Here is a 60,948-nt window from a genome sequence, read left to right on the forward strand (position 1 = left end):
GAGTAAATGCATGTCAATGCCATTGAAGCTCGCCAATCGGTGCACCAAGTGCAACCTATGCACCCTTGAACAAGCCATTGAAACCTTGGCTTTTCAACAACCTTCTCAGGATATTTTTCTGCAAGTTATTCAGCCCTTATCATGTAACTTAAACCTAGAAACCCAGACCTAATGTGGAGCCAAGAAAAACTCCCATAATCACTCCAAGTAGGAAACTATTCCACCTAGGAAGTGAAGCATGCTAGTTGAAACCTCCAATGATTTTTCAAATATCTTCTATAACAAACTCAACCCTCCTCACACGTCATTAGCATCATCTCTAGTGTTGAAAACATGTCATAAAATCACCCTCATGACACCTTAAGATTCTGCTAAAAGAATGATTAAAACAGATGGACATTTTAGTAGTAAACCATGTGCTCATTTTGGCTAAACCTATGCCCATTCAAGCCTCTCTTCATTTTCTGCTCAAACTAAACCAAATGGAAACCATTAATACCTCAATACACACCTGGAAAAGCTATTCAAATTTTTGATCAAAACAAACCACAAAGATAGGACAAAGGATGATCAAACCTGGACAACTTTGGAAAGCCAAAAACAGCAACCATTCACTCGATTTCGCATGAAGAATTATGTGATTCTTGTTCCAACTCCTGAAATCATTCAAATTTTGCACCAATAGACTTCATCTAGTCATTTTCCATGGGATAATAAAGTAATATGTTCAACTATTCAAGCTGGAAACACAAGCATGCACTCCACCGAAAGCTTCACCAATCACACTCAACTCACTTCAACGAAATTGTGTAGCCTTCCATCCAATTGCACCTCCACCTTCTTTAGTTGAACTCTATAAATACCAATTTCCATCCCTCAATTCTTCCCACACCTTCCTCAAGCATTTATTTAGTCTTCTTGAGAGTAAAACACTCTTAGTGTGAGAAAGGGAGTGAAACCGTGAGGTTTGAGTGAGTACCTTAGAGGGAATTGATTCTTGAGTGTCTCAAAGGCTATAGTTTTGGTTATTAACCCTACCTTATCTTTTTTTTTTTTTTTTTGGATGATAGATTAACATGTTAGGTTTTGATTTATGGCATGAGAATGAGTATTTGATTGAGTTATAAGAGGTTGAACTTGAGAATGTACATTTCGGTTCATATTTGGAGTCTTGCTTATATAAATTGTTTTGAGATGAAACTTTAGCCATGACATATCTTGATATGATATCATAAGTTTAGATAATGTCTTGTTTAATTGATTTAAGGTTCATATTTAAAGAAAACAACATGCATTGATAGGTTTATAAATCAATATCTTGGGTTGATCATCTAAGCATACTTCAGCTTCCACTTGTGTAAGGTTATCTTGTGATTTCTTATGTAAGTTTTCCAAAGCATGAGTAATAAACATCTAGAAGCATGTTTTCATGAAGATAAGAGTTAGATTACATGATTTATTTAGGCTATAAGAGTTCATATGTCAAAGAGAAGTTAGATATAAAAGTTGATAGGATCTCATGTGACCTGAATCCAAGTTGTTAACATGTCCTTAGGATCAGATCCATTATTTTTTACATGATAAATCTCGGTCACACATTCATTCATGGAGATTATAAGTTTGAAATCACATATGGTATAAATCAAGTCATAATGCATGCCACAGGTTGAATGAAATTAGCATAGTAGATGTTTTATTCTTTTAATTCTAAGATCATATGTGGATTTAGAACATGAAAAATATAAAAATTTTGCAATTTGGTGAAATTTTGGGTGAATTTATAAATAGTCAAAGTTTTGGGCCAATATGTCAATTTTGAGAAATTAGAGGGCAGGTTTGTAAATACTAATTTTTTATCCTAGAATTCTAACTCTATTACGTATTATATTTCAGCAAGCGACAATCCATAGACCTTAGGAATTTTATAAGTTAGTTTCTAACTTACTCTTGAATAATTTATTTATAAGTATTATATAAACACCACATTCATGTTAGAAATGTTATTTTGATCATGAATTGTCATATTATACATCATTGAGCATTGGCTACTTGCATCATGACATGTGTTATGTTACTCTTGAATAAGCATGAAAGGCTATCGTTTTTAGCATGTTGCATAAAATGTTTGCATAAAGCTTGTTACATGTTACAAAATGAACACATCATTAAATATTTTTTCTTAAAGCATATTATGAAAATATTTTATCACGACCTAATGATAGGATGGGAAAATATCTTAGTGGAACTCCTCTGTCCACTTTGTGGTAAATAAAAATGGAGTGGTAACCCTTGGGTTGACAAAGAATAGTCGACAGGTTTCGAATGGATTCTTTTTAAAGAATACCAGAGAGAAGTCGTATATGACACTTAATGTTAATGCGTGCATATGTTATGATGATGAAATTTTTAATGTCAATGCATTGAGAAATGAGTCTACACACAATGTAATTTCAACATGAGTTATACTACAGTCACCGGCCGATACTCACAATGCAAATGAGGAATTGGGATGATACCATATGTTTTGTTATAATGGCTCTAATGGCAAGAAGTATGTTCTTAAAAAAATTATCTCGATAAGAAAATGTGCATCAAAGCTCTTTTTTGGAAAGATGTTGAGAAACCTGGATGAATGGCAAATACAGTTTTACTGCAAATCATGCATATCTTATTTTTGTGCAAGTTGATTGTTTAACTTACTGAGATTTCAAGGAATCTCATTGTGGTAATCTAACTATCATTCCCGCTATCATTTCCTAGAATGATAGAAGTTGTGTCAAGACCAGCCTTTGACGAACAGGATGGTGATGAAATCTACTTGGTTTCAAATGATTGAGAATGAACAAAATCCTAACTAAAAGATGGAGTTAATATTATTGTTCATAGAGATGGTCCTATTCACCTTGTAACGTATCAAAGAGATGTTTTAAGCCACATTTTCATGAACCTTGTCTATAATAAGGAGATGTTATCTCCCAGATTTACATTTGACTTATTCCTTACTAAGGCACTATCTACGGTTAATTTATAAGTTGGGATATTTTACTCTGTTCTAGCACAAAATTGTTAGTATTCACCCTTTTTTTGCTACTGCTAGTTACATACTAGGATGCATTGCATAATATCTATCATGAATGGGTATGTAATTATGTGTTGCATGTCCCTATACTTCAAGTCTCTATTTCATCCCAAGCGGAGGTTGGGCATGCCACACCGGGCCTTCAACCATATGAACCTCCCCCGCTCCAATCTTAAACTCCTGCACATAACATTCCCACATGAGCACTTACTCACCATGGACTTCCCCAACGCCAGTTGCCATTGGGAACTTCATTTTTAGATGGTAAGTCGATGTTACTGCCTTCTGGTTGTTTAGGGTTAGTCACCCTAATATGGCGTTATAAGACGACGACGCTTTCACCACCAAGAAATTGGCCATCATTACAGCCAGGTTAGGTGTCTTCCTAATCAAAACTGACAAGGTAATGGTTCCTACTGGATAAACCATGTCCCCCGAAAACCCTTTCAGCGGCATGGGTGCCAGTCGGAATCGTTTGGAATCCTTCTTAGTGAAGGCATCCCAGAAGAGCATGTCTACCGAGCTGCCATTGTTGATCAGGATCCTTTGGGTTATGAAGTTAGCGACGAGCATGGTCACCACAAATGTGTCATCATGGACTCGTGAGGGTATTGGACCCCTTATTTGTCATCATCGCCAAAGGAGATGACTGTTTTCCTCAGGTTCTTCCTCTACTTGGTGGCGGGCCGCTCCATCATATAGACTTCTTTGTAGCGTGCCCTCCAAGCATGCCTTTCTATTGGACGTGGCAGTACCTTTCTTCTTCGCCGAGGGGCTATTTTCATGAGCTGGGTTTCGCCAAAGGGGATTCCGCGAGGGTTCTCGCTCTACCCACCATCTTCTGGGCTCTCACTTCTTCCCAGCCTCTAGGACCTCCCTTGATCTTGCCCCGTCTTCCTCCTCAAACCTATTGAGTATTGGTTGGCGAGGTGCCCCAACTCCTTTCTCTTCCTTTTGAGGGTGAAACAATCCTTAGTGTTATGGGTCTCATTCCATGGCAGGTGCAAAAGCGATGGTTGGCCCAGTTATAGTTTTTAACTCCCCGGTTGTATGTCCTGCCTTTTTCCTGCATGCTCAAACTAGATCGTGCATGTTGAGGGCCCTAAACCTTGAGGTGTCGGCTTGCTACCACCTCCTATCTTGCTACCCTCCTTTGACTTTCTTCCGAGGCCTTCACTCACCCCGACACATTGGACTTCTTGTCGGCCTGCTCTATCTTATTTTTTTCTCTTGGCAGTCAATACTCGAAAAATGTCATCGGTGTTGGTGAAGTCATCCGCTTTGTCCATGAACTCACGTAATTTCGTGGGAGTCTTTCTCGCCAGCTCCGTCATGAATGGATTTCAAGGCCACATGCCCCTAAGAAGTGCAACCAGAGTGATCTTCTCATCCTGGTTGTCTGTCTTCACATGTTCTTTGTTGAACCTGGCCAAGTAGGCCTTCAGGCTCTCATCCTCTCACTTCTTGATGGTCAAAAGGTAGGTTGCCGGGCATCTCCTCCTTCTACTTCCCATAAACTATATTAGGAACAGTCTGGCCAACTCGCCAAAACTGTGGATCGAGTCGTGCTATAGTAAACCGAACCAGCCTCTCGCAGCTCCCATCAAGGTCAGTAGGAAAGCTCTGCAGGCTATCTCCCTAGGAAAACCGTGTGGGGTCATATGGGGTTTGAAGGTCTCCAAGTGCTCGAAGGGGTCTTTTAGACCCGTCATACATCTCCATCTATGGAACTTGAAACTTTGGAGGAAGAGGGGTGACCATCACCTCCACACTGTAGGGCAAGTCCGTGTTGGTGAGCTACTGGTCAATCGAAGACGAAGCTCTCATCCTCTTTGCTATTTTCTCATACTAATCTATGAGGCCACGTAACTCGTGGTTCATCTTCTTCCTTTCTTCTTCATTAGAGTCTACCTCGCCAAGGTTCCAAGACTCTTCGTGTTTGTTTTGACTCAGCCCCGCATCATCTTACACCTTAGTGTTCTTCCTCCTTAAGGCTTCATTTTCCCAGTGAAGATTCTCCACTTCTTCCATCATCTTTCTCATGCACTCCTCTATTTCTACAAACCTTCCTTCCATATTTGTCGATGAAGCTTCCTGTTCACATGTTGTTTGTGAACGCGTTGTAGCCGGCATACGAAAGACATGTTATTTTAAGGAAGTTCTCACAGTTGGTGTCACTATTGATGACGTGTTTCACACACCAGTTATTGGGCCCAACTACCTGCAACACGAGTGAGGTGGTGGCTCAGGGTTATGGGTAACCTCTAATGCCTAAGTCAGTGTTCTTCTTTCTTTGGAAGAATTTCAGTAAACAAGAGAGCATGAAAGCTAATTCTAACCTGAAGTTTGGCTTTTATACTGTCAGCTAAGGTGGTCCCTCGTATCCCATGTTAGAGGTACCTGTCTTTCATACGAGACGTTACTCTACTGCTTTTGATGAGGTGTTGCACTCTCGGGTCATGTCCTTGCGAAAGGTTGGTGGGCGCGGCCACTTCCCGTGTACTCCTTCAGTGACAAGGGTTGTCTCACGCGCATAATATGGGATAGGTTGCCTTACTATGACCCCTGCTCATGTGTGCATTAGTCTTTCGACAACATGGCTCTATCATTACACACGTGTAAAAGGCAATGCCAGGAATGTCAGTGCCCTGTCACCCTAGATTTGTCTCTTCTATCGCCTAGGCTTTGGACTTCACTTCCCCGGGTCCTAGGCTCTTTATCCTTCATGCAACTTGTGGGTCAAGCGTAAGGGAGTTGATGCGTGGGGGGCTCCTAGTATAGGCTCGGACCATCCTGAGTGGGACATAAGCATCCCTCCCAATCGGCGCATCCCAACAAGGGATTTCACATCCTCCCCATATACATATACATATATGTATACGTATACATATACCTCTTCCTTAGCAATGTTACAAATGTTGTTTAATTAAGATTTTCTTTGTTGGTAGTGGGTATCCCATGACCCATATTGTGTCCACATGGGTGGAGAAGTTATTAATTAAGTTCACTTAACTCCAGGGAAGTTAATTAACCTCCCATGAGAAACTCTTTAAATAAGAGTTTTACGTACATTAAATAAAAAGAGTAAAAAGTGAACGTACAAAAGAAAACCTCCTCTCTCTCTACAATTTCCTAGAGAAACCATCTAGATCTCTTGATCTTAAAGAGTGGAATTATTTAGGAGACTTCAATAGCCTCCTAAGATACGCAGAGGTGCAATTACAACAAAGTGACGTGGGCTGTAAGACAAGCAAAGATCTGGGCTTGTGTGAATTCTGCTCCTTGAGGTAATTCGAATTAACCTTATTAAATATTGGTATCAGAGCATATGCTACTTTTTTTCGCCCATATGAATATGATTACATGTTATTTGATACTTTGGAATGAGTTTAAAAGCATGTAATTGATGTATTGCATGATTGTTTGTGTTTCGGATTTTTCATTTGAGGCTACGACATGACATGTTTAAGGTTGAAGTCTATACATGAAAATATTCCATATAATGTCATAAATATGTCTCTTAAATTTGGTGAAATTTAGTTGCATATAGAAGAATAAATCTAAAATCCTAATTTTAAAGTTAATGTTTGGACCATGACTTCCAGCCAACATTTAACCAAATCTTATTTTCTGGAAGGTGGGTTCATATTTAATTTGACATATCATACGCTTAATTTGGACTTAGTATGAGTAAGTTATGACCAATTGAAAATAGGTAGTCGAAATTGGGAAAAACCAGTAATTTGGGTTGAGGAAGAAGACGATGAACAATATGTTTTTACCAGTCTCACTCTCGGCCACGAAGAGTGTGATCCACCCTTACACATGGGGTGTGTTTTTGCTCACTTTATCGACACATACACATTAAGATGACTAAACTTTGTGTTTGGATATTGGAAAACACCATGAATGACAGAGGTGATATACACTTTCTGCCATAGCAAGTAAAGCCGAGGCAATACAGCCTTTAGAGCCAAAAGGAAGCCCACACGCATAGGAGGAGCGTGGGGGCTCATGTGGTGGCTTTCGGTGTCCATTTTTTGTCACGTGTGGCACGTGTAATATTGTGTTGGTGTCTAAAGTTTATTCATATATTTTTTTTAGGCCGAGAGCCAAAAAAATATTTTTTAAATTATTTTTAATAAAATGCTTATAATAATAATAATAATATAATATATTTTTGGAACAGTAGTCATACTTCCTCAAGTCTAATTTTTCTGTGTTATATGAATATTTATATGGATTAATTATAGATGCATATATTGAATTATTGTTCAATGCATGTCCATATTGAACAGGTGTCCCTAGATTTAATGATGTATTAAACCCTTCTCATTAATTGAGAATATGGGTTATCTATCCATTGAGCCATCATGTAATATTGAGAATGTAATTTTATTATTGAGGTCATGTAAAGGGATGTGTTTCACTTCTATCAATATACTTTAAGGTTACCTTAACATGATACACTAAATTACCAATGAGACTTCAAGTGAAGCTTATGTGCAACGTGTTTAGTGTAATGATTATGTATTTTTCATATTTGATGAATGTATTATATGTGCTTGAGGTTTGAGTATTTTTTAAAAACTCCTCTGTAAATTTTATTCAAAATTAATTAGATATGGTATTTTGACTTATATAGTAGGAGATGATTACTAGCTTTCCGTGAAATTTTTTATCTCACTGTGTTGGAAGGAATTCTATGGTCTAGTTAGATTTTGGAATAAAATTAAATATGTGCTAATGTCAATCTCGCGCAATGAATGTAGTGATAATGGCCACTAAGAATGTAGTTGCTAACCTTACTAAAGGCGAGAAACTAGATGAGACCAACTATGATATACGGCATAGGAAAATCCAATATATGCTTAATGAACAAGAGGTCCTAGAAACTCTGTCCCACCTTATGATACAACTTGAGGAAGATAATACTTCCCAACATCGTCATGATATGGAAGCCTATTAGGCTTGGGCAAAGAAAGATCGATGCGTACAATGATCTTATCGTGGAGTTTGAGAACTGCCCAACTGCCCAAGATATATGAAACTAGCTGAAAATTGCCTATGGGAGACATTAGCTACTAGGCTTCGTGCTTTCACTTTGAGTTTTGAGCTATGTTATGGACCCTAAATATACCATGATTGAGCATTTGAGGTCAATGACTGCCTTGATTCATGATCTAAAGGCTGTTGGCAATAATCTCATTGATGAATAGTAAGTTACCATTGTGATACGGTCTTTGCCTAAGTCAACATATGGGCAAATAAAGCTCATTTTGAACACGGTGAGAATATTAAGATTTTTGCTGATATATCTCGTCATTTGGAGCTAGAGGCGGAGTGCATAAATGTGGCGCCCCCAATCCCCTTACATAAATACACAGGGATCGAGACGCCAGGATGGTGACAATACGGTCACACCAGTAAAAATTTAAATAGCAGTTATACAGTCATCTATAAAAATATACTACAATAGTTTTCAAATAAACAAACGAGTGATCCCAGATCACTCCTCAGGCGGAGCCGTCTCCTCAGGCTCGCCCTCCTCCTCCTCAACTGCATCAAAATCTGTATTACCACAAAATAGTATCGCAGGTAAGTATAACCCAAATGATCCTCAAGAATAAAATGCATTTAATGCAACCAACATGCATGCATATGATGAAATATGCATTTTTCCTCAAAACATCATTTTCTCCGAAAATGATAATTTTCCAACACATGCCAAAATCCCATTTGGCCCAAAAATAATCCGTAAACATTTTTCCAGAAAATGATTTACACAAAATCCAACGCACACTATTTTTTCAAAAAATAGCCAATTAATCCGTTATTATCCTATGCACCATGGCCTCCCCTATGGACCATCCGCACGTCCTGGCTTCGTAGCGGTGCTCAGTTCCGCGCCCGGCGCGTACATGGTCAAGCACCCACACTACGCAACGAGCGATGCCCAGTTCCGCGCCCAGCGCGTACGTGGCCAGACATCCTCTAGTCCCCGCCAGCAGAAGGACCACGGAGTCGGCACGAATCTCTCGTCCGATCCCATTGTCGCCCAGGGACAATCTAGGGGACGTTACTCAGTATATTCCGCTCCCGAGTAACCAGAGGAGCTCCACCGAGATAATGCCCCATCTCGGCTTGGGGTCGTGATACACACGCACCCAAATTTCATACTCACATGAAAACCCAGTTTTCATAAACACATGAACATGAATTCAATACACGAAAACTCAGTTTTCCTTTACAAACATGATCATGCGTGCCAAATGCAATGTACATGAACCAACACAATATCCAAACCAACAATCACCAATCCAATCAAATCCAACCAAACAACTCCAATCACCAATCCATCCGACCCCCGTACTCCTCGGACTCAGTCCGGCAAAACCAATCAACAGTTCAAATACAGTAAAATGTGTTAGTGCAAAAAATACATTAAATTCACAAGAATTCTTTGAAGAAATACTTACAGCGCTATACAGCAATTTCCAATGGATCACGAAGCTGAAAAATGAGACGTTTGAGCAACACCACAGTGTAAAATACATTGTGGCCGTGGGTCACAATATCCAACTTTTCAACGGGTGCAAACGAAGACTCAAGATTGATAGGGTAGGGCCTAAGGAGGTCGGTGAAGTTAGTGGTAGTGAAGGTTGGCCGTGGGTGGCGGCGCAATGGGCGGTAGAAGACCAAAATACCCAAATTGGAAATGTAGATGGTGGAGCTTCACCGGTGGAGGATCGGAGCTGGGGTTGGGTCCAATGGGTTGCCAAGAGGTCGAGGATGATGTGGTGTGAAGATGGTGGCCAATGGTGGTGCGACGACGGCGCAGCGGCGAAAAGAATGCTGCGGCTTGGAGAGGCTCGTGGTGGCTAACGGCGGCGCGAATGGAGCTGGAAACGGAGGGGTAGCGTTGCCGGTGGCTGGGGAAGCTAGGGAGCCGGGCGGTGTCGACCACTGCCGACGCACGGCGGCGGGCTGGGGAGGAGAAGAACAGATGGAGAGAGAGAGAGGGAGCTGGACGCGCGCGAGAAGGGAAGAACCAGGAAAAGAAAAAGAAAAGAAAGAAGAAAAAGAAAAGAGGAAAGAGAAAATGCAGAGAAAGAAATGAGGTCTAATCCTCTCATCTTGAGTCACAAAAATGATCCAACGGAAAAGATTTTAAAACAGCAAGTTAAATAAAATAATTTAAACGTAATGGTAAAGTCAAATTAAAATAATTAAATCCCACAGTAATTAATTAAATATGAAAAACAATTTAAATGCACAACAATAAATAAATATTAAGAAAGCACATAAAATTAATTTTCACCAATTAAAAATCCTAAAAAAATAATCCAATTAAAATCCAATAAGTTTAAAACAAGAGAATAATTTTGAATAAAATAAAAATAATCATTCAATAAAAATACACTAAAATACGGGGTGTTACAATAAAGGCGCACCGTAATACTCTTCTTGTTGCCCAAGCTAGGAAGCACAAGGCATTCAGGCCTAAGCGCAAGTAACATGGGAGATCTACTAGAGCGGCCAATAGTCTTGGGCCAAGCAATGGAAAAGTAGCAAAGCGCCATAGAGGCAAGCGGGCTGGCAAGGACAAGTCCAAATTGAAGTGCTATAATTGTGGAAAAGTATGACACTTTGCTCGTGAGTGCACTGAGGCAAATAAGGTATTCACTGAACACAACTCTCTCATTACTTAAGTTTGTTCACATATCTTTGTTGCTCACACAATCCTTAAATGGATTGTAGACACAGGAGCAACTAAACTTGTAGCTCGAGATCGAGTTGGGTTCATAGATTATAGAAGAATATCAACTGGCAAACAATATGTTATATTTTGTAACAGAACTCGAGAGGAAGTACATGGACTTGGCATCTACCAACTCAAGATACGTCTGGGGCGCTTGTTACTTCTTCATGATGTGTTATATGCACCTACTGTTCAATATCATTTATTTTCAGTTATTTCTATACTGAAACTTGGTTTTACTTTTCACTTTGATGGCCCTCAACTGGACTTTTATTTGGATAGGGTTTTGCATGAACATGGTTTTCTTTCAAATGGTGTATTTATGTTGGATTTAGATCATTTTTCCTTTTCTTTTGTGGCTACAAATAATGATGATATTATTTCTAATTCATTGAAATAGCATGCTAGACTAGGTCAAATAGGAAAAGATAGATTAGCTAGACTAGCTAGAGGAGGCCTATTGGGGTTTCTCGCGAATGTAAGCCTACTTGTGTATTAGTCTTGTTTAGCTGGTAAAGGCTCTAGAAAGTCCTTTGGAAATGCTCCTAGGGCATCTTATCCTTTAGATTTAATCCATTCTAATATTTGTAGACCTATGAATGTAAAGGCACGCCATAGCGCCTCTTATTTTCTCATATTTATAAACGACTACACACGTTTTAATTATATCTATCTGATCTCCCATTGCTTTGAAGCATTAGACTACATCAAGCGCTTTGTGGCTGAGGTTGAGAATCAAAAAGAAATGAATTTAAAAAGTCTACAAATTGATTAAGGACGAGAGTACTTATCTAAAGATTTTTAGGTACTATGTGAGCAAAATTAGATATACACAGGCAATTAACGATTCCCGGCACACCACAACAAAATTATGTTGCAAAAAGGAGGGATTGTACCTTATTGGAAACAAATCAATCAATGATGACGCAAGCTAACTTACCAATATCATTTTAAGGGGATGCTCTTCTAGCAGCTGCCTACATTTTGAATCGTGTGCCTTTCAAGTCCGTTCCTTCAACCCCATATGAATTATGGAATGATGCAAAACCAAATCATTCTCAAAGGGCTATGTAATGTTTGGTGAACATCTTAATGGAGGGATGCAGAAATAGAATCGTGTGATGTCACATTTATCGAGAATGATTTTTCTCATATTGGTGAAACAAAGAAAGATCTTGAACTTGTTGAGTTGCAAGAACTTGAGGGAGTTACACCATCTTTTGTCGAGGATGAAGAATTATCACATCCTAGAATTGTAAAAGATAGTGAGAGTGATTTGCCTCCTAGTGGGAGTATACCACTAGAAAGTGACTCACAAGAGTCTCAATTACGTAGAAATGAACATTGTCATTTTGAAATTGAAAGAGAATCTTTCATGTGTGCTCCGTGTGACTTTGATGAGCTTTCTTCTTATGAGGAAATACTAAATTCACTTACTTTAAATAAATGGCTGGCTGTTATGAGATAGGAGATGATTTCTATAGCAAAGACCCAAGTTTGAGAGTTGTTGATCTTCCACCTAGGCGCAAATCTATTGAAAATAAATGGATTTTAAAAATTAAGCACCAGGTAGATAGATCAATTGACAAGTATAAGGCTCAATTTTTGGCGAAGGGCTATACCTAAAGAGAGGGTATAGATTATGAAGAAACATTCTCCCCAATGGTGAGATTTGCTCACATTCGCCTCATTTTAGCTATAGTTGCACATCTAGATTTAGAACTTTTTCAAATGGATGTGAAAGTTGAATTTCTGAATAGAGAACTAGATGAAGAGATCTATATGAATCAACCTGTTGGTTTTGAGATTGAGGGATAAGAGCGCAAAGTATGACAACTGAAACATTCCATTTATGGCCTTAAACAATTGTTTAGACAATGGTACTTCAGATTTCATGAGGCAATTACTTCAATTCTCTTTGAGATGCTAGAGGAAGACCATTATGTATATGTCAAACGTACAAGGAAGAGTTTTCTAATTTTTTTATACATGGATGAAATTTTATTAGCTGGAAATGATATGAAGATAATTGTCGCCACAAAAGAGTGGTTGTCCTCTATTTTTTAGATGAAAGACATGGGTAAAGCAAATTACGTGCTGGAAGTTAAAATTTCAAGGCATTGATCTAGGAAGCTTCTTGGTTTGTCTAAAGAGACTTACATTAAGAAAACTCTGGAACTATTTTGTATGCAGAACACCAAGCCCATAGACACTCCAATTGAGAACGGTTATACCTTAAGGCTAAAACATTACCTTGAGAATGATGAGGAAAAGAAAGAAATGACCAAAGTTCCTTATGCAAGTGCAATTGGAAGTCCTTGCATAAGGAACTCTGATGTACGCTATGTTGTGTACACAATCTGACATTTATTTTGCAATTGAATTGGTTAGTCATTACCAGAGTAACCCAAGACCTATTCATTAGCAAGTAGTTAAGAGTTTTTTCGATACATTCATGGGACATCAGACCTCATTCTTTGCTATCAAGATGGAGACATGAGACAGAAGGGTTTTAGCGATGCTAATTGGACTAGTGATAAAGATAAGCGAAAATCCACAGCGGGTTACCCATTTATGCTTAGTGGTGGAGCTATTTCTTGGTGTAACAAGAAACAATCATGCATTGCTTTATCTATGATGGAATCAGAGTAAGTTGCTTGTTCAGCAACTATACAAGATATTGTTTAGTTGAGGAGATTTTTTCAGCATCTAGAGGTTACAGCTCTTGCAGATGAAGCCGTTAAGATATACAATGATAGTCTGACAACTTTGGCATATATTTTGGCATATGCTAAGGATCCCAAATATCATGGTAGAACCAAACACAGATATTCATATTAACTAATTGATACTAAGTGAAAAGCACACATAATAAAGATGTCACAATGCAAATATCAGTCCACTCACATAGATGATCACTTTGGCGCTTGAATAGCGAGAAAGATGAGACAAATTAATTACTTTGGAGCTTGGAAAGCGAGCTAGTAAATATCTTAATGATTTTGGAGCATTTAAGATAAATTTAAAGAATGTCTTTGGCTAATATGAGACTTTCAAGAGTCATATATAAAATATTTGTACAACTTCATGAACCCTAATTAAAGCGGAATGTGAGATTTTAGGCAGGCGCTAGATGAGTGATTGTGCTAAGAAACTCAAGTTAGAGCGCTTTTGTGACAACTAGACTAAGATTCCTACGGCGTTTGAATGTGACAAGTCCAATTAAATGGGAGTTTTGCTATAAAAATACATTTCATATTGTATGTGCTAAAGACGATCATATGATGGAGTGATTGGATGGGTCCGTACTCCATCACTATGTGAGCCCTAACTAATCAATAAATAATCTATTCCTATGCTCTTGAACTTGAAATTATGTCATAAAACGAAAACTTGATGTTGCTGCTTTAGCATATTTTCTTAGGGCCACGAATGATATGGTCTCACGGAGCATGTCTAGGAAAGCAATTAATTCTAATTGAATTGACATGAATGTCTAGGGAAGAGTGTTTTGATTCTTACGTGTTATTTATGTCTCATAGCCTAGGCGATTATGTCATTTTGACTCGATATAATCATGAACATATTATATAATGTGAGGTCAAGAATTGCTTTGAGTTATAAACTCGTAAAGGATTAATGACCCTTGACTTAGTTAGATCAAATAGTCTGAGGCTTAGACAAGATATTATGAGTGATGTACAATGTTAGTATGATGGTAACTTAATATAGTACTCCTACTCTTTGCATTCTCTTCAGGTCGCACGCTTCATTTTTTGTATGAGTGATAATTGATTGAGAGATAAGGAGGAGATTATTAATGTGCATAGCACCCATTATGGACAAGTGGGAGATGTTGGTAGTGGGTACCCCATAACTCATGTTGCGTCCACATGAGTGGGGAAGTTATTAATTAACTCCCCACGACTATCACTTAACCTCAGGGAAGTTAATTAATCTTTTATGAGAAAACTTTTTAAATAAGAATTTCACGTATATTAAATAAAGAAGAGTGAAAAAGAAGACGTACAAACGAAAACCTCTCCTCTCTCTACAATTTTCTATATGGCTCAAATTTCTTGGATGAGCTGAAAGCTCTGTTCAAACTGTTTATATCACCAACAAAATGGTGCCCCACCAATTTTCGCTTCTCTCTCGAATTGATCTAATTGCAAGATGGTGCGTTCACTTACATTAGAATATGTTACAATTAAAAAAATATCCAAATAAAAGTAATTGTTTTATACTAACTGACGCGGCATCAATAATGTGTTTGATTGCATTTGATGTGTCAAACATAAGTTCCGATCTGTGTATTAAAGCAAACTAGAAGGGTATAGACTATACTTCTCTCATAGAATATGGTAGTTTTAGTTTGATTATACAGATAAGATGAGATGAGATGAGATAAAAGTTAAAATAAAATATTATTTTTCTTTGAAGATTTGAAAAAGTTGAATTGTTTATTATATTTTATATAGAAGTTTAGAAAAATTGGAATAATTAAGATAATTTATGTAACCAAACGATACCTTATAGGCTAAGCTGTTCCCTATTTTTTTTATTTTAAAAAGAAAAAAAAAAATCTATTTACAAATTTTTTTATTGACACATCAATCACGACACAGATACATTAGTTAATATACTAAAATATATATCTGTTGACTTTTTTTAGAAGTATTAAAGAGGATTTACAAAAGAAAATTTATAAATTGATGCGACTTCACGTAATTTGTTAATTTACGTTACAATAAAAATAATTTTATAATCTAATATATCACATCAAATCACGTCAATTTGTGAGTTTATTTTTATAAAATTTTTTTGTAACTAAAGTATTTTTTTTCTTTTAATTACAATCACAATAAATGATGTGTTTACGTACCAATTTATAAATAATTGAATTAGTTGAAAAATGGTTAACATCTCTATGACCTTTCCCTCCCTCACCCACATGCAAGTTGAACCAAAGGACAAGTATTAATAGTCATACATATATTTTTTATTGTCTGACGCATTATATTAAATCATATTAATTTATAAATTTATTTTTATAAAATTATTTTGTAATTAAGTGATGCATTTACACGCCAATTTATAAGTGACAATTATTTGATAAAGAGTAAATCTATTCATCATCTATTTTCTTATCATCCTCTTATCAGCTTATGATGTGGCATTAGATGATAGATTCACAAATGAAATATAATAAATAGTCTCCAATCATCCAATACCATATTATGAGATGATAAAAAGAAAAAGATGATGAGTAATATTACTCTTTGACAAATGGATAACATCTTTCCGACTATTTCCTCCGTCACCGCCATGCAAGTTGAAGTACCAAATTAAGGTGATGATTCGCATGCATTTACTTGTGTTTGCTCAGAATTTATAAATACATCTTAATTTGACTTCCAATCTATATAATATATATATATATATATAACGTAATTTTTTTCTTCAGATCATGTTTTGGTGTATTCCACTAACACTCCTCCACCCGTTGAAAATTAATGGAGAATTAACAATTAAACGCGGATTCGCCGACGTTCTTATTGGGTATCTGATACTCCACGCCAAGACGGACAGTCTTTAATTTATAGGAAATCTCCTCGATCTTGTTTGGATGCTTTCACGTATTAAACTTGGGTTAAGTGCTCAAGCAAGCAATCCCAATATTGACAATTACACAGAATTTCCATTTCCAAGAAATTGCAATGCCGACATTTCTTGTTTAATTCGGTACGTACGTAGTAGATGGGACAATGATCAACATGGCTGCCTTTGAAGATATATGCATGCAACTACAAGTGATATTTGAGTACATTTCGAAGAGTACTGATACTATTATTCGTTATGAATTTTAGTTATCATTAATTTCACAGTCTCACAAGTTTATGTTGAGCATTTTAATTAAGTGAATAATATTATTGTTTATTATGAGTTTTATTATTTATAATCGCATCGATTGATCTGACATCTTTTATATGATTTCATAAGTTAACGAATTAATTAAATTATTCGTGACTAAAAATGTATTTACAAAATCTAAATCTTGAAATATATTTTGGAATATATCTTTTATATATATTTTTTGTTTTTGTGGAATGCATCTGCAAAATGTTTTTGGATCAACCCAAATTTTATAATTAGTCCCCCCCAAAAAATAAATAAATAATAAATAAAGAAGGTTGTAGTTTCCACCTCATGATCTTTTGCATGATATGGTTGAATAAGATGTAAAAAAGAAGTCATTTTCTTCAAAGGCAAAGTAAATGATTAATGGGGACGATCGAATTGAAGGGGTCAATTATCCAATTAATGTGGGTAAGCCAAAAATATATATATATATATATATATATATATATATATATGTTCTATTATATATTCATGATGCAGTACTACCAATTAAACACATAAACTTAGCTGTTTCCAATTGATCTCTAGCTAGCTAGCTATTTTGAATAACTAATGTTTATGATCTATCACTCTCTCTTGCAAGTTGATCCGAACGGTGACTCCACAAAAAATAAAAAATAAAATATATCTTAATTTCTTGTCCACAAAATAAATAAATAAAAAATACCCTCGATGTTAACTCTTAAAAGATAAGCATTTGAATCGAGGAATAACTTATCATTAGAAAATCTATTTATAAGTCTTAATTTTTACACACCTAACATATCGCTGATCATGTAGAAGCTTTCTAAATCATCTATGTTAAAAAATTATTAGTGTTTTGATTTTTTTTTTTTTAAGTTGTAATGGGTTCCACTATAAATGGTTTGTTGAGCTGATGAAATGTTCGTACCGAAAGCTTAATCGCATATTTCAAGTTTCAACAAGGCTAAGGTCTAGGATAGGTTCGACCTACCTATTTTCCGCGATCAACTCCGATGTTACTGCATTTAGAGGAAGAGACGGCAATAGTTGTCCAAATATGCTCGAGCATTTAACGCACATGCCTGTTGTGTTACGTACCCATTTGAAGTCTATTTCCTATTAGTTTTCACGAAAATTAAAGATACTATGATTTGCTAGTTTCTTCAATGAAGTGAATGCATTCTAGGAATGAACTTTTTTACTACTTTTCATTCATTTCTTGCTACTACTAGTTGGCTACGTAACACATGATGAGGATAGGATGATTTGAAATATACAAAGCTCTCAAGATTGAACGCGTAGGAGCTGTTCACATATCCAAGTAGTGTATAGAATTGTTCAAAATGTTGGTAGGTTTTTAAGTTGGATGGAAGTTTCTTCTTTGGGTCCCCCATAATCCTTTACAAGTAAAGCTTGCATCATTTTAAACACGCGCTTCCATCGGGTGAATCGGGAATGAGTCGTGGTTCCACTTCCACCCTTGCAACGTGGACAGCTGTTCTTCGGAAGTCTACCATATATTTGTTAATATTGTTCGGGCTTTTTTTTAAAAAAAAAAAAAAAAAAAAAAAAAAAAAGAAAGAAAGTGCTACGAGAGAGATCCTAAAAAATAAACCTATAAATTGACATAATTTTATATGATATATTAGATTTACTTTATAATAAAAGTTATTTTACAAACTAATATATCATATCAAATCATACGATCGAGTCTATAAAATTTCATTGTAACTAAAACATTTCTCTTTATTTAAAGTTCTTGTTCAAAGTCTAGCATCACAAAGAAGAGTGAGGCATACATATCAAATGAGTTCAACAACATTTATTATTGATCGATTGAATCTCTCGAATGACGTTAAACGTTGAAATAAGGTCTTATTTGTTTTCACAATTTCTCTTAACACATCTCATCTAATCATTATAATTTTTTTAAATTCTCATAAAATAAAATAAACGATTCAACTTTTTCAAATCTCAAAACAAAAATAATATTAAAAAAATATATTCGAACAATATTTTATTCAACTTTTAACTTTAATCTCAACTCATCTCATCTCATATACAAAAATAAGCGAGTCTTAAATGTCTATTTTATATTTGTATCTTTCTCTAATTATAGACACTTGTTCAATTGTTAATAAGGGAGCTAGACACATAAATCGGTTTGTTCTATTGAAGAAACATCCATCAGAACTAAATTGTGCTTTGGAACCGTCCATAATTAAGGCGGTCTTTGAGAATTTGCTCGATCTCGGAACATCGGCTTCTACAGCAGCGAGTGGGAGCTAACTACTAGTCAAAATGTGAAGGTGTGTTGTTCAATGGGAGATTAGTTGAGTCAGACACGAAGAGACTTTCGACAGAGCACGGTGTGGCTACAAGTAACAATTGAGCAAATCTTTGAGGAGCGCCGACACCAGATGCATTTGGGGAGCACTTGGCGGCCGCGCGTTGGAAGGTGGAGATAAAGATTAATGTGGAGAGTGGACAAAGGTGGGGTGGGCACTTCTAATGGTTGGGGGGCATTCAGTGATTTGGTTGGGGAGAATCTGAGGTGGTGGACTATTTTGGATTTAAAACTCATATCAACTTATCTAATCTCATCTCAGTATTAATTATTTTTTAAATTTTAAAATAATAATAATATTAAAAAATAATATTTTATTTAATTCATATTTGAATCCAAACATAATCTAATTTTTAAATCTAATTTGGATAGAGAGTTTAAATGATATGAAAGTTAAATAAAATATTATTAGAATATAACTTTTATTTTGAGATTTAAAAAAATTGAATTATTTATTATATTTTTTAAAAAAATTATAATGATTAAATTAGATGAAATGAGTTTACTAAACAAATCAGGTCTTAATGACTTAAAAATAAGAAGAAAAAAAAATAGGGAGAAAGGTTAAAAAAAAAAAAAGGTGAGGTGAGAAAGGACTATATTTGTCAAGGAGAGTAAAGGGAAAAGCCAAATTCCTTTTATTTGTAGGGGGTTGGAGGTGTTTAATAGAGACGGTGGGTGTCGGAGAAGGGGGAGGCGCCGCGTGTAAGTTGGACTACTCGATATAAAGCAACGCGAACATCAGATATCAAACATGCCTGAAAGAATGCGTGTCTCGCACAGTATTTCCTTAGAGAAAATCGGGTCAGATCAGTTGAAAAATATCCCAATGTACTCATAAGCTAGAGATTTTAGTCACATTTTATACAGTTAATTATTCTCTCATGTATAATAGTCAACACAGGCTGCATCAAATCATTCATGATCAAAAGCATTTAATTGGTCTCATTTGAATTTAGAGATTATTTGATATAGTTTGTGAATAATAATGTGATTTGTGAGTTAAAATTTATAAATAATAATAAAATGAGTTAAAATGATCTCAGCTTATCTCACAATCCAAACCGACGATAAGAATATCCTTGCAATGATGTATTTGACAAGCTCATGATGCCTCGTTGAAATTTTGAAGTCTGTTTCATTTGTTCATCTCTCTTTCACTCTAAGAATTCCTAAGGGATCCAAATTCTGAGAAGAAATAAAATAAATAAATAAATAAAACAATAATATTTTTCATTTTTATGAGACCCCTTCAATGCTGTATATTTTTGGATGAAAATAGGTTACATTTTTTCCGAGAGAAGTGGGTTCATCTCCCAATCCAATGTGCTGACCGCTAACGATGGCGGTGTTGGGCCCAACAGTACTGATTATAGATCTGAAGCCTTTGCCTTTGAAGTGAAAGCAAGTCATATAGGATACAAAGTCACTATATTTAATAAAAAAAAAAAAAAAGGAATGAAACCAAGAAATAATAATAATAATACTTATTATTATTATACCTGATATATGTAAGAGAAATTTTATGCATCAACTAATATTTACTTTCACACCCCACAATTATAATTTTTTTTATGAGATGTGAAGGCGTTTTTCATAGGGTGTAAATGCGTTTTGTCATAAGGTGTAAATGTGTTTTTCATAAGGTGTAAATGCGTTTTTCATAAGGTGTGAATGTGTTTTCATAGAGTGTGGGCAGGGCCGGCTCAATGGTAAAGTCATTTTGGTCATTGCCTAAGGCACCAACCCTATAAGACTTTTTTTTTTTTTGTAAAAAAAATAAAAACTATTTCATTAAATAAAATTTTAAATAATTTTTATAGTTTTCAATGTGTGCAAGGCTCCATAATACTAAATTTGATATTTAATACAATAAATTTTTTTTATAAGTAATACAATGAATTATTTATATTTTAAATAATTTTTTTTAAGTTCTTGTTAAATTGAGGCATAAAATCTACATTGAGATCTCATTTTAAGTTGTTGTACATATAAATTTACAAAAATTGTATTTAAAGATTTTAAATAAAATCTCATTTTATTGAAAAGTTTGAAAATATTTCATATAATAATTTATATTTTATTGTATTATAATTACGAATGACTCACTTAAATTTTGCTTTAAGCTTCAATTTGTATTGAGCCGCCCTTAATATAAAGTATGAGATTGTGAATAGTGATTGTAGAGAAGAATTTTTTTATATTTAATAGGACAAAAAAAGTGAGACAACAAACAAGGAATCAGAAGACAAGAGTGCACACCAGCACGATATATAGCTCCAAATCCAACATAAAGGCGCCTCCCTTTCTAGCTCTCTCTATATCTTTTATTTATCTTTTGTTGTTAGGTCCCCGCCTCCCCCTTCACAATTCCTTTACCAAAATTTACAACCCACTAAATATAACACGTTCCCAACTGCAAAAACCAAACCAAATTGCTGCTCCCAAGCCTCAATTCCCATTATTATTGTTATCTTCTTGTTGCTAATTCTAGCTGCTGCTGCTGCTCTCCATAGATTCAGAGCTTATGATGAAGTGGAGAACGATTTCTCTCCTCTTCGTGATCTTCCTGCTTTCCATTTGTCTTAGTTTTCATGGTTTGGTTTTGGCTCACGACTTTCCCCATGAGGAACCCGACATGATGAGATTGGAGTTAATACATCGGCACAGTCCTCAACTCATTGGGACAGTGCATGGGGGGCCATGGCCTTTTAAAACTCGGCTGGAACGCATTAAAGAGCTTGTCGAGCGTGACATCGTGCGGCACCGAGTCACCATCTCCCACAAACGCGGCGGCCAAGGCCGGTTGAGCACGAGGAGAAAGGACCAGGAAACCTCTGCCGAAATGCCAATGCGCTCGGGTGCGGATTATGGGACGGGTCAGTACTTTGTGCACGTCAAAGTTGGGAAGCCGGCGCGGTCATTTCTTCTGATTGCGGATGCTGGGAGTGAGTTGACATGGGTGAACTGTAGATATGGTTGTGGGTCGAAGAACTGCAACACCCACAAAGGAAGACTAAGAGACCATCGGCGGGTGTATCTCGCGGATCGCTCTTCTTCCTTTGAGACTATCCCATGCTCATCCAAGATGTGTAAGATTGAGCTCGTGAATCTCTTCTCCCTCGTGCGCTGCCCCACGCCATCCACCCCCTGCGCCTATGATTACAGGTTTGTAACTTCGTTTTTCTTGTTCTTTTCCATTTGGGCAAGATCACATTCACATTATGGGCGATAAAAACTGTCCAGTTTAGCATTTCTAATGGTTAATCACAAATGTTTGGTCAAACAATATGGTACGGAAGTAAATATTGTAAGATCTAATGAGGCAACAATGGCTTAATTATGGGAAACAGATGATCGAGTATCGAGTGATTCGGGTTCCAATGGAGAAGGAAAAAAAATCAACCAATGGAATACTTTTTTCAGGTCGAGTTCAGTCTTAAAAGCAAGCCTAAAATAGCTGGAACGTGTCTTTATTGAAGTGAGTTGAGTTTGGTTGGGTTTATTTAATAGACTACTGATACTTGCTATTGTGGGTTGAGAATTCATTATCAGCATCTCAACATCTTGGACCCTTGGTCACGGGTTGTTCTGTTATAATTAAATCAATGGACTGCAGCCACAAAAATAGTTAGCACACCCAATTCTCACAATCACATACACTGGTGAAGCAGGGCAATTTGACCTCCTGTTAAAAGCAAGCACTTGATCTCTTACCTAAATCCAAGACAAGATTTAAATGGCAGTTATTGTAAGTAGGTAAGCTTCACGCGACCCACAGTTTTGTACCCTTCTTCTGCATATGTCAGTTGCTGCAATGTCAATGCTAGTCGTTAATAATAAGCTGCATTTCATATAGTTCAAGGCTTTTTTTTTTTTTTTTTTTTTTTTTGGCATCCCCTCAATTTACCAGCACTATTTTGATTTGTTTACCGACCTTGTGTATCCTGATTAGTTACCTTGACGGATCGGCTGCATTGGGGTTCTTCGCCAACGACACCATAACGGTTGGCCTAACAAATGGTAGGAAGATGATGCTAGAGAATGTGCTAATTGGGTGTACTGAGTCTACTCGGGGTGAGGGGTTCAAGGGAGCCGATGGTGTATTAGGGTTGGGCTACGGCAAGCACAGTTTTGCCACAAAAACAGCTGGAAAATTTGGTGACAAGTTTTCTTATTGCCTAGTTGATCACTTGAGCCCCAAGAACATCTCAAATCAGCTCATTTTTGGTACCAATAGAAATAAGCATTCATTGTCAAGGAATATCCAACAGACCAAGCTCCTACTCGATGCCATACCGCCATTCTATGCTGTAAGCATATTGGGCATCTCCATTGGTGGGGTGATGTTGAGAATACCAACAGAAGTTTGGGATGCAAGTCTTGGTGGTGGAACAATTCTTGATTCAGGCTCAAGCCTAACACTTCTAGCAGAGCCAGCTTACAAGCCTGTCATGACTGCATTGCAAATGTCTGTATCAACATATGAAAGATTGGACATAAAACCATTTGAGTATTGCTTCAAATCGACAGGATTCAATGAGTCATTGGTGCCAAGATTAGTATTTCATTTCACAGATGGAGCTCGATTTGAGCCGCCGGTTAAGAGCTATATCATTGACGTTGCTCCTCAGTCGAAGTGTCTCGGATTTGTGTCAGTAATTTGGCCTTCCACCTCTATAATTGGCAATATTATGCAGCAAAACAATTTGTGGGAATTTGATTTGGTTCAAGGTACAGTGGGTTTTGCGCCCTCTAGCTGCACCTAGTCCTCTTTAAGTCGATTTTCTTTTCTATTTTCTGTTCACATACTTGTCTATTTTTCTGTTTCTTAAATTCTTTGCAATTCTTGTTGTAATTTCTTGAGCTTCAGCAAGTAAAATCACTTGGTTCATTGTTGGGATGTTTTTCTTCTAAATGAATGTGTTTTAAAGGAACAAGCGCAACCTCTGTGCGTGTATAAAGAGCATTGCATAAAGAACAAAACTCTATTCCTTGTGATTGATGTCTAAAGATTATTCTCCGAACAACATTATCCATTAGAATTTGGCATCTGTCTGTATGTGTATATGAGTAATGCTACATACAGTTGTAGCATGCGTAAACGCCTCTTTTTATGTGAGTCTCGTATTTTATTCATTTTTTTTAAAATGATTGTACGGTACTTGCATATTTACAATTGTAACTATCATTTCTCTTTCTTCTGTAGTCACTTGATCCAAATAACTTCAGGGCAACCACAATTAAAAGCATATTTTCTCCCCCTAAATGCAATTCATTTTCTTGAAAACAATGCATGTGAAACTTCGGAACTATCAATTTAGACAAGACATGAAACATATGCGCCTTCCCACTACTTGCATGTGACATGGGTTGAATTGATAGAGTCAAAGTTGTGGATGTAATACCCAAATGTCCTAGTGTGCTTGGAGAAAGTGAACATAAAAAACATGCATGCCATGTTAAATGCAGTAGAGTTGGCATTGGATGGCATCTAGTTTTTTTCTCCTTTCTTTTTTTTTTTTTTTTTTATTTCATATGATAAAAGAGTTTGTAAAGAATAACTAATAACAATCATATTCATTCCATAATTTCACAACCCATTTTACAACCTATCAACATAATAGTGTCAAATCATAAAATATAATAAGATTTTATTATTTGAGTTTTAAGTCCTCCAACTAAAATAGAATCGTAAAAAAAAAATAAAAAATAAAAATTGTATATGTATCACTATTCAACTATATCACATTCACGTAGATATTATCTATTAACCAGATGTTAATTTAATTTAAAAATAATTCTTCTCATCAATTACTATTCATTACATCATACCTCACACTTATGAAAAAAAAATTATTAGATATAGAGTGTGGAATATAAAAATAAATAATAACTGATGTATAACAAAATTTTTAATTTAAACATTCATACCTACTCAAAATAGATATATCCATTGACACCAAAAAAAAAAAAAACAAAAAAAAAATGGTGGGGTAGTGAAATAGGTTGACAAATATATGGGTAACTATGTGATAATGATTTATCATATACATTGAATTTTGCACAACATGCATGCTTACTAGAAGAACATGGCGTAGAATGAACAATGATTACAACTACGCAACACAATTAATGCTACTCACGCGAATCAACGTGAGTGACACCATTTCTGACGTGCACGCCTAAAACACACACACACACAAAAAAAAAAAAAGAAAAAAGAAAGAGAAAACCAATAATGCAGGGGGGCAGAGATGCTTGTTTGCTGCTCTATTAATTTCTTCACTCAAAACAAACAACATTTGATTCGTCTCTTCGTGCACATTTTGATTTGGGGGAGGGAAAGCTTTAGAACTGAATCCAATGACATTTCAATAATAGTATTTGATGAATGATGATTAAGATTACCTAATTTCAATCAGAAATATCTTAAAGTGGGACCCCACAATCAATCCATTTGTCAGTTTATCATCATCATCCTAAAACATTTGACTATACTTTGTGCTAAGCAGCTCAATGATTATTATTTGGGTGGGGCCGGTGGTATTTGAGTGCAGCTTGTAGAACGTGGCATCCATCATCCACAAAAGTTTATTATAAAGTAAATTTTATCGTTTTCAATCATATTTATTGTATGATATATTTTAAATAATAATTATTAAATTGATTAATAAAAGCAATGGTTAAAAATGATTCATAACTATACGTGTGACTGTAGATAATAAAATATAAGATAAAAAATAGCATTATTAAATAAATATAGATATAGAAGATATCAATCGAATGAAGATTTATTCAGGTTATTGGTGAAATGTAGATATAGAGTATTGCTATTGGACCATCTGAAACTTACTACTCAAATGCCACCATCACGTAGTGCCACATATTTTATTAAAAAAATATAAAGAAATATATTCAAATCAAAATAGCATCCAAAAATACATAAATGACCAAGTAGCATTATTTTAAAAAATAAAAAATAAAAAAATCATGTGGCATCACATGATGGTGGTATGGATTATATGAGGTAAGTTTTATATGGAGAAGTAGCATTATTCATAAATGTATAATATGGATCTTACCGTATTAAATATTTAATAAATACTGCAAGAAAAATTTAGATGAATAATATTAAAGGAAAATACTTTAAACACAAAAGGATTAGATAAAAATAAACTCACAAATCGATATGATTTGATATAGTACATCAGATTATAAAATTATTGCTTTCTTATATCTATCCTTGTACTTGTATTCCTCAAATTGGAGCTAGCAAGATTGAGGGAATCTTTATCCTCATCAATCATGTGGTTTTACATGAATCAAGGCATTTCCCCCGCTACCTAAGCTACCAACTATGGGCTTTGATATTTACATGCATCTGCTTGCTTTTGTATGTACAAGTCTATCTCTTTAAATAAATAAATAAAAGTATAAAATCTCATTTGAGACAAGAAAGTCGTGGATCCCATGTGCCGTCTGGCCAATATAAGGCTAATTCTTTTAGGGATGAGATTACATGACTCAGACATGCATAGAGCTCTCTCGGTTGTCTTCTTCTGTGCCTGGACTCTGGCCTAGTCATGGACAGACTCCTGCGTTTGGAGGGGAGCAGGTATACATACAAAGCTCAAATTGTCAACTCCAGGATCCGATCAATAACCACTGTGATTTTAAATGGTTGACTGAAGCTTTTTTTTTTTTTTTTGGGCTTAAGCTTTTTTAGACACGAAAATGCGAGAATGCAGCACGAGAAAAGTTACCGATTGATATTTTATTTTATTTTATTTTATTTTAATTATTTTTCCTTAAATGTTAAGGAAGTATTTTTAAACGAGTTTGTAAGTTTTTTTTTTTAATATTTAAAGAGATTTAAAAAAATACTTAAAAAATACAAAATAAAAAAAAATACATTTTACCCTTATCGGTAAGAATCCTAGGGTCGACTCTCGTTGGCTCCAGCATGATCCTTTTAGCAAGACCTTTTGGATACTGAGACTATTTCAGGTATTTTCAGAATATCTTACTAATATTTATTATTTTATTATTATTTTTTATTACTATGTACTATTATTTAATATTTTATCATTATTATTTTTTCACTACCTCAGATATTCTCAGAATTTCAAGTATTCTTAGAATATCTCGTATAATTGCACAGATGAGATAAAAATTAAAAGTTGAATAAATTATTATTTTTTAATATTATTTTTGTTTTAAAATTTAAAAAATTTAAACTATTTATTATATTTTATATAAAAATTTAAAAAATTCTAATGATTATATAAGGTAAAACATCTCATCTTGGCAACCAAATAAAAGTCCACTGGCTCAAGAAATTTATAAAAGTACATTCTATTTAAAATAGAATTTACAAAAAAAAAAAAAAAAAAATTATTTAAACAAAAATTATTTGTCCTTTTTTCTATAATTAAATCAGGTATCATATTCATTTGGTCCATTAGAAACGATGACTAGTCCAAAAGAGTTAGACTGGTTGGGTTTACTTTAAGGTTATGTTTAGAATTATATAAGATAATTTGTAAATAGTAGTAAAAATTTAATGATAATATGTTAAATAATAATAAATAATAATAAAAATAATAAATAAATAATAATATATTATATAATAATAAAAAATAAATAAATAATAATAATAATAAAATATTAAATAGTAATAGAGAGATTTGAAAAACTTTTTAAAAATGCGCCCAAATATAATTTATTTTACAATTTTTATAGTGTAGTTTTCGGGATGAAAGGAGGTTGATACCCAAATATTACAGATTAGGCTAGGCCCAATGGCTTTGACCCAAATAAATCTTCCTAGTATGCATTAATCCTCTTGGGTTGTGAACTTCTGCTTTATTTCTGTCTGACACATCAAATGGGACAGCTTTTGGTTTAGGGTGGCTTCCAGCTTCCAGGGTTATTATTGTTAATGTAATTGTGTTTTTTTTATATGTATTTTTTTAATATTTTTAAATATTTTTTTAAGAAATAAAAAAATATAATATTATTAAAAAATATTTATTTAATCATTAAGTAAAAAAATACAACGATAGCTCCCAACGAGAACTAGGAGCAGTGAGAATAGCTTTTACTCTTTGGTTTATTTGCAAACCATAGGCTCTGTTTGTGTTCTTTTATTTTTTTTCAATCATTGGTTTTTTATATATAATATTTTAAGAGTAATGCTACATGTACTTATAGTTTTACTTACACTTTTATTTATAAGATTTATTTTGTTAGTTTTCTTTTAAAATTCAAATTTCAAATTTTATGATTTTTAACGTATCAATAATTGACATGTAAAAAAGTAAATTTTTTATAAGTTTTTCTTAAATATATTTAGCATTTTCCATATTTTAAATGATTTTCTAGTAAAATGGAGTTTGAACATAGTAAATGATTTTCCGGTGATATTGCATTTGAACATCGAAGGAGAAATGAAGTTTGGCAAAATGAACTATGAGAGCTAGGCCAGTTCATTCGGGCCGGATGTTATCATGGCTTGATTCGGAGCCAGATAATCGGGTTTCGGTTATGAATTTCGGCACGAAACAAATTTGGGTCGGTACCCATATGGAAAAATCTAAGTACACTCGGTACCCCATTTTATTTATTTAAATAAATACATGAATACTCAGGCGGGCGATGAAATAACCATATGTGCATTGAATATAGGGTTTTTTTTATTTTGTTTTATCGGGAATAGAGGGTTTGACGAAAAGATGAATACTCATATTTGGACAGACGACGAAATAGCATCGGTAGCAAAAGTGGGGGGAACTTTTGATATTGATCAGGGTGGCTTTAGTTTTTTGGCTAACTTCTCTTTCGACATGAGCCTTTGGGATTTTCTTAATACGAAATAATTAAGGTTTCGTTTGTTTTTAGAGATGAGATGAAATTAAAATTAAAAATTTGAATAAAATATTATTATAATATATTTTTTAATATTATTTTTATTTTGAGATTTGAAAAAGTTGAAGTGTTTATTTTTTTTTGTGTGAAAATTTGAGAAAGTTGTGATGATGAGATGATAGGTTTTTAATTACAAGCATTTTTTTCCCTAAGCAATGGATGTGTGCTATTGTGTATTTAAGTTGGAAGAAATTCTTCCAACAAATATGCAGCTTCCTCGCTCTAAGTAGTAAACAACGTTTTGCTCGATCTGTGGGTTCAATGATCACAATATTAAAAAATTTTATTTTAAAAAAGTAAATAAATAGAGTTTGAATGCTCCATCAATATTTTTTCATGAAAAAAATATTCATAACATTTAAGCTTTGATTTTAAAAAAAAAAAAAAAAAAAAAACCAGGTACAACCCGCAACCGGGGTTCTGGGGGTTTTTAAAAGCCAGTTTCAATCCGTGTTTCAGCTCGATTTTGAAACCCGAGTTCCAATCGTATACCCGGGTTCTCAGGCTGGAACCCGGATATACAGTCCAAATGAGAGTAGTTCAATCAACAGAAGAGGCTAGTTCTGTAACACACTATCTCTCTAGATTACTGTTAGGGTGAACACAAAAAATACACTAGAATATTTTCTACCTTTCTTTGTACAAATTAAATTCGTAATCTAACAAAAATAAATTGACAAATGGAACTAAAAAAATCAAGCAACCTACAAACAAGATACCAATTAAAACTTCAACTATCATCAATAATGAGTTTACAGATTGTCTTCTCTAGAGCAATCTCTAGAAACTACCGATACATCGAGAATCAGGCTGAACAAAATAGTCGGTACTTGACTCGACCCAACTATTCCAAACCATTATGAACTGAATTAACTAAACCGAAAAAAACTCGGATCAAAATTCGCACTACCTAGTATTGTCGACCACGACCCATCTCCTTGTCTGCACCTTACTACACCTCCCCTAGATAATAACGCTAGATCATAATACACATTCACAAATATATACATGAGAGAGAGAGAGAGAGAGCGCACTAGTTTGGTTCTGTTTATAAATGTGGGTGAGGGATTTGGAGGGAAAAACCCTAATGTTGCTATTTATACACGGCCTCTAATTTTCTGCATTATTTGTTGGAATAGGTGGGCACGATTCCTTAAATTATATTACGCCCATGTCCTCTAAATGATAAAAACCCTGGCTGAGGAAGGAAAAAACTGTTTTATGGTAAAGGACAAAAGTGTTCAAATTCGGCTAATCCAGTTTTCATAATTTTTTTTTTTTTTATATATCAAGATTTAGCTACCCATTATTCTGAAATGGAAAAGTTTTTTTGCAAGCGAATTCCCGCATCAAATGGCATACGGATGCTAATACGTAACGCATCCGTTTAATGAAATGGTACAAATTGAAGACGAAAATAATTTTAGTGAGATAGGAGACTTTCTTCTTCTCTCAAAATTTTCTTATATTATTTTTCTTTTTAATAAAAAAGTCACGTCAGCGTCGGTACGTGATTTGGTGCTCCAAACCGCTTGTACCTAGCAAGGCGCGAAATGAAATTTCAAATATCGTAACTTTTCTAGGATCTAGGTTTAAAAAAAATCAGGTTGGATCGAAAAAAACCGAATTTTGCTTAATTAGGTTTGGGTCAGAAAATCAAATCACTGGATTCGGTTTGGAAACATTTAATCGAAAATATGTCTTTTCAGGTCAGGTCGAAAAATCACATTTTCAAATCGGGTCGAATGAAAAATCTTAACCATACAAGTAGATATCAACCAGAGCAACAAGAAAGATCTCATCAAGTGGGCATATGCAATTAAAAATCGGGAAGGAATTTCAACGATTAGCACTAGTCAAAACGAAGCTCTCATCATCAGGAACAAAAAACTGAAATTTCATCAAAATCGAACTACAAATAATCTCTCAAAACTCTGATTGAAGTATGAGAAAAACACAAATTTTCTCTTTTCGTATGTAAGATGCCTCACACCTCCCTCTCTTTCTTTTCTACCTTTTCTTTTTTGTCTCACTAACACACACGATATGTCACATTCTAAAACACAAATCTATTGTATAGAATTACCAAAGTGTCACTCAAATGGCTCACATGGGCTTCCCTCAAATGGAGGGACCAACCCAACAAATATCCCATTTCCAACTATGTGAGGGGTCCCACGATGCTTGTTCTTCTTTTACATATTTCAAGCTTTTACATAGGCAGTGGTTTTGTCATCATATTTGACCAGTTTTCATCAATATGGATTTTTCAATTTGTAATAACTTCATCTGCAATGCATCAAAAATCCAGTGATACCTCATATCAATATGATTGAAATTTAGTTCTCATTGAAATGGATAGCACTTTGATTATCACAATAGAAAATTACTTCTCTTATTTATGATCTATTCTTTTAAGAACTTCTTCATTCATAACTCCTTTCTAGCTTTAGTGTTGGAAAAAATCACAGCGTATGTGGTAGACAAAGCAGCACATTTCTACAATCCGGATTGCCAAGATACAGTTCTCCCTAAATAAGTAATCAAGTACCCTGAAGTAGACTTCTTGAAATCAATATCACCAGCCATATATGCATTTGTAAACCCATCAAACATATCCTTACTATTTTCAAAGCACAAACACACCCTAAGTATCTTTAAGATACTTGAGAATCTATTTCATAGCTGCCCAATGTATTTTGCTAGAATTAGAGAGGAATTGACTAACAACTCTAACAAAATGAGGGATATCAGGTATTGTGCACACTATGACATTCATTAAGCTACCCACAGTTGATGCATAAGGCATATTTTGTATCTCTTCATTTTCTTTCTCACTTGTAGGACTCTACTTTGAATTTAGCTTCAAATGACTTGCAAGTGGAAAGCTTTTGCCTTGCCCATGTTGTAAATGTTTGGTACCTTCTTAATATAACTCTCTTGAGATAGCCACAACTTGACATTCTTTTTGTCACAAGAGATTTTCATACCATGAGGCTGGGCGGCGCTGGGCTAAGCTGAAGGGACGGATTGGGTGAGAGGGAGAGGAGACATGTGGTGTAAGCTGAGGGAGAAGGAGGAGAAAGAGGGAAAAGGGAAAGTGAGGGAGAAAGAGAGAGAGCTTGAGTATTTAATCCAGGCCCTTCATCTTGAGATTTTCAAAACGATCTAATGGTAAGAGATTAAACACCGATTTAACTTAAAAACACTGAGAGAAATTAAGATAGAATATTATTTAAACTAAACTTTAGTTTATAAAATAATATCCATTCATCATTAATAAAATGATGAAATCTTATTTAATATCTTTAAGCGAATAAAATCATTTAATTAATTAGAGTTTTTAACATAATTTAAATCTCATAATTTTTTAAATAACTGAAATCATTTTAATAAAATGATATTAAAATGATTTCCAACAATTATAATATTTTTGAAACTCTTTAAAAATATTATAATTGTCTTATTTGAAATCAGACGTGGTTCAATAACATTGAACATACCTCATATAAATATTTCCAGGACATTTAAAATATTCGAGGGCTTTAAAACATTGAGCTGGCTTTAGAGATCACATAATATCTTTAAAAACACGCCATCGAGATTCAGCACACATAACGAGATTCGTAGTCGAATTTACTTACGTCAGAAAGAAGGAGCAGGGTGTTACAGTTGACCAAGTCAACTGCTGTCCTTGTTGCCTCATCTGAAAAGAAATTAGGAGAAAGGTTAACCAAATCAATTGTTGTCTTCATTGCCTCACCTAAAAATGAATTAGACAATTTTGCATGAAAGTGCATACATTTGATTTTTTCACAAATTGTTCTATTTATTTTCTTTGCTACACCATTATATTGTGGTGTCTTGGGAACTGTTTCTCAAGCCTATTGCCATGACTTATGCCATAACACTCCAATAGAAGGCCCAAGTCATATAGTCTATACAAAAAGATTAGTCAATAATACAATTGGAGCCCCATTGAAATATTATAAAGAGCAAGAATTTCTCCTTCCCAAGCAATGAGAGATCTCATACACCACATACTTTTATCATTTATCATAATGGGGTATCACAAGCTCTCCCAATATTCCCGACTTTCTCGTCGGCCTAGTCCATTGTATGTGGCATGTCTCCAGTCCCACATTTTTTGTTGGGATAGGTTATGATACAATTTGTAACACCGCAATGGAAAGCCCAAGCCACGTGACCCATATTCCAACCAAACTAATTAATGATATAATTGGTGCCCCATCGGAATATTATAAGAGAGCAAGAACTTCTCATTTCTAAGAAATATAGGGCCTCATACATCACCTACTCTTATCTCTTATCTCTTATCACTTATCAGAATGAGGTATCACATCTGTAATACTTTTCAAATGGTCATTTGTATTCACCACCATTATCTGCTTGAACCTCAAAGAAATAAGCATGAGACCTGCCTTGATATTTGCTACAGTTATATAAGGTTGGGATTGTTTTCTTGAAAAACATTATGTGAGATTGCTATAAAAAGTTTATAGACCCGCTGCAGCCTTGGCTTTTCTGGATTTCAAGCCAGGCAATCCTTTTTATAAAGGTGGAAAGATCTAGTAATAGGGCTATACGAATTTAACTTACAATTTGTTTAAAATACAAATTTAACTTACAATTTGTTTTAAAAAAAAGGTTACAAGAATCCTAATAACTATTAATTATTGGGAAAAATCCTAATTACTTATCGAGTATTGTTGTGCTGAAAATATTTGTAAGTGCACAGAATCGTAATAAGTAGTAAAGTGTTTTTAAAGAAAACGGATGTCGAACCCACAGGAAATAATTATGCTATTAAGTATTGAAATTTACTAAATTAATTACTATTTGGAAAACCGAAATTTGAATAATAGATTATTTAAATTAAATTGAAGAAAATTGCATTAAAATTAAGATTTTAAAGATAATAAGAATCAATCTAAAGCGTTTGATTTCACCTAGCAAATGTCACACAATTTATTCTTCCTTGTTCTAGAATTTCAACTATCACAAATTGATGATAAAATTCCTTAACTATTTAATATTTTCTATCGAACAATACCAAAACTATCTCCAACTAATAATTCTATATCTTTATGTGAATTTAACTAATTTGAAACTCATTAAATTCTTTGAATTTTTCTTAAAAATCACATTAATCACAGTAAAGTATCTATACTTTCTCTCAAATAATGCGCTTAATCCTAGAGTTTTAATCACAAATCATCTCTCGGTCTCATTGTGATTCAATATATCGAACAATAATTAGTTAGAAAATTGCAAGCATTAAGAATAAGGAATAAACACTCAATCATGAAAATATTGAACATAAAATAACTTAGAGTATAAATTGTGTGTTCAATGCTAGTTTACATTAAAACTATAGAAAATAAAATTAGATCATAATGAAATTGAAAAGAAAAACAATAAAATTAGTATTCTTCGTTTGAGTCGGTTGATGAAGCATGCGGCTCTCGCCTCTGCCCTCCAGATCTGCCTCCTCGAAAGAAACTTAAAGATTAATCTTTGTAATATTTTTGGACTCTAAAACTCAGATTCTCTCCTCTCTTCCTATTCATCCCACAAGACAGGATTAAATAGATGTCAAAACTCAAATCTAGTAACAAAATAAATGCGGCTACAATTTAGCCTAAAGATCTGGAAAATGGTTTCTAAAAATAAATGTTAACATAATAGAAATTATCCTAAGAATAACGAAATTATATAAAATAGAAGATTCAATCATAAGCGGCTTGATTTACGGAGTTCAGGAGGATTTGGTGGTCAGTAGATTGATTGCATAACTCGGAAGGATCTCACCGGGTAGATGCCTTGTGCGCTGAATATAACTGGTCTCCTTGCCTATCGAGAGGAAAGACTCCCGACCAAGATGATAGAACCCTCTCGCCAACCTACCGAGTGGTAAAGCTGCTTGCTTTTATTAGTTTTTGCCCACGATGTCATTTAGGCTGGTCTTTTAAGTTGGTCGGTTAGATTGATCGCCCAGTCTAACCGCCCAAAGCCTTGTCATCAAGTCTTCTCACCCAGAAGGTAATATATCGCTCATCGCCTAACTCTTGTCGCCAGTTTTGGTCACCATTGAGTCTCCTCGCCTAAATCTCTTTGACTCTCGTTAGATCTCGCTACCTCTTGTTGGTCTGGATCTGTAGTCTCTTTTTTTTTATACTAAAATACTCTCATTTCGCTCTAAATCTTCTTATTCCTTCAAATCCAAGAAAATAACGAAAAATAGATAGAAATAAAATAAAATCAATAGTATTGAACGAGAATTGACACTTTTCATAAATAAAAGAGTAATAAAAATCACATGAAAATGACACTTATCAAGTATTATAGTTTATTTACATTGCTAAGTAGAGACCCACCCTCATGTGTCTCCACAGTTGTGGGTTCTAGGTGGAGACATCACTTGGAGATCCTCTCTAAACTTTTATTTATTTAATTTATTTATTCGTTAAAGAAACATATTTTTTGTTTATTCTATTTTACCATATTTGATAATCACAATCAATAGTTAACAATTTGGATAGACTCAGGTGCCGTTTAGATAGTGAGTTAAGATGAAAGTTAAATAAAATATTATTAGAATATTATTATTATTATTATTATTTTAAGATTTGAAAAAGTTGAATTGTTTATTATATTTTATGTGAAAATTTAGAAAAATTGTAATGATGAGATGAGATGAATACTTTCACTATCCAAACAGGGTCTCATTGTATACTAGTTGTATTCCTACCATTTTTGTTTCCGAATAGATAGTGTGAGTGAGGAGTCATAACCATTTATGATGCGTTATTGATGGCAAAATGAGTTTTGCTACATATAAATCAGTAAGTTAACACACCACTTACAATGAGATTCATTATAATTTTTTTAAAAATCAAAGCACCAATATTTTTTAGCATAGTTGATGTAAAAAGCTTTCACAAAAGCAATATGTTGAGTGTGTAAGAAATAAAGCTTATAAATAGATTTTTTTTTTTCAAAATAAAAACTCTGAAACTAATAAATTATGTATCACAAATAAACGTGAATTCCTCCATAGTTGTTGCTTACACTCTAAAATATAGAAAAATCAAAAGGATTATAACAATATGACATTTCTTGATTCCCATCCCTATGTCTAGAACATAGTGTTTAAATTGGTATGTAATACTTTTTCTTTATTTTAAGTTTTGTCATTCCTAACAATATTTATTATGTGGAACATTTTATTTAAAATGCTTTGCATAAATATATGTGATTGAATATGATAAAATTTAATGTAAGAATAATGTTTAAAAAAAAAAGGATAAGAATGATATTTCTAGTTTACATGATAATTAAGTGACACCCCGAGAATAACTAAAAATATCTCAATGCATTAATGACCATTATATGTTCAAAACCAAATAGTAGTATAAGTTAAACACAGAAGTCTCCAAAGTTAAATCAACTACTTCATGCATTCTAGAGCATGAAGGACTAAGGCTATAAACATAAAGATCAAGTCCAATCTCTTCTTGAGGTCTGAATCCTCCTCAATCAGTAGAGTCCAGCGCTCCATCTACCCCTTGTCCTCTTCGAATCCTAATACAACTTTTATCATTCTGAGTGTAATGATAGTGGGTCCACAAGGGGTGATATTTATTTGAAATCTCAGTAAGTTAAACAACCAACATGCACAAAGATAAATTATGCATGAAGAATAATAAATATGACATGCATGACATGCAAAAAAATAAAAAACGGTGTGTGTCTACCATCCATATTCCTTAACATTTTCAGAAAAATAGAGACATATTTTCGTACAAAGAACATTTTTACTTCAAACTTAAAAAATATAATTTCATCATAACATTTCGTCATTAGCAGTTCATAATTAATCGTAACATTGTAACATCGTAACGCATGGTATTATCACAGTTTTTCATATGCATTGTGAGTACCTGTCGGTGACCGTAATACAACTCACGTTGAAACTACGTTGTCTGCAGACTCATTCTCAATACATTAGTAATATAACATAACATCATAACATGTACACCCACCAGCTTTAGGTGTCATAACATTTGACTTCGCTTCAGTATTCTTTAAAAGGAACCCATTCGAATGGTTGACTGTTTTTCGTCAACCTAGAGGTTACCATTCCATTCTTAAACACATCAGAATTGATAGAGGAGTTCCACTAGGATAATTTTTCATCCTAGCCTTTGGGGTCATGACAAAAATTATTTTCATACTATACTTGAAAAATGTATTTCATGATATATGTATATGTAGCAAGTTTTGATGTGAAAATGACATTTATAGATGCAATATGCAAAAGTGGTGAAAATATCACATGCCATGTAAGTATGCACTCAATGTATCATATAACATGATATTTTATGCTCAAAATGATAATTGAAACATGAATGTGACATTTATTAATAAATTATAAATAACTTATCAAGGTGTAAATTAGAGGTCAACTTACAAACTTTCTGAGTTTGAAAAGTTATAACGATTAAAATCAAATTCATACTAATTTAGGATTTATACCACTATGGATGAGGTTCATAAACAAAGGCTTGAAATGGGTATTTACAAAAATACCCCTAAACTTTCAAACATTGCCATTAAGGCCCTAATTTTTTACTATTTGTAAACAAAGCTCAAATTCAACCAAAGTTCATGGATATCATATTTTTTATATTATAAAATCATCTATACTCTTAGAATTGTAAAATTCAAAGTGGAACTAGGTCAAACAATCCCAACCCATGGCATGCACTCTAGTTGATGCCTAAGTATGATTTCAACTATTGATCCTTATGAATATATGCATAAGCAATTTTCTTTAATCACAAACAACCACTATAGTCCTTAATGATATGATAGAGGTCAATTCTTTAGTGAGCAAGTTCATCCCAACACTTAATCATGGCTAATCTTAATCTTCATTATCCTCCATTAATCAAGTTTGATGTTCCTAGTGTAAATTACAAAGGTGTGCTCTCAAAACTCACCCAAAATATGTAATTTTGTTCTTATCCCAATCATGAGATTCTATATGCTTAATCATCAAGCCAAGGTGGAACAAATCAAACTTGATGCCTAATCTCAAACTTACTTAAAACTTATGCATGTTTTGATGATCAAAACAATATAGAATTTAAACCTATCATGACATGCTTTTAATAAAAAATAAAACCGTCCATAATCATTCTAAGACATTAATAAATCATATCAAAATATGCTAAGACATTCCATAGCTAAATCTTCCACTTAAAACAACTTAAACACTTAATTCATCCTTAATGAACCTGGTTTTGAATCAAGTATGGTAACATTTTCTAAATTCATCCAAAAATTACTCCAACACTTAAGATTACAGCTTGACATGTAAACTAAGATTTAGGGCAACAATACTTTCAAATTTCGTAGCCCACTCAACCTCCTAGCACAAGAACTCACAAGAACTTCCAAGAACACTCAAACTAACTTACCTTTCGGTTTCTCCCAAAACTAAGGGAGAAGATGGCTCTTTATGCTCAAGGGGAGTTAGAGATGAGGTGTGAAGGAAATGAGGGAGTGAATGAGCCTTTTATAGGTGGCCAAGAGGGTGGATATGTTGGCCTAAGTCCATGGGGATTGGATGAGATAGGTGGTGGTGTAAAGGGCTGAATGTTCAGATTGCATTCAATCACCTTGTATCAATTCTGCAGAACGAAATAGTGCCCTAAAGCACCATGATTTCGTCACTACATGTGTTACATTGAACCTAAGGTGCTAGTCAAGTTGTGGTGCAGAAGAAATAGTAGGAAAACTAATAGAAACCAACCATGGGGCTGACGGGTTCAAAGTGGTTTTCTTTGGACATATTTGTTCATTGTTTTGACTCATCTTTTTGACTCATCATCATGGCTGATTTGTGTAGGTGTAATGTAACCCCCCGCTCATTTCTTCTTGCGTAAGCTTCTCTATTTCTTACGTAAGGCTCATTCTTTCTGACGTAAGCACATTCCGATGACGGAATTATGCAACAGTCTGCCATTCTTTCTGGCGACTGCGAGCATTGTCATGTGTGCCGAACCATGACGATGTGTCTCTCGAGATATTAGGTGACTTCTAAGGCACGCCCAGTATTTTAAATGTACTGAAAATATTTGTATGAGATATTTCTAGTGTCGTTGAGTTAAACTTGTTTTTAAATGAGACAATTATAATATTTTGAAGAGCTCCAAAATATTATAATTGTCGGAGATCATTTTTATATTAATTATTAAAATGATTCCAATTACTTAAAATATTATGAGATTTAAATTATATTAAAAACTTTAATTAAATTAAATGGTTTCATCCTTTTAAATATATTGAATAAGACTTCATCATTTATTAATGATGAAGAAATATTATTTTATAAACTAAAGTTAGTTTAAAATAATATTTACCTTAATTCCTCTAAGTGCTTTTAATTAAATTAACATTTACGCATTTTCAAATCAGTATTTTAATCCCTTATCGTTAGATCGTTACGCGGACCCCAAGACGAAGGGACTGGATTTAAAACCCAGACCCCTCTCTCTTTCCCCTCACTTTTTCCCCAGCCCTCTCTCTCTCCTCCCTTTCCCCAGCGTACGTAGTACACAGCATCCCTCTCTCGCCGAAGCTACCATTGCACAGCCCGGCGCCGCCGTGCGTTGGTGAGCCTCACCTTCACCATCGACGGCACCTCCTCCCTTCGGCGAACCTCCATGTGGCAGTCCCTCCCTCTCACGCTCTCTCTTCCTCTCCTTTAGAAGTGTAATGCCCGAATGGGCATGATGCCATTCCACCACCGTGCGCCGTCCTTCGGCGCCACCACCTTCACAGCAGCTTCCTCTGCCACCGGTCATCACCCTCCAGCGAACTCAGCTCCTCCCATGCAGCCACCTTCCCTATAGCACGCACGCACAAGAGACCCACGCACGGCTTCACCGTGCGCGACCTCTAGCGCTGCCGTGCGCGACTCCCACGGCCACCAGGCACCACCGTGAGCCACCATAGCTCCTCCCCTTCCTCCTCCATGTGACCCGAGGCCCATAGCCTCTTCTCCACGCACGAGCTTCCCTCTCTCTCACGCCCGGGTTTTACACCGTGTACCGCCGTGCACCGCCACCCACGATGTGTAACCGCCACCTTCAGCCTCCTCAGGCCACCACCAAGCCAACCCAACCACCCACGGCCCCGATCTGTCACCCATGCTCGCACACTCTCTCTCACTCTCCCATGGCTTCTCCTCCACTGTGCGGCCAGATCCGCCGCTGTGAACCACCGTGGCGCCACCTCGACGCCACCACGAGATCCACCGCACCTCCCTTAGCCGAATCCTAGGTCCGAACCACCACTTGATGTGGTGGGTAACCACTGCACGTGATGGACAGTCACTGCGCGTAGCTGACCGCCACTACACACGGCTAGAGCCGCCATGTTATGCCCCTCACCACCATCACGAGGCCTTCACGAGCCCTTCCAAGACCACACTTAGCTATCCAAACGCCCATATAGTCAACGTACGGGGGTTAGCCTCCACGTACGACCTCTCCGACGTCATCAGCTGTGACGATCAACGAGCAACGCACGGGTTATCCCGTCGATAGTATAACCCTCTATCTCTCGTTATTTATGTTAGTTATTGATTAGTTGACTAGGTTGTGGACTGTACTGTTAGTATTAGGGGAATGATTGTGTAGTATGGAGATGTGCTGTGTAGCGAAGTGATGGGCGTTTTATGATGTGTTGTGAACTGTTGGGCATTCTATGTAGTGAAGTGTTGGACTTTTCTGTGTAGTGCACTGTGAAGTGTGGAGCGTAGTGGAAAATTGTGATGTGCAGTGTTGTGGACTGTGCGGTGTAGTGTGGTTGCGGACTATGCGTTGTATTGGTGTCGTGGCATGTGGAGTGGGAACAGTACATGCTGAGTGTACCTTGTGTGTGACGTAGTGTGACATAAAGAGAGTGTATGTAGAATATACTCTCCTGGCGTATTGTGGAATGGGAAGAGTACACGTAGAGTGTACTCTGTATGGCGTGGTGTGTGATTAGAGTATACGTGTTGTGTACTCTATGTGGTAAAGTGATGCACCATATGGCAGGTATGCCATCATGGTGATGTAGCGTAATGAATGTAAATGGAGTACATGTGAAGTGTACTCTTTGTGGTGGAGAGATGCACCATATGGCAAGTATGCCATAACGGTGATGGGTCATAACGTGTATGAATGGAGTACACGAGGAGTGTACTCCATGTGGCGGAGTGATGCATCGTATGGCGGATATGCCATATTGATGAGAGGTTGTAGCGTGTGGAAAGGGTGTACACGCAGAGTGTACTTTATGTGGTAGAGTGATGTACCATATGGCGTGTACGCCATAATGGTGATGTGGTGTGTATGAATGGAGTATACACGGAGTGTACTCTATGTGGTGGAATGATGCATCGTATGGCAGGTATACCATATTGATGATATGTTGTAGCATGTGGAAAGGGAGTACACACGGAGTGTACTCTTTATGGTAGAGTGATGCATCGTATGGCGGGTATGCCATATTAATGATAGGTTGTAGCGTGTGGAAAGGGAGTATACGTGGAGTGTACTCCACGAGGTAGCAATACTCCGTGTGACGTGTCGCAGAGATAAGGATGGTTGTGCAGTTGATGGGTGTAGAACGTGGTGAATAGTGTCAGGAACTGTAGAATAGTGCTCCGAAATAGTTGTGATGTGGCCTGTAGTCTGAGGTGATAGGCGTCACCTTAACGGACTTATGGCTGGGAGTATGGGTGAAGTAGTGAAACAAATGTAAGAGTGCACAGCGGAGCATGACTGAGGAATGTCACGAAGTGACGTAACTATTGGCAGTCATGCTTGTGATGAGTTGTAGCATGTATGAAAGGAGTATACGTGGAGTGTACTCCATGAGGTGCAGCGATGCACCGTGTGGCGTGTCGCAGAGATAAGGATGGTTGTGCAGTTGATGGGCGTAGAACGTGGTGAGTTGTGTCGGGAACTGTGGAACAGTGTCTCGATGTAACTATGATGTGGCCTGTAGTCTGAGATGACAAATGTCACTGTAATTGACTTACGGCTAGAAGTATGGGTGTAGTAGCAGAATAAGTGTAAAAGTACGCAGCGGAAGCATGACTGGGCAACGTCATGAAGTGACGTGGTTACTGACAGTCGTGCTTATGATGGGAGAAGTTAGTGTAGGAATGGCGTATCAGAAACGTGACGAGATGTCACGATGTTATTGGAGTACGTGAGGAATTGTACTCATGATGAGTTAGCAGTTGGCGTAAGAAATGACATAGAGGGATGTCAGGTGACGTGACAAGGTCATGGTGTAGCTTGGGTATAGTCTCGAGTTATATGACATGACATAAGGCGTAATGGTGAATGAAGCCTTATCATGTTAAGTGTTGGGATGAACTGTCAAAAGGGACGAATAGCATGAATAGTCATGCTAACCGGGTCCAGAGAAGGTTGGTATCGGAGTATGACCCTTGTCCCTCCGGGTAGGTGATCAACGTGTCATATGTAGATCTTAGGTGATAAAGGGTGTAAGGTACATGTGTAATCTGGTTAGACACATGTGCCGGACAGATTCACCATATGTAATGGGTAATCTGTCATGAGCAAAGTTACATAGTGCTTAAGCCTCAGAGTTGGCTTAGAGCGGTGTGGCTTGTATGGATAAGAATGGGGATTTAGTATGGGCTAAGGTGCATGAAGGTAATGACGGGTGTATTGTCTAGGAAGTGGGATGCGTGATTTCCGTCAGTCGGAATCATGCGTCGGAATGTGGTTAACGAGAAGAGTAAGATGAAGGTCTTACTGTCTTAATCCTAAGGTGAATTATGGGTTCACTTTAGTGGATGAGCATTCAAGGCAAGACGTTGAGTTGGAAGATGTGAAGACCGTAGTGGTCCCCGAAGGTTTTAACATAGTAAAGGGCACGTAAGCGCAAGGGATAGAAGGAGAGTGTTCCAAGTATAGTGTAGTCCTATTTATAGTTAAGTTGCTTATGCACTAGATAGAGAATGACACTAAGGTTATGTATGCATGTAGGTTGCCAGCTGACACGTGCATGAATGGACTGCATGGTATAAAAGTAGCATGGAGTCCATGTAAGTATTACGTTCATGCCCTTCTAGAGTTTTCTAGAAATTACATGAAACGAAAACGAAAAGCTCTTCTCTTTAAGAAAATGCTTACGAAAGAAGATGCCATGCTTTCAAATGTATATGTACGTACGACCCTTCTATGAAAGCCTCTTTTTATGCACCCAAAGTTATTAATTGTACGCATGCGAATGGATGACTATAAGATGTATCTATTGTACGTATTTTCTAAGAAAATGAACTGATGTAAATGCACGAAAGAAAAGCTTGAGCCAACGCCTTCACGGATCCTACGAACCGACCCTGTCGCGAACGCCACGAGGTGATGCTCGTGGACGCCGCGAAGGCTGACGTTCAAAGTGATGCTTATGGATGCCGTGAAAGGCGAAGTTTAAGCCCGTGCTTTATGTTTAATAGACGGTACGAAATGATACTTTTATGAATGCCATGAGGTGATGCTCGTGGATGTCGTGAAAGAGGATGTTCAAGCCCATGCTCACGAAATGATGTTTTCTCATGAAAAGAAATGCTTTCATATGAAAATGAATGTTTTCTCATGAAAGGACTGTTAAATGAAAGAAAGAACTGAATGAAAGCTCCAACTCTTTAGAGCTGACATGAATGAACGAAAGAATGAAAGGAAAGCATGAAATGTATGAAAATACGTAACGGCCACATGAATGAATGAAAAGGGGTACCCAATGAATGAATGGGCAGATTGCAATGCCGAACAGTAGTACTGGTAATGCACCCAGTGCTGCACCCTAACGGAATGGGATTCCAACCCGTGGCCACGGGCGAATCCATTGGCCATAGGGCCGCTAACCCTAACACACGGGGCGTAACAGTGTGTACTGGCCTCTGAAAGTGAAAGAAATAATGTATGTATATATGTACATACGCATACACGAATGCACTTTAAGAAATGAAGGCACTGAACTCTTGTAGAAATGAAGGCACTAACGGGGACACGTTTTACGAAAAGAAATTCCATTTTCAAGGAAAATCCCGTTCAGTGATGTTTTCAAATGAACGCACGTATGCACGCATGCATGTACGTATAGTATGTACGAATGATGAATGCATGAATGAAAACCTATGTTGTTATATTTTAACTGTATGAAGTAATGCTTACGAGTTTTCGACTCATTTTAGTTTTTATGCATGTCCCTTCCCCTTTACAGGGATGGAATGAAAAGTACGCATCAGGATAGACACGGCCATGGGGAAGAGCACGGAAGTCTAGGCATGAGTTTTAATCGTACGAGGGACCCTTTTATTGTAAGAATAATGTTTTCCGCTGTAAACATCTTTTATTGTAAAAGAACATTTTATTTTATAAACGTAGAGTCTTGCACCCTGGGAAGAAGCAAAAAGTTTTAAATCGGACAGTAATTCCCGTAGTCCTTTATCAAAATATTTTAAAAAAAGTCTCACCACAAGGACGTGCGTTACATGTAAGGCCACTTCTTGAAGGCTTTTTTAGGTGGTAGAAGGTGGAGGGTTGGATGCCAAATGATCGTGAAGATGTAGCTCAAAGAAGATGATACAAAGGAGGGTGGTTGCTGAAATGGAGTGGTGCACAAAAGTCATTCGGTTTGGTGCCTTCTTTGGGTGGAAAAATCTGGTCAAAGGCTCATGATGACCACGAGGACCTCTTAGGGATTGGGTGGTGCTGGAGGTGGCGTGGAGTGGTGCCTCAGCCATGGGTAGAAGGGTGGTTGAATCTCAACCAATTTGGTTGTCATCCCACTAGTCTTTTGAGTGAAATCGATTTTGGTTTTTGGTTTAGTTTTTGAAACCAAATTTCATCCAAGACTTGGTTTGGGTTTAAAGGGGTCATATGAGGTATTTCAGGACCATAGTGCCGTTGAGTAAAAGGCACAAAAGGTTCGGGCTTAAGGGCAAAACAGTCCATTACACACAAAGGGCACACATGTGTGTCGATTGGTGTAGTTTGGGGTTTGATATGTCATTTCATCTAATAACATGTGTGGAGGTTTATCTAGGGTCTTAATATGATCTAAGAATGATGTAATTGAATAATGAAATAAGAAAATTTCAAATAAAAAAGGCTAAAAAGATTAAAAAAGAAAATTAAGCTCTAAAACATGATTTAAAAATCACTAATCATGTGTAAGTTGATTAATGGTCTTAACCAAATTTTAAAACTTAATTTTAGTACTTAGGGTATGACATGGGCTTGAGAAAACATATGGTATGGTGTACTGGACTTTCAAATTGAAGAGTGAAATTGAGCAAAACAAGGCTTTGGGCCTTGTGGGTTTAAAAGGGTCATGAGTATGGGTTAATGGTCCAAGGGCTTTTGGGTTTGAGTGAATGGGGACATTGTTTCCAGATTTTGAAAGATTAAAAGAGACCTCAAGATCCATAAAGATTGGGCTTGAAAGGTTTACATTGACCTAATTGGGCCATGGGTCAAATCAATATACCATGCTTGGCCCAAAAGACCTTAGGCTTACTAAGTTGGACCCAATACCTTGGGTCTAAATAGTTAGGTCTATAGTCTTATGTCCAATAAGTGAGGCCTAAATTCTTATGTCTTTCAAGTTGGGTCTAAGACCTTTACTCTTACTAAGTTAGGCCTAATGATTTTATGTCCTTTTTATTGAGCCTATTTTCTAGTGTCCTCCAAGAAAGATTTAAAATATAATATCTCCCAAGTTAGGCCTAACGCTTCTTAACATCTTAACCTTAGCCAATCACATCCTTAGTGCATTAGGACCCTAAAGTCTTATTGTCCCTCCTAAGCTTTTATACTAAAAAAAAAGCTTAGGCCTGTAATAAACCACTCTTTGAGCCTTCTTCAATTTCATCAAATATTTAACCCAAATTGCTTAGCCCATTAATGTGGCAACCATCCACTATGCCATGTGTCATTCCTTGCCTCTTGGCTTCTTATCCTCAAATTTAAAAAAAACACTAAAAATTTTTCAAAATAATATTACTAAACCAATCAAACTCTAAATATTTTCTTTTCCTCAAGATAAATATCATACTAGAATCTTCTAATAATTCTACTAAATCCAAAGTATATAGCCTTTTTGCCAACTTAAGTATCCAAAATTGTTCTTATTCTAGGTCAAGGCTATTAAGGTAAAGGCCTAAAGAGCTTTTTAGGCGGGTTGTTACAAATTAATACACGAAATTAAACAAAGCTAGAATGTGGAACGCATTTCAAGCTCACTTATTTAACAGAAATGATAGTTGCAGTCGTGAGTGTACAAACATCGTGTAATTACTTTATAAAAAATAAATAAATAAGAGACCTATTTGAAAAAAATAATTTTTCAATAATAGATTTTATTCTCTTTCAAAACGACTATATATTACTTATGTATTCTATAATTGTAAGTTACATTACTCTTTATTTAAATCCCAAATTCAGATTTAGATTATCTTGGTAAAAACGCAAACCCTGATGTCAATAAAATCGTGTGGAAAATTAATAATAGAAAGGTTTGGAGACGTACACCATCATCCAAACTCACTAACCGGTTGAGTGACAATAAAGCAGTACGCGTAGACACAAATGTCAAATGTCAACGTGGCTGTTCAGGCTGTTTATATATAAAAAAATTAATTAAAAATAAATAAATATATTGTCTTTAAATGGGCATGCATGACTACTAATTTGGATGGACTGATGGCTGGAAATACTTGGCTCCTAAGCAAATCTTGACAGTATATCTCCTCTTTCTAGTTCCTTCTAATTCTCTCCCTCTACTTTTTGGATTCATTGAAAAGTCCAAATCTAATGCCATTTTTTCAAAAATAAAAAATTAATAATTAAAATTAATAAAGCAAATAAAAAAGCTAAATGTAAAATACAATGCGTTCTTGAAAATCTGAATAATGTAAATTAAATGCAAAGTATGGGGGTCCATAAAATCATATTAAATTCCACGTTCCTTATGGATCATTAATTAATTTATTGATTTCAAACAGATTTGGTTTATTTTCACAACATATCTCATCTTATCTCACTTAATCATTATAATTTTTTTTTAAATTCTCACATAATATTAAAAAATATATATTTTAATAATATTTTATTTAATTTTTAACTTTTATTTCAATTCATCTCTTCTCATCTGTAAAAATAATTACCGTCTCTCCCATTTTACTGTCTATCTTTCTGTCGTTCCAAATCATCAAACTCCTCAATTTTAAGCATCCTTTTTATACCGTAGGTTGGCAAAGTTTGCACTTCTTTTAAAAAATAGTATGGTTTATTATTAAAAAATAGATATATTTTTTTAATGTGTCTTAAATTTGTTATTTTTTTTTAAAATGAATGCACAAGTCTTCTTAAGACTTTATAAATCATTTTCTTTTATTTTTTACATTTTTAAATTCACACATAATATTTTAAAATTATCAAAACTAATACGCAACATTTTTGTTCAATTCCAATAAATATATACGTGAAAACAAAATCTTGAAAAAAATAAACAATATAATTTCCAAAGAGAAATAGCTATATTTTGCTATCTCCGATATAATTTAACATTGCCTTAATTTTGATATTTACGAGTAGGGCTGTACAGAAATTGACGGAATTGACTGTTGCTAATGCAGACAGGCTATCGGAGTTTGAAATCGGCCAAAACCGATAAAGAACCAGTCTGTTAGTGGTATAAAATTAAGAAAATCGATACCGATTAATTTGATTTCGGTCTAAACTAAATCCAAACTATTAGATTATATTTTTATATTATATATGTATAAAACGACGTCGTTTCACTTAAATGAAACAATGTTATTTTAGCTATGACTTAAAACAAAAAAAAAAAAAAAAAAAAAGTGAAACGGCATTATTTGGACATGAGATCAATAAACCTCCTACTTCTTATTCTCCCCGTTTTCTTCTTTTCTCTGCTTCTTCCCACCAATGGCAAAACCCGTCACTCCCCTCTAAAGTGACACCGAAAGCAGACCAACGAACCGTACCGACTCACGACACAAAGGCTGCCAATTTTCTCTCCCCCTCTCCAAAAGCACCGACGATCTTCGTCGGTTTTCAGCCCTATTTACGAGATAAAACTTTGTATAAAGTACAAGACAAGAATCGTCTTGGGGGTAATCGGACGGGTGGGGCAGAATCATGGAATAAAACAGAAAGGAGCAAATTGGATGACGTGGGAGCCCTACCACCGTCGGTTAGTCCTACCATTCCACCACATAAATTATTCTGATTTAATCATTTTTTTAAAAAAGAAAATGAAATGAAGGAGCGTTCACGTTGTTGTCTTCTTTGATAATCATGGAATCATCCTCCTCATCAACCATTTCCCTCTAAACTCTCTCTCTCTCTCTCTCTCTTTCTCTTCACCCAAACGGAGACTAGGGGAAGAGACGCCGATTACGCTGCCACTCAACCGCTGTGTTATCTGTCATTTTTCTTTTTTACTTTTCCTCTCTGGATCTAAATCCTCGCCATTACAAAGTTTTTTCTTCTTCCCTCATTTTTTCCCGCGAGTATTGTTTTGAGTCTTTTCGTTTCCTTTCGGAGATCTTTCTCTGTGAGTCAACTGTAGCTGGTGAAAAGAGATTCGAAAAGGAACTCTTCTGTCGGCTGAATTTGATCAAAATTACTTTTACTGCTGTCGTCTCACGCCTCCTCAAGTCGCTGCTCCTCCCACAACTACACCGTATCCTCTCTCTCCATCTCCCTCTCTCTCTCTCTCTCTCTGCGCGCACACACACATACACGCAAATCCTTATATTCATATACATTTATATGAATGTAAGTATGCATAGCAGCGAGATTTAGTCTTATTCCGAGTGGTTCTTTGGGTAATTTCAATGGATTTCGAGATATTTATACTGCTTGTTGGATCCTTTAACTGAAGACGTGCTTACATATATTTATGTACATGTATGTGTATGTTTATGGATGTTGCTTTTGGCGTCTTTTTCTTTTGTGAATTTTCGAAAATTAATATTACGACCTTCACGCTTTTTTTTTTTTTTTTTTTTAAAAAACCTTCACGCAATTTTTACATTAATCTCGAGTCACGACCTTATATCGCCTCCTTATTTGTATTATATAGGAGTACAAAATATTTATTTATATCCTGGCTCTTGTTTTAATGTAGTTAATCCGAAGTTTAATTACATTGCAGTTGATTTATGGTAATAATTATGTTGGATATCAATGCATTGATTCATACCTTAATTTTTTTAAATTGCTGATCGACTTATTTCTTAGTTTGTTTATTTTCTGCCATCAGATTCAGACATACTAATACTTGAAGAGATGGTGAAAAATCTGGAAAGAGTTTCTTATCCTTCTATGGAGGGCGCTGATTCCAATCTGGTAATGTCAAGATTCCGCCGAGACTTTTTAAGCACCTCTCCCTTTGATGTTTAAATTCAAATAGTATGAGTAATATAATTCTATCTAATTTTTTGTATGTCATGGGGAAAATTAGCGCTTATAAGGGATGCTTCGTGTCACACGTAGCAGAAAAAAGCGCAGAAACATGTTCTTAAAACAAGTTTCCTGAATTTTTATTTTCCCTTCAGATCCATTTTTTATTTTATTTTTTAATTTCTTTGTTCCCTTCTTTTGTTCCTCGGAAAGATGATACCACCTGGAACATGTGCTAAAAGTTTTTCCTTTATTTGTTTTCCTCTCTGTCTTGTAAAAAGAATAATTCTCCATATTCATATTTTGGGGTGGAAACCAAAATCAATAGTGAATGAAGATGCATGGTAGATTTAGTAGGATATCTTAAGGAGATAAGGGATGCCTGTGTTCAACATTGTAGCACTGCTCAATTTTTTCTTTTTCTATCATTATATTTTTCAAAATTGGAGTTTTGCTATGGCTTTTTTTTTCTTTAATTTAAGAAATGAAGTCTTCCCGTTCACTGCAATTGATTTGTGAACCTGGTTACATAATTTTAGGCTCCTTCGAAAGACACAACTCCACAATCTGATGCAACATCGTGTATATCATCTGTGGGAGACGCAACAGGTAGTATCAAAGGAAGTGAAGTTGACCATGATTCCCTCGCTATGGATCAAGGCATGTCTTATTCAAGCAGTGGCTATTACGGATACTATTATCCAGGTTAGCTGTGGCTATGATATAGTTCATTGTTTTAGATGGTTGTATATATACGTCTACACATCTTACAGTAGCATGTTGACAGGTTATGATTGTTCCTATGGAGAGTTGAACAACCAAGGGTACCATGTTGGTGGTGATGGAATGGAACTTCAATATCCTGTAAGTATCTCAATATTTTCTGGATTCTTGTGATGAATGGCATGAAGTCTGCAATTTTCTTCAATCTTTTTTCTACACTCCAGAAAAAGCCTGTTCCTATGTACCCTTGGTTGTTTACTTTATTTGGCTGGTTCTCTTTTTGCAAATCTATTGATGGATGATTGGGATATTTTATTTGTTTGGACTCCACAGCGCCTGAAATTTATGCTGTGTAGTTCTCAAGAAGATGAGAAAGAATGTAAATTGCAATTTAAACGCTAGTTGTTTTAAGCTCATTCATTTTGTGCTCCTTTTTCAAGAGCCATGAAGAGTCACCCCGTTTGTTTTTACAACACATCTTATTTAATCATTATTAACTTTCCCAAATTCTCACCCAAAATAAAATAAACAATTCAATTTTTTCAAATCTCAAAACAATAATAATATTAAAAAATATATTCTAACAATATTTGATTCAATTTTCAACTTTTATCTCAACTCATCTTATATGCGAAAACAAACGAGGATCTATACTAATTTCATTAACTTTCTTGTGATCGTATCAAGTTGATGGGAAAAGATTTTGAAATGATTGTTTAAATGCAAGTTGTTTAGAGCTCATTCTTTTGTGCTTCCTCTCCGAGAGTCACCGAGAGTCTTTAAGTTCTGTATTGATTTCAGTCACTTTCTCTTGATATAGATCATGCGATGCAAATTTAGCTTTATAGAAGAGGAACCACAAAATGTCCCTTTGCCTATATTGGTTCTTAAGTTCTAGCTGTGATTAGCAGCCAGATACCTTTTAATTTGTAGTTGGTCTGTAAATTTTGAATTGGAAATCCAAGATTTGTTTTGGAATTTAATGAAGTAATTTTACTCGACTACAATAAATATTGGTGCAACCATAGCATATGAATTCAATGTCTGCCTTTGCTTTGTAAGTTTTCCCTGTATGATGATAGTATGCTACTAGTATTTTGCGTATGTGGTTAGGCATTTCATTTCAAGTTAAACTTACGTTCACTTTTGCTTCATTTAGGTTATGCAAGCAGATAATGGGTCTTTTGTCTACTTCATGCCAGGATTTCAGCCTGGTTACACTCCATATTTTCCCATATCGACAATTGGCGTTGATGGACAATATGTCGATCAACAGGCATATCTGCCAACCCCCATGTTTCAACCACCAATCGCCTCGCCTGGACATTATCCCACTACTATTCCTTATGGGAAGTTGCTACCATCACCCTATGTGTGGGATCCATCCCTTGTTGGAGATGGATATTTTGGAAATATCTATGCAGGAGCTCCAGAATTTACAGAGCCAAAACACAATTTGCCTTCCCCAAGTAATATTTTCCCCCTCTTTCAAAATCCTTTTCTGAGTTTAGCAATCCATTAGGTATCAATAATTCCTTGCCTTCATTGGATCTCTTATCAGGTCACGGAATCCACAAACAACTGAAACCAGTGAACAAGGTATTCTAGTTCTTTGTGCTTTGTTGTATTATGTACTCCCCTCCTCTGGATATGTCACTGGATTTTGTAGTTATTTTTAGGCCCTGCCTCATGCCTCATCTTTTCAGTCAGATGTAGTTGCCAAAGGTTACTTTCCCGTTTCAAAACCTTCAGCCCATAATCAAGGGAAGGGTGGAATGCTATATTCAAACAGTCCAGTGAATTTAAAAGCAAATGCAAGGGGTTGGGGCAGCAGTGAGAAGCTGAAATCAAGAAGCAAAATTAATGGTGTTAGCAATATTGGTTTGCTAAGTGAGCACAACCAGGGTCCTAGAACGGCCAATGCAAAAGGTGTTTTGATTTCTGGAGGTAATGCTGCTGGATCCCTGGAAACTGATGGGAATGGAAATAGTAACAGCATATCCTCTTTTATCAGGATGGATCAATATAACCTTCCTGACTTTCCGACCAAATATGATCATGCATTTTTCTTTGTTATCAAATCTTACAGTGAAGATGATATTCATAAGAGCATCAAGTACAATGTGTGGTCTAGTACTCCTAATGGGAATAAGAGGCTAGATAGTGCATATCAAGATGCTCAAGAGAGGATGGTTGATAAAGGCAGCAAGTGCCCGGTGCTTCTTTTCTTTTCGGTATGCTCTAGTGATCAATATTGATTCTGATGCCTGAGTTTCCGCACTGCACACCAGGTGTTCGAAAAACAATAACTAAACGCATCTTTTGTTTGTTTGTTTGTTTGTTTGTCTGGTTCAGGTTAATGCAAGTGGTCAGTTCTGTGGAATAGCCGAGATGATTGGCCGAGTTGATTATAATAAGAACATGGATTTCTGGCAGCAAGATAAGTGGAATGGTTATTTTCCTGTTAAGTGGCACATTCTAAAAGACGTTCCAAATCCGCTTTTACGACATATAATACTTGAGAATAATGACAACAAGCCCGTTACCAACAGTCGAGATACCCAGGAGGTGTGCATAATCAACTAGTATCTCGTTATTTGTTTATTTTTTTCTTTTTCTTTTTCCTAATTGACTTGCGCACCGCTCCTGCCTTGCTTAATCTTGCTATATTCCATTTCCAGGTGAGATTTCCTCAGGGCGTTGAAATGTTGATTATTTTTAAAAACTATGTGTCAAAGACGTCCATATTGGATGATTTCGACTTTTATGAAAACCGCCAGAAGGTGATGCAAGAGAAGAGGGCGGGGGAATTTACACCCCATTATAATCTGCAGGTTCTCCCTTCTTCCCTTCTCCCACTTGTTATTTCCAACTACTAATCTATTTTTTCACTAATCTGAATTGATTCAAATATGTCGAAGAGTGCATATAATGTGGGGTCATGTTGAAATAATTGGAGGTGGAGGGTTAGGAATCATATGCCAAGACCAATGGCTAATGGGTGGGATTTATCTAACTTAATATTCTTTAAAATGATTCTCTTGGATTACAAAATGATTGAAGAATAAAGAAGGATCCTTATACAAGTAGCATAGTGCAGGGTTTTGTGTCAATGAGATTTTGCATATGGGGCAGTGACTTTATTCTGTTCAACAGAATAGGCCCTCTTTCAATACTGTTTTTTTTTTTTTTTTCGGTTTTTGTTTCTTTACATGTTATTCATTTGTCTGGAAGCAGAAGATAGATGAATTAACCACCAGTTTTAAGACGGTAGATCTGTCTGCTGCAAAGAGCATTGAGCAACCTGAGGACGGTGAAGACAAGGCGAAGAAATGAAGAGGATATGAAAACCTTTACAGAAAGGGTCTAATTGCTGCTGAGACCTATGCCAACCTGGATGGAAATAAGAGCAGTCTCAGAAGAAAGAAAAGAATTGACTTGGTTAGAAGATTTTCAGTGATACTTTACGAGGAAAAAAGGAGCCGATGATCCTTTCTTGAATTGAGATGGTTGGTGGGTTTGGCTGCCACGAAAGCTGTTTGTGTAGCATTACAGAAACTTGGATGACCCCTTTGATAATTGATATGCTTTTGGGGTTTCATGCAATCCAAGTATTTTCTTTCCTGTTTTTTTTTTTTCTTTTTTCAAGTTCCCTCTTTCTGTAAGTTGTATTTGGTTTTTATTTTTATTTTTTATTTTAAAAAAAAAAATCCTTATTCAAATGCGCCCTTGCACGTTAGATGGCATTTACCTGCATTTCCATTGCGAATTAGAACCTAATAGGTTTTTAGTAAGTGAAACATAATCTCAAGACTTTACCCCGCGAATCTGCCACTGGTCAATGTATTATTGAAGGATTGTAATACATCCTAAGTCACTTCATCTTAGGACTGTTACCCAGATTTCGGACCAAGTATCCGGATATAGCGAGCCCGGAATCCGGATTTTAAACCATTAAAAGTTCGTCATCTGGGTATCCGGGTTAGGACGTTTGATTTGGCTAAATGCAATCCATTAAATGGCTAATATGGGATCGAACATGCCTGCATTGGATTAGGTAGATAAATTCATCCAAGCTTTTAGTTACAGTAAACTAAGTTGATTCAATATATTTAAGGGTTGGTTTGTTTTTACAGATGAGATGAGTTGATATTAAAATTAAAAAATTAAATAAAGTATTATTAAGATGAGATGAGATGAGATGAGATGAGATGTTTTCTTAAAACAAACGAGACTTAGTTACAATTGAAAATATGATTGTTTAAACAATAATTTAATTATAATATGATTATTAATTAATATATGATTGGTAGATTTACAAAATATGACAGAAATAAATTAGATAAAAAAGCCAATAAAAAATTAATAATATTTAATTATTACAGTAGATGTATAATCTATTATGGGAATATGTTTTGAAGGCAGTAGACAAAAAGAAAAAGATGTGATATTAGCTAAAATTGAACTTTGCATTTGCCTATCCAATGAAGATTCTCTTGACTTTTCAATTTGGTTATGAATACAAAATTGTGAACACGATTTGACTCATATAAAGCTGGATAACTTTGTATTTATTATTTTTTTAATAATATTATTTTAATTCTAAGATAAAGATATTTTAAATATATTTACAAATATAATCATTGGTGTATATATATATACTAGCAGTAGGGTAACGTCCAAGAAACGTTTGCCAATTTTTTTTTTTTTTCTACCTAGTGATTAAGGAAGTGTTTTTTAATGATGTTGTGAATTTTTTATTTTTTTAAAAAATGTTTATGATGATTAAAAAAATACATGAAAAAAAGAAAAGAAAAATAAAAAAGTGAAATACACATTTAGGACACATTTTTGGGCTACTTTTTTGGTAGCTGTAGCAATTCTCTTTAGTTAATTAAAAATATTATCATATTTAAATTATGTTAAAACTTTAATTATTTATATAGTTTTACTTTTTTAAAAATATTTAACAAAATTTCATCATTTATTTAATGATGAAAGATTAGTATTTATAAATTAAATTTGATAATTTATTTATGATATGATATTTATACGTTAGCCACCCCTACGGCACCGCACAACCACCACCAGCCCATCGAGCTCGTCCACACAGACCTCTCTCTCTCCTTCCGCAACAGGCCGAAGCCTGTAGCCCTCTCTCTTCCTCTATACGCACGGGTTTCTCCCCGTGTGTTGATTTGGTGATGTGTGGTGATTTTTTGATTTTGTAATGATTTTGTGATTTTGTGGTGATTTGGTTTCTCCCTGTGCGTTGATTTGGTGATTTGTGTGGTAAGATTTTTTGATTTTGTAGTATTTGTGTGGTGATTTGTTGTGAGATTTTGTGATGATTTTGCCGTGAATTTTCTGTGAGGATAGAGAGGGACGCGGATGTAGAGAGGGACGTAAGGTGAAATAGTATTTATTACTGTTCATGTTACCGTTCGTTACCGTTTACGTTATAGACGCTTTTAAGAAACAAGGCAACTCATCATCACTGATCATCATGATCATGTACGTCGTACCTCATCACTACTACAACTGATCTCGATCATTAATGATGTTATCTTCCAATAAAAATTATGCTAAACATGCTGCATGTTTCACCCAGATCAAACTAATCAATACGTTCCATCCAATTAGAATCTCAGATTTTTTAATTTTTATTTCTTTGTTAATTAATTAATTAATTAATTAATTATATCGTTGAAGGCCAGCCTTGTACTCAATATGCATGCCTTTAGATTATTAGATTAATTAATACGACTATATAATATTTAAGACTCGAGAGCTTTCAAAGTCATTGTCATAATTTTGCCAAGCAAAAGCAAAATTTTTAAAAAATAATAATAATAATAATAATTTGAAAAAAAATTAAAGGGTCTGTGTCATCAAAATTAATAATAATTTGTTATAATTTGTTCATGTGAAGGTCCAGGCAAGATCCTTCACACAAATGTAATCAAGAGAAAATCCTGGTGAATGGTGACATTACCGCATGCATTGGTGTGTATATATATACTAGTAAAGGGCAAACACGTGCAATGCACGTGTGCCCAATTGCATAAATATAAAAAAGTATTTTTAAAAATAAGAAATTTCTGTAAAAATATGTAATAATAAAAAATAGATTAATATATATAATTATGAAATGTAATAGTTTTAACTATATTTTAAATTTTCTTATTGTTCATAAAAAATATCATATATACTATTTGCATAATATTAATGATCGCAGATCCCAAAGTGACTATTAGAGTTGATGTGCTATTATCATACATTTCTAAATACACTTGATATCTAATAATAGTAAATAAATTATTATTTATTGATATTAAAAATTAATATATTCTAATTATAATGTAAAAATTTTGAACTCCAGAATCTGAGAAAAAATGTTCACCTTAATTGTTAAGTCTCTATTTTTTTGCAACTATAACATAAAACATTCTCATTTTTTTCATATTCAGTTGTTTTGTTGCAACTAATCTCAAAACACAATTTGTTGCAACTAATTTCATTAAATCATTATAATTTTTTAAAATTTTTATATAAAATATAATAAATATTATAATTTTTTAAAATTTTAAAATAATATTAATATTAAAAAATAATATTTTATTTAACTTTTAACTTTCATCTCAATTTAGTATCCAACCTATCCCAAAGAAAAAAAAAAAACCACAATATTCAAACTCACCTTAATCGGCAAAAGAGCAAAAACACGAGAGAACCATGAAAAACAAAAAAGAAGGTGTAATTGATGAGAAAACTGTTCATCCCCTTACTTATTTTCAAATAAATGTCTATTTGAAAATAAATTTCATTTCAAAATTTTTATATTATCTCATCGTATCTTATTTCATCTCGTTTTCAAATATAATTGAAATATAAAATTTTTAAAATAATCATTAAAATTTTCTCAAAATTTTAAATAAAAAAGTAAAAAACAATTGACTTATTTGAATGTCAAAACAAAAATAATATTCTAAAATTATAGTCTAAAAATATTTTAATTTTATAATTTTTTCTTAACTCTTTTTCTCTTCCAATTAGTTTTTATAAAATTTTATCTCAGGGCTAGTTTGGAGCACAAGACAAAACACAAAATAGATTGAGATGATTTGTGAATAATAGAATAAAAGTTGAATTATTTATTATATTTTGTGTGAAAATTTGAGAAAATTATAATGATGAGATGAGATGAGTTGAGGTGGGTTTTGAATACAAACGAGGTGTTGAACTCATATCATCTCATTGTTACACATTTTTCAAATCCTCATACAAAATATAATAAACAATTCAACTTTTTCAAATTCTAATTCAATTTTTTCAAATTTCAAAACAATAATAATATTAAGACATAATATTTTAGGTTGTGTTTAGATGTTTAACTAAATTAAGTTGAGTTGAGATAATAAAATATTGTCAAAATATTATTTTTTAATATTATTATTTTAAAATTTAAAAAAACTAAATTATTTATTATATTTTATATTAAAATTTAAAAAAATTATAATAATAAATTAAAATAAATTTATAAATCAAACAAAATAAATTTATAAATAAAATATAAAATTCTCATCTCAACTCTCAATCCTGTATTAACAAAACTCTCTCATTGCATATTTATATTCAACAAAGTAAATCCATTGAAAATTCTTATTTACATGCATCTTACATGCGAGTTCAAAAAAATTTAAAATCTTTGATTTGACTTGCTGTCCAATTCAAGTTCAAGTCATCATTAAAGTAAACTATCAAAAAACAAATACTCCTCGCATGATCAATACACTCTATTCCAGCAGAACGTGACCTCTTTTAGCCACGGGGCAAACTGGTCTACAAGCGTACATTCATATGTCTCGAGATCCTCGAATTCCTAAACAGGATCATTTTTTATTGTTTCTAGAAAAAACTTCGCTCGCTGCAATGGAGTCACAGCCTCACAGTGTGATGTATGACCTAAATCCATCTTTACAAAATGCCCCTCGTCTTTGTCCGCTATTACTGACTTTGACACACAACACAGTAACCTTAATCCATAGCCATAAGAAACAAAAACGTACCCTTATCGAACCGTCCGAACTCAGAACCTCTTATGAAAGCAGATTGGAAGACCCATTAGTAAACCTAGACCAACCACCCACCTTTACAGCGTCAGAAACACACACAAGGTAAAAACACTGTGTAAGTGTCCAGTACGTTTCCATTGTGAGAGTGGAGGGTCCAGATCATTCCCTGCTCCTCTTCTGCTCTCCCCAACCTCCAGCTTCCACAAACCGCATTGTTGGCCATCACATGGGTTCAAGCTCTCTAGCCGAGTTAGGAGGCTCATCGTCTGCCTCTCCACCCATCTCGTTCTCCATATACGAAGTGAAGTATTTGATTCCATTTTTATTCATTATTCTCTATGGTCAATCCCCTCTATCCGATTCTTTGAGCGTGACGGCATCGTTGGGGGCCGCATGGCCAATGTCAAGGTCTCCGACCTAGCAGCAGAATAACATAGCGGTTTCACAGAGCAGAGAGAGAAGATTATTCGGACTAAAAGTATTTAACTGGCAAGAAGAAGTAGAAGAAAGCATACCACACTTTGTAGAGATTGACAAGCAGAGAACCAAATTTGAGGGAATTGAAGGATGACAATCACTTTTATACTAAGTTGCAAGCGGTAAGAGCGGTGAAAAACAAATTAAAAATAGAATCCGATAATAGCTTTGAAAGTGGTGGAGAGCTTCGGAAGCGGTGAAAAACAAAAGGAAATCAAAATCTGAAGATCGAGGCTTTTATAGGAAGCGGTAAAAAAGACTTGATTTTATTCTTAAATCCACTTGGTGCAGGTAGTGATAAAAAAATTTATTTAGATTTTATTCTTAAATCCACTCGGTGCAGACGGTGATAAAAAAAAAATTATAGATAACAACTGGAATAGAAATCCGCAGAAGCTGCAGAAACCAGAAAACGATGGAAAAAAATATAATAGAATCCTATAAGAGTTGCGAAAGCGGTGGAAAACAAAAAGGAAATCACAATTTGATAAAATCGTTGTTTTCACATGAAGCGGAAAAAATAAATTGATCTTATACTCTAAACATTCGGTGCAAGCGATGGTGCAAAAAATAAGAACTTGAAACCAGAAGGATCGACGTTTTTATAGTAAGAGGCAAAAGAAATTCGATTTTATACTTTAAAGCATTTGGTGCAAGCGGTGGTCCAAGCAGTGATAAAATAAAAAATAAAAAAAGTGGAAAGCAGAATGTAAGAAAAGTAAAGGACATGCCAGTAAAACGAATTGAAAATAGAGGATGAAATTGGAAAAAAGAGATGGACGACACCTGCTTATTGACACTTATTATATATAAGATATATATATAATTAGCTATATATATATAATTAAAGATATTTTTCCCAATTTGATTTTATATAATATTTTCTTACTTTTTATTCTATTCAGTTTTACCCAAAAAAAAAAAAAAAAGAATTTACTATTATTTATTAATAACAAGTAGTTAGATATTTTTTCAGATGAGAAATTGTAAAATATAGCAACATATAATATTTTTTTTTAGTGGTTTTATTAAATTTTTTTTTCCTCACTTTGTCTTTCTCCTCTGGCCCGATTCATCCCCACGGCCTGTTCTCCTTCAGCCCAGCCCGGTGCCGCCATGCGCCAGCCAGCCTCACGGCCACTACCGGCGAGTCCCCCTCATGCCGACGACCTACCCAGGCACCACCGATGTCCCCCATGCACAGTCCTATCTCTCCCCCGCGGAAACCCATCCGAAATGGGTTTCTCCCATTTATCTCAACCTGCGCCGCAGTACGCGGCCACCCAGCGTCACGACCACCATCGGCGACTCCCCCTCACGCCAGCGACCAACCCAGGCACCTCCGATGTCCCCCACGCGCAGCCTTCCCTCTCCCCCATGGAAACCCAACCGAAATGAGTTTCACTCATTTGTGTCCAGTTGCGCAACCGTACGCGGCCACCCAGGCCACCGCACCTCCACCATTAGCTTTGCAACATCTTTCTAAAGGTGCAAACTTCAAGCCAGGATTGAAGAAATTTAAAAAGGACTGAAATAACGGAGCAGGTGAATCTGACTTGAACCAGATACAGTTTCTTATATGCAATGCTTCTTGTTAATTAAAATGCAAGTCAATTTACAAACAACAATGCTATATATGTCGGTTGAGGTTGGAAACCATAAACAAGGCTTATAAACGGCATAACCTGACCAGTGCATAAATGGACAGTGCAAGAGGGGAGGATCAGCACCTAATTGACGAAAACAGCTCCTATCCAACAACTAATCAAACCGGTTGCTATAAGATTGATAACGTTTGCTGTCATCTACATTAAAAAGATAAGGTACTGATGGGCATTATGAGGTCAATATTTAGTGTAATTAATTCAAATTAATTGGATAAATTCTGACCAAAGAGACGAGCTCAAAGATTCTTGATTGATTGGGGTTTTCTTATCATAATATTATCTACTTATTTTTATTATTTTTTTAAAAAAGGAGTTTAGATCCTAAAAGTCATTACTTAAAAATCAGAAAAGGATGCCCAAGCTTTCTCAGCATAGTGCTTTAGACTTTTTACATCACTTTGCCCCACAATGAATCAATTCTAAAGGTTCATTTACAATCTATAAATA

The 60,948-nt window shown here is 35.2% G+C and overlaps 2 protein-coding genes across 4 annotated transcripts; both read left to right on the top strand.

Moving 5' to 3' along the window:
* The first annotated feature begins 21,299 nt into the window (after positions 1-21,299).
* On the top strand, positions 21,300-23,968 carry LOC121243262 (aspartic proteinase NANA, chloroplast). The gene is made up of 2 exons (XM_041141364.1): positions 21,300-22,242; positions 23,030-23,968. The coding sequence occupies exons 1-2, from the start codon at positions 21,602-21,604 to the stop codon at positions 23,841-23,843; spliced, it is 1,455 nt and encodes a 484-aa protein (XP_040997298.1). The 5' UTR covers positions 21,300-21,601; the 3' UTR covers positions 23,844-23,968.
* A 24,736-nt stretch (positions 23,969-48,704) lies between these two features.
* LOC121242822 (YTH domain-containing protein ECT4) lies at positions 48,705-53,888 on the top strand. Of its 3 annotated transcripts, none has more exons than XM_041140774.1 (10): positions 48,705-48,837; positions 49,420-49,505; positions 50,099-50,264; positions 50,347-50,423; positions 51,442-51,751; positions 51,844-51,881; positions 51,962-52,516; positions 52,638-52,850; positions 52,964-53,116; positions 53,520-53,888. In XM_041140774.1, the coding sequence occupies exons 2-10, from the start codon at positions 49,446-49,448 to the stop codon at positions 53,616-53,618; spliced, it is 1,671 nt and encodes a 556-aa protein (XP_040996708.1). In that variant the 5' UTR covers positions 48,705-48,837; positions 49,420-49,445; the 3' UTR covers positions 53,619-53,888. The 3 variants fall into 3 exon arrangements, with proteins under 3 accessions (XP_040996708.1, XP_040996711.1, XP_040996710.1); XM_041140777.1 differs by having other exon boundaries at positions 51,989-52,516; XM_041140776.1 differs by lacking the exon at positions 48,705-48,837 and adding an exon at positions 48,863-49,064.
* The last annotated feature ends 7,060 nt before the right edge of the window (positions 53,889-60,948 follow it).

Source organism: Juglans microcarpa x Juglans regia, chromosome 8D (genome assembly GCF_004785595.1).
Source record: "Juglans microcarpa x Juglans regia isolate MS1-56 chromosome 8D, Jm3101_v1.0, whole genome shotgun sequence".
Classification (NCBI taxonomy): Eukaryota; Viridiplantae; Streptophyta; class Magnoliopsida; order Fagales; family Juglandaceae; genus Juglans; species Juglans microcarpa x Juglans regia.

What these genes read in the sequence shown, in the direction of transcription:
- LOC121243262 (XM_041141364.1), top strand. Translation starts at nt 21,602, where the DNA reads ATGATGAAGTGGAGAACGATTTCTCTCCTCTTCGTGATCTTCCTGCTT. An exon ending in CCCTGCGCCTATGATTACAG is followed by an intron (nt 22,243 to 23,029) that starts GTTTGTAACTTC and finishes TATCCTGATTAG; the next exon opens with TTACCTTGACGGATCGGCTG.
- LOC121242822 (XM_041140774.1), top strand. Translation starts at nt 49,446, where the DNA reads ATGGTGAAAAATCTGGAAAGAGTTTCTTATCCTTCTATGGAGGGCGCT. An exon ending in GAATGGAACTTCAATATCCT is followed by an intron (nt 50,424 to 51,441) that starts GTAAGTATCTCA and finishes TGCTTCATTTAG; the next exon opens with GTTATGCAAGCAGATAATGG. An exon ending in ACAGTCGAGATACCCAGGAG is followed by an intron (nt 52,851 to 52,963) that starts GTGTGCATAATC and finishes TTCCATTTCCAG; the next exon opens with GTGAGATTTCCTCAGGGCGT.